The sequence below is a fragment of the Calypte anna genome, chromosome 17 (genome assembly GCF_003957555.1).
Source record: "Calypte anna isolate BGI_N300 chromosome 17, bCalAnn1_v1.p, whole genome shotgun sequence".
Taxonomy (NCBI): Eukaryota; Metazoa; Chordata; class Aves; order Apodiformes; family Trochilidae; genus Calypte; species Calypte anna.
The window spans coordinates 9,727,896-9,782,470 of record NC_044262.1 but is presented as its reverse complement, the minus strand read 5'-3'; the positions used below and the strand labels follow the sequence as shown (position 1 = coordinate 9,782,470).

The window sequence follows — 54,575 nt, the reverse complement described above, 5'->3', positions numbered from 1 at the left end:
ATCATGCTGGGAGGGATGGAACTTCCCTCACTGGAGCTGGGGTTAGGTCAGGATGGGGCCCAGTGGCTTTGTGGGCATGAAGCTGCCCAGGGAGATGAAAGCTGGAACTGACACAAACTGTTTCATTGGCCTCAGCAGGTTTTGCAGTGCTTTTTATAGCAAAACCCCAGTCCTGTGGGTGGTTGGTGGCTTCACTGGGATGAGATGTGACCCTGGTGATGCAGCCCTGGTTCTCCTCTTGGCATCCGCAGCTTCACAGCTCCTGGGAAGCACAAGGAAAAGTGATGTCCCTTTCCAAATAACCCCTATTCCCTTAGCTCTCCCTAGACACAAGGGAGGCAGTGGTTGTTTCCAGATGAGCTGTCACCAAAATGGAGAGAGGGCTTTGCTGGATTTTCACTGCCCCTCAGCAGCGTTAAGGTCTGAAGCAGCAGACGAGCTCCTTCTCTCTGCTGGAGAGCTCAAGGCCAGCACTCCCTCCAGCTGCCAGGCAATGACATCTCAGAGCTGGTCTCATGACTCCTGCTAATGCCACAAAGAACCCTTATTGTGTTAGCATTTCCCCACAGCATTACATTAATCCCTTCGGCCTGCATCGTCCCGGCTGTTCAGAGAGCCCCGTTCCAGCACCACGCCAGCCAGCATATGTCTGGGAAGTCACTGAGACCTTTTCAGCTCAACATATGCTGGCCTGGAGCAATCCTGCATTTATCCTCGTGACTTTTGTTTCTGTTGACAGGGGAAGAAAGTCACTGGTGATCTGTCACCGGGGCATCACGCAAGCAGCTCCGCTCAACGCCGGCTGATGGTTGGAAAGGAGACTGTGAGTTCCAGCCTGGCTGTTGAACAGCAAACAGCACGAGCAGGCACCACGTGGAGGGGATGGATGGCAGCTGAGCCTTTGCTTCACGTGTGGCCTCCTGAAGGCTGCAGTTCCCTTCTCCCCACACCCCCCCAGCAGATCAGCAGGAGTGATGCAAACGCAACGCTTCCTATGAGACTGTGGCTCGGGGAAGGGGAGTGATTCCTGATGCCAGATGAGGAGCCAGACACGGGCCTGCCTGCTAGCAAGCTCAGAGCTGTCACACTGAGTTATTTCAGCAGCCAAGCAGTGAGTTCTGCTGCCAGATGACGACAGCCTCTGCATTAACATCACCACAAGAAGCTGCCCCATGGAGCAGGGCCCGGCAGCATAACCCAACAGTGACCACGTCAGCTCCCCTGAAACTCAGCTGCTTTGGGGCAGAGGCAAAGACAACCCCCTCCTAAGCTCCAGCAGCCAGAAGGAAACAGTTCCAAATTCTTTTATTTAAAAAGAAAAAAAAAGAAGAAGAAGAAAAAAAAAAGAAGTTTACTTGATTGCACTGCGTGTTTTTCGTATCTAAACTGACTGAATTTTTTAGATAAGTTGCATGTGTCCCCTGCAGGTTCTCTTGTTGAGTGGCGTCCAGGGCCACCATCAGGAGCAAGCACCCAGCAGACAGGCAGTTCTCTGCAGCAGGCACTGCCCTTTGCCCTTAGAGCAAGTACCTTGCAAAGCTGCCTTAAAAAACTACCTCAAAAAGGTAAAAGAGTGGTAACAGCAAAGTGGAACAGGAGGGTCCATGCAGCATCACTGATGGTGGGATTTCTGGGTCTGTGAAAAGTCATAAAGCTGATGGCATTACCCTCAGCCTTAGCTTTCTGATGACTTACAATAACCTGGCTGTGGTTTTTATCAGTTTATTGCTTCCTTTGGAAACGTGTGACCTCACTTCTGATGACTAGCTTCTGAGTGGAAAAAAAAATAGAGCCAGGGAGAATGTCTCCCACATGTGCAGGGAGAAGGGAAGGGGAGAAAGGAAGAGAAGGAGAGCACTCAGCAGGGTAAGAGGGAAGGAGATTTATCCCTCACCTGGCATAAGCTGTAGGAAAGTGGGAAGCTGGGGGGCTGGATGCTCAGTGAAAGCCCCCCGGGAGGTGCAGCTGTGCCAAAGGGGGGGTTGGGTCCCTCTGCAGAGCAGAGTCTTGCTCCCTGCACTCATCTGCCCTTGACTTCCCACCGAGCCTTTGGCAGCTCCACCCAGCTCCCTGCTTCTCTTTGCCTCCTGCCAGGGGACATATGTTGAAAGCAGCAGCTGGCTTTGGTGACATTAAAAGCAGGGGGAGGAGGAAATGACCAGCCCAGCTTCGTCCTTGGCCGTGTCCTGGCATGCATATGTGTGGCTTGTGAGCCCTCCCAGGAAGGACTGGTACTGTGGGCAACATGAACCCTGTGGGTTGCTCAAGCTCCTAGACACTGATCCTTGCAGCAAAGCAGCCTCAATTGTCAAGGACTTGGGGACAGCAAGGTGATCCACACATCTGAGTCCTTCCAGACTTCTGTCCCTCCATCCATCCATCCATCCATCCTCTTGCTCTTTACCTGTCTCAGCTAGCAGCTGGCTTTGTGAGATGTCTCAGAGCTTGGTGTCACAGAGTCACCAGCTCAGGGCACAGGAAACAGCACAGCAGCACAACACAGATGCTACAGCTTGCTGCCACACAGGCTGAGGTACAGGCTGAGAACCTTGCATCAGCAAGCAAGGCTGCCCTGAGGACTCACACCTATAGGGTGGCACCACTGAAATCTTCTGAAAGTGCTGCTTTGGCAAAGACTGAGCCAAAGACTGAGTCTGGGCTGAGCTCTGCTGGATCTGCTGCTGTGCAGAGCTGCTTGGTGAGGTCAGGGGGTGGCCAAGAGCAGTGTGTGCAAAGGATGTGGCTGAATCCTATTTCCATCTCACTCGTTTCAGCCTAAAAAGGCAGCAAAGCCTTCCCACTCCTCCTCGTGTGGAAGGACAGAGCTTCAGATGGGTCCCAAGCTGCTGCCTTGGCTGCCCCATGGCCACATTGCCTTGAGTGCCTGTAAGCAGCAACACGTCAGTGCTCTCCTGACAGCAGAGCAAACACTTGGGGAGGAATGGGGCTGTTGACTCAGCGTGGGTTGAATGTGAGTGCTGCAGTTCCCCCCCCCCCCAGGACTGCAAAGTGACAGGGTTGCACAAAAAAACAAAAGCATGAGATTGCTAAAGTGCCCCAGTGCTGGGGTTCTGTGTGCTCAGCCTTCACTGGTCACTGGAAAGAGAAAGAGCATGATGGAGCCTGGGAACAAAAGAGAAACATTGCAAAAGTATATTAAATAAATCAGAGTCTACCTTCCTGTAACCTTTACTCCCTTACAAATAACTCTTGAGGAAGTAGCTGTGTTATCTGCTCAGGTGTTGGCTCCAGCCAGCTGGGGATTGATGGTCCAGTTCCTCAGGGTCCTGAGCACTTTGCAGGTTTCAGGCCCCGTGGATCCCAGCCAGCCCAGTAGAAAACATCCCTGCACCCAGTATGTGCCCTGGGACACCCAGCCCTGCCCCTCCTGACACACCTGAACCCTCAGTTCTTACAGCCCTGCTTTCCCTGAGCTTGTCTTCCCTCTGCCTTGAAAAACTGAACCAATTATTTCAGTCCACATAAGGAACAAGGCTGACAGGGCACGCTGCTGATCTGCATGAGGAACACCACACAAACAGCCCATTGAGTCCCCGGGCACTGCCCCTTTGGCTCTCCCTGAAACCACTGTTTGCAGAGTCACTGCACCATCAGTCAAGGATTACTGCTGGCACTTACACCCCACCGTGTCCCCCAGCACTGCTTTGGTTTGCTTTGGTTTGGTTTTTCTCCTGGCAGACTGTGCCAGAAAGAGGAGACAGCAAAAATGTAAAGCTGCAAGGACTGGCTGAGTATTTGTGTGTGTAGAGAGGCTGGAAACCCCCCTGCACCTCCTGTTCTGGGGGGGACATTGCAAGATCTGTCCCCTGCAAGGCTCTGAGGGTGCCCAGCACAGGACACAGCCCTGGGAGCAGCATCAGGGCTGGCTGAGGAACTGGAGCTCCTCGGAGCCCAAGGCTGGAAAACTGGATTTACTTCCCTGCCCCCCCCCACACACACACTCCACAGTTGCTGTAGGATTAGGAATTTCCCCAAATGTGATGTGTAAATAAAGGAAACCAAACTGTTTCTGATGAATTTGGTGGTGGTAGAAGAAGCTGAGTGGTTGAAGAGGGAAAGCAAAGCCATTAGCCAAGGGCTTCTCCTCATGGGCAACCTGGGCCTGAGAGGGGCTTCCTGTGTCTCCCCCATCAGAGCCTCTTATCTCAGGGAGCCACCAGCAAGGATCAGCACTTGTCCCATCTGGGCTGGATTCAGGTGCTGAGCTCTCCAGGTGTGTTTTTCAGGGCTGTGACTGTCAGGAGCTTACCCCCAGCCTGTGTCTGGGAGCACCTGCAGGATGCAGCCTGCTTTGGAGACAGCAGGTTCATCCCTTCCTCTCCTGCTCCTTTTCCTCCTTTTGCCATGGCTATGTAGCTGTAATTACAGGAAAGATCCCACTTCCCTAGGGACCTGCAGTAATTACCACCACGCTGTGTTCCCTGAGAGCTGGAGCTGTGGGAAGGCTTTGGGAATTGAGGTGGGATGTGCCCCGGCAAGGAAAGGAAAGCTGATCTGCACTGGGATCTCCATCCTCCCCTCCAAAAGGCCTTGGAGCATCCCTTGGGAGCATCCCTTGATCTCTGCTGGGTGCAGGCTGTTGGCAGCAGCCATGCTCTCTTCCCATGGCCCTGCTGAGCTGTCAGACCTGCTGGCACCCTGGGGCTGAGCAGCGACCCCAGGGCTTTTGGGCTGAGTCCACAAGTCCACCCATCAGCTCAGGTTCTGCTCCTCAAGCTGAGCTCAGCCCACATGGGAGCCCACAGAACCCCCACAGCCCCAGCTTGCCCGGGGGCCACTGCTTCCTCTGCCTGCAGCAGTCCCCACCCCAGCTCTTTGAAGGGGATCCTGCCCACATCTCCAACCCCCTTCTCCAGCTCCCGGGGGAAAAGTGGGCTCCAGCAGCAGCTGGGGCCGAGCAGAGGAGCTGCTGGGAGCAGCCAAACGGGTGTTACCAGCAAGGAGCAATGGAAATGTACTGGCAGTGCTGGGCAGGGCGGGAGGGAGGGGTGCAGCCTGGGTGCTTTGAGCACAAAGACCATTTCTCTCGCAAACAACTCCAGTCTTGCCACAGGAATGAGCTCCAGGTCTTGCCTCCAGTGGCAGCAACACAGGCCAAGCCAGCAGGCAGGAGCTGAGCTGAGGTCCAGTGCACTGCTGCCAGAACTGGAACCAGGACCCAGTGCTTTGGGCATGTGAAACCAGTACCCAGCTCATCCTGGGGTTACCTTCCTGTGTGGGAAGAGAGAGTCTGGGTGGTTTGGAGTGCTGGGGTACCTGGAATTGGATGCCACTAACTCCCCAGCCAGTCAGTCCCTTGTCATTGCACAGCTTGGCAGGAGCTGTCTGCGTGTTGCAATCAGCTCAGGATCTCCTCCAAGTGCCAGAGTCCAGCACATGGTGAATTCTTTACCTGGCAGACATCCCTGGCCACTGGAAATGAAACATACCCACCTCAGCAGACTGAAATCCACCCAGGGAATATGTCTCCATGAAACAAACAGCTTCTCTCTCTGTTTCCTCTGCTATTGATTAATGCCTCTTAATGACTCCAGCTAAAAAAAAAAAAAAATTAAAAAATCTTGTAGTTGCTGCCTGTCACAGATCAATGGAGCAGCCTTAGCAAGAGATAGAGAGGCAAACTCTCCCAGGTGAGTTCTCTGCAAAACCCGACTCTGGGATCAGCACCACCAGCTGCTCAGTCAATAGTTCATCATGACCTCTCCCTCTTCCTTGGTTTTTTTCCCCCTTGAGCTAGCTGGGCAGCAAAGGCTGCTCCAAGCTTTTGCAAGGACTCCTATATCTCTGCTGATTGATCTGATATGTCAAGAATAAAGGGGCCTCTTAAGCCAGCTGTCTGCACTGGGAAGAACTCAAGTGGCTGAGCAGATAGGGTCAGCCCCTCATCAATTCCTGGATGCCCAGGATCCTGCTCACATGGCACAGGAATCCTGTGCAGGAGCAGAGCATGGGAAGCACAGGACCTTGTGTTCAGCTGGTGATGGCCTCTGGGCTGTGGCTAGGTTAGAGGATGCTGAGAGGCAGAATTTTAACTCAGGACTTGGGCACCAGCTTTGGGCTCTTCCCCATCAGTACTGAACAAGTGGGAAGGGGTCACTGAGTGATGACAAACCCAGTCCCACTTCTCCCCAGAGCTTCCCCATCCAGCTGCCTCTGCTCCTGGAGCTTTTCCATGAGTCCATCACCAAGCCCTGTCCCTCTTGGCTCCTTTTTTGTGATCCCTGCTTGTTTCTCCTATTTCCCTTTCTCTGGAGATGGTTCTTCTCAGCGTGTGGGCTGGAGAAGGAGTCTCTTTGCTGCTCCCCTCCTTCCCACCTCACACACAGCACACGAGGTCCAGCAGTGCCCCAGGTACAGACCCTGCATGAGGGTCCTGGGAAGAGCTGAGGGGAAATCCCCCCTCCTGTGCTCACCCCCCCTGCACACCTCTATCTCCTCTCTGGCTGCCTCAGCCCTATCCCTGCTTCCAAGGAGCAGCCCCACAGCCTAACTTGACTTTGGGAGCCAAATGCCCAGGGAGAAAGCTGTGTCCTGGCTCCTGTGGCAAGAGGAGGGCTCTGGTTCAGGGAGAGGAGCTGTGTGGAGGGTCTTGGAGCTGGCAGGGGCTGAGTGCAGGCACTGCCAAGGGAGGAATCCCCTGGGTTGTGCCTCCTAGGGAGCTGTGGGGATGAGCAACTCCATAACCCGCTAAGCCTGTGCAAGGGATCTGCTTCTTCAGCCTCCATACTCCTTTGCAAGCTCCTTTTCCTCCTCAGCTGGGAAGAGCCCAAAGCTGGCACATGACAGAAATCCTAATGAGAGCAGCTCCACTTCCAGAACTGCTGGGCTGGCAGAGTCACAGAGCTCTGGCCACAGCCACCACCCTTTGCCTTTCACTCTGGTGCTGCCTGCATCCTCTCCCACCCCATGGTTCAGGGCTGGGGCTCTCAGCAAGGGATCAGAGCATCCCTGGGATGTCCCATCCCCAAGGAGCTCTGTGGGGGCTGCACACCTGGCAGCCCCAGCTTTCACCCACCTCCCCCCCCTTAATTTTGTAGTGCTTAATTAGGAGTAGCAGGGATTTGGAGAGGAAGTGGAGGGGGTGAGCGTGGGACAGACTGGAGGGAAGATTGTGCTGGGGGTGGCAGGGCTGTCAAGCCAGAAACACAGGAGCTGATTAGCATTTCTAATTATAATCACTGCACTCAGCCCCAGCAGGGCTTGGCAGGCAGAGGCAGCTGCTGGCTGGGTGTGGAGTCAGCTGTGGGTGATCCACCTCAAAATCCTTAAAGGATGCAGAGAAAAGAGCATTAGAGCCTGGATCCATCATCTCCTGAGCTGCAGCAGTGTCTGGGAACCCTCAAGTGCCAGCACAGCCCCTGGATTCCTGGCCAGGAGGCTGATCCTGATGGCACCACATGGAGAGGGGAGGGGGTGAGCATGGGATCCCTCTTTTGGTGCTGAGTCCTGCACCCTGGTCCTCTGGGCACTGTGGGTGATGGTACCAGGCCATGATCCCCACAGCTGATGTCCCACCCAAATGAAGGTGGGTGGCAGTGGGTGCTGTGGAGGGGGTGGGTAGGTGGGAGGGAGGAGGTCAGGGCTGCTCTGTATTTTGCTGTTAGCACTGGCTGGCAGGGGAATTTACTCAGCATGGAATAACATCCTCCTGTCGTTGGGTAAATATTCCAGGCCAGCAAATGCCCAGCACAGGGCTGTTCTTGTGTCCCCAGGGCACTGTGCTCTTGGGGATGTGCCCACAGAGCCACCACATGGCAGAGAAGTGGTCAGAGGAGATCCTGCTGCACACCACGGGTTCAGCAGAGATCAGCCAGGCTTTCCTGGGCTGAGAGCTGGGTGAAATTAAAGTGACTTAATCAAGGGAAAAATCCCCAGGGAGGAGATCAGCCTCGGCTGCTTTCAGCATCTCCTGGATGCTGACAGCTCCTGGGGATCCACCCTCTCCCTTTCCATGCTCCACGGAGCATCTCTGGGTGCCTCCTGCTGCTTAGGGCCTGACTTGGGAGTGCTGGGGGATTTTTGGAGAGGGGAAAGACCCCTTCCTTGCAGAGGGTCAGCCCGGGCTGGCGGAGCAGGGCAGCAACATGAACATCTCCAGTGCCAAGGCCTCTGGGTGCCAGGGAGACAAAGACCAAGGGGAGAAGTCCTACTGCCCTTGCACGTTCAGTGTAGGATTTAATCACACCTGCAGAATTTTTATTACTCTTTTGATTGGATTAATTAATCATTCAGTGGTAACTGCTCATTAGGCATTCAACGATCAATAATAATCACTTAATTACTCGGCGTGTTACAGCTCGGGAAGGTCTGCTCATTCCTAATTGGATTCTCTGGACAATCCAGCCCTGGATCTTGCAGGGATCTGAGGCATTTCAAACCTCTCTCAGCCCAGGCGTGTTGTTTCCCATCTCTGATGGGGGGCTCATTGCTAAGGAAGGCTCAGGTGGGTGTGGAAATCACCATCTTGGGGCTGGAAGGGAAATAAGGAATGAATTAGGAATTAGGAATTCATGGTTGAGTAGAGGAGCTGTTTCCCTGTCACTGCAAACCATGTCACAGCACCCAGACCTTCCTCATCCATCCTCCCAGCTACCCAGCAATGCATTTTCTTGTCCCTCCTGTTTTCCAGATTACCAAACCTATTGTATAAAAAAAAAAAAAAGAAAAAAAAGAACCACCACAGAACACAACCAAACAAAATCACAGAAGCTCTTTTTTTTTTTAAACTGGGCTAATTAAAACTAAAAATAAGCTCCAGAGAACCATTCTGGCTTCAGCAGGGTGTAAAAACCTGCATGAACATGAGCTGCAGGCAGCTGAGGGATGTTACTGAAACACCACGGGCTGGGGCTGCTGGGTTGGCTTCACCCGGTGGGGAGCTCCTCTGTGTGAACAGAAGGCAGGATTTGGGGTGTTCTGCTTCAGATTTGTCATTCTGCTCTTTATTTATCACTGCTGAGCAGGTGAGGCCAGCACAGGCTTTTGGTATTTGGTCCCTGTGCCCCCTGAGCTTGACACCCAGGAGGAACCTCTGGGTCTGGAGCCACCATAGAATCATAGAACTGGCTGGGTTGGAAGGGACCTCAGAGCTCATCAAGTCCAACCCTTGATCCACTCCCCCCGTGGTTCCCAGCCCATGGCACTCAGTGCCACATCCAGGCTCTTTGGAAAGATCTCCAGACACGGAGAATCCACTCCTTCCCTGGGCAGCCCATTCCAATGCCTGATCACCCTCTCCAGAAAGAAATTCTTTCTCATCTCCAACCTAAACCTCCCCTGGCACAACTTGAGACCCTGCCCTCTTGTCTTGCTGAGAGTTGCCTGGGAAAAGAGCCCAACCCCCCCCCGGCTCCAACCTCCTTTCAGAGAGTTGCAGAGAGTGATGAGGTCTCCACCAGCTTCTTTTTGGCTCATTTTCAGCCGAATTCAAGTGGTAAGGATCAATCGGAACCATGAAAAGGGGACAGACAAATTAATTATCTGAAGAGGTGCTAACAGCGCGAGAGAAATCACCTGAACAATGGCCTCACAACTCACCCTCCCAGACCATTTCCCATCCTATTTTTTACCTCCCTGGCCCCCTTGCCTGCACACTCTGCACCTCCCTGCTTCAGAGCCTGTCCCTGCCCGACACAAAGCAGCCCCTGCCTTGCCTTGAGGTTTCCCTGCCCAGACCCAGTGCAAACAGGGGGGACAGACACGGGTGCTGCTCGGGTTCAGGACTCAGGTGGGAAACAGCGAGGAGGGAAAGGAGCAGGGTGCTGGGCTGGTTCCACCTCGGGAGGGGGAGATGCAGCCCCCAGGTGATGCTCGTACCAGCTGCAGACCAAGGGGGCTCTTCCAGGGTGTCACCTGAAACAGCTTTAATTAAACCCGAGCTGGGGCAAGTGCTGGGGGAGGGGGGAAATCAGCATCTCCATGAATTCCCCTCATCGACAGCCCAGGGACAGCACAGCCCCAGGGTCCTACCCACAGCCCCGGGGTTAGGAGAGCTTGCGTGGGACCCCCGGGTTGTGGGGTGAGACTGAGAGTAGAAGCCCCTCGTGGGATCCCCGGGTAGGTAAGACAGACCCTCGAGTAGGCTTCTCGGGCGGGTGGGATCCCCGGGCGGTGGGGAGGGACCTCATCTGGGATCCCGAGCTGGGGAGCCCTCGGGTTGGGTTGACCCAGGACGGGTGGGACTATGAGGATGAGGATGGGGATGGGTGGGGGCTGACGCCGAGGGGCCGAGCCGAGCCGCCGTCCCCCGCCTCCCCCGGCTACTGCGGAGCTGCGTGCGCCGAACCGGGCGGAGCCGCGCTGAGCCCCGCCGGGCCGGGCCGGGCTGGGTTAGCTGCGGCGGAGCGAGGGGGGGGTTGAAGCTCAGCCCCCGCCCACCCGGGCTCCCCCGCGGGGCTTCCCCCCGGCCCCCGGGGGTCGCGGCCATCCCGGCCATGCCTCCCGGAGCCTGAGGCCCGCGGCCGCGGGGCACCCGCAGCATGCGGAGGATCCGGCGCTTGGTCCATCTGGTGCTGTTCTGCCCCTTCCCCAAGGGCCTGCAGGTACCGGGGGATGCGCTGCGCCGGGGAGGGACCCACCGGGCTGGGGGATCCCCGGTTCCGCGTCCCGGTATCGGCCCCGCACAAAGGGACGCGCGGAGCCGCCCTCCCCCCGCTTGCCGGGGCAAGGGGATGGGGGGCTTGGACCGGCACCGGGAGGGCTGGAGCGGCACCAGGGGGATCTGGATCGGCCCCGGGAGCTGCGGGCTGTTGTATAAAGCCATCACCGTGCTCCGCGGTGCTGGGGGGGCCGCCCCGGCAGGGAAGCTCCAGGGCAGCCCCATCCATCAGCCCGCAGCGGTGGATGGAGAAGCTGCTGCAGCAGGGCAGGGATGAGTCCTGCCATCGCTTCCTTGCTTTTTTTTTCCTTCTTTTTTTTTTTTCCCTCCTCTTCCCATCCCTGAGCTGCTGGGTGGGGACTGGGGTCGGACTGGACACGCAGTGATGGGGTGGGGGATGCTGCGATGGGGCCAGGGATGCTGACCTGGGTGGTTTCTCTGCAGCCTTTGAATGAGAAAACCGGACTCTGGTTAAGGTCTTGGGCCAGAAAGGTTATCCCAGCAGAGGGTATCTGGTGGGCAGAGGTTGCTGGAGGGGGTGGGTGCAGATCTGGGACTCCCTGGGTGATGGGAGCATGGCTCTGTGCATCCCCAGGGCAGCTGGATGGGTGCTGCAGCTCTGCTCCCAGGGGAGAGGTGCCCGTGGGTGCTGAGCCACCCCTGCAGCCTGATCTACCCAGACAAAAGGCCTGAGGAGCAGTTGTGTGGGGCTGTGGCAGTGGGCAGAGTGTCCCTGGTGTGGTCCCACCTTGAAACAACCCCTGTGTTCCCAGGGAACTGCACAGAAACAGGGGAGATGGAGCAGGGTTTTGTGGTACTGGGTCCATTTTGCCTTTGCGGGCCCAAAGTCACTCCCAGGTCCCCCAGGGTCACCCTAAAACTGACATCAGGCAAGGGTAACACCCTTTGGTGCAGGCTGCTGGCCAAGGCAGCAGGGAAACCCCCACAGCTTGAGACTCATCCCCCAGAGGAGATCTTAGCATCAGCAATAGATCCAAAATAATAGCAGTGGAACCTCTCCTTGCAAGGCATCCCCCACCTTCATGTCTCTGTCCCCCTTTTTTGGGGGGATGATGATGACACCAGTGCTCCCTGTACCATGCTTAGGTCACACTCCTGCCCCTGGGAACGTGATGGATTCTGGGTCTGAATAAGCAAAAAAAGACATTTTGGCCATTCCAGGGCTTTGCTGCCCCGAGATGTGTCTCTAGTCCATAGAAAGGGCCCCTTTGCTGGAGACAGGGGGCCTGAGGGGTCACATAGCCACCTCTGGGAGGTTGTGGGGGGGCTGCAGGGCTGGCAGGCTCTCAGTGGCTGCAGTGGGGTGTGTCTGGTGGTCAGGTCCTTGTTAAGAGGCATTCAAGAGTGATGCCAAGGAGAGAGAAGGGTTTGGAGGTGGCTGGTGGCCAAAGGGCTCTCTTGGCTTGGCATGAAGCAGGAATGATCTATAGGAACTGGGGGGGAATGGGGTGTTTAATGCAAAGATTAATTCCCTGCCCATCGGAACCACTGGGGATCTGCACAGTGTTATATGGGTCAGGAAAACAGCCCAGGCTGCAGGGAGGCCAGATGGCAGCAGCTCTGCAGTGAGAGGGTCAGAGGGGAAGAAAAGAAGATGGGGAAAGGAAAAATCACACTGTGAGCCTCCCAGACCTCTGCAGGGAGCTTTATCCATGCACTTCCAGGCTCCTGACTCTCCCACTCCCACATAGGAGCTGATGGCAGCAGCTTCCTGAGCCCCTGGGGCTTTGCAGAGTGGGGGTTCTGCTGAGAAGGGAACCCCCAGGCAGGAGCAGAGCTTCTCCCAGCTTCATGGGGATCTCCAGAGTTCCTGCTCTGCCAGGAGAGGGGCTGTACCTGGACACAGCTCCTGGGCAGAGGGGGATGCACAGCAGCCCCCTCCTCACAGCCCAGCTCTATAATCTTGCTTTTAGGGAATTTTAAGTGACCTACTTGCAGCAGGAGTTGCATAATAGATTGGTAAATATATATATATATATATTTTATAAAAGGCTGGAGGTTTCACCAAGGCTCGGGGTGGTTTGTATAGAAGAAGCCACCCTTCTCCAGGCACTGCTGAGCCATGCAGAGCCCCAGCCTTCAGCAGAGTTTTTCTTTTCCTTCCAGAGTCGCCTCCCAGGCATCAAGGTGAAATACCTGCTGGTGGTGTGGCTGGGCATCTTCGTGGGCAGCTGGGTGGCATACATGCATTATTCCTCCTACTCCGAGCTCTGCCGTGGCCACGTCTGCCAGATGATCATTGTGAGTGGTGGGGACAGGGTGCTGGGGCTGGGGGACCCCCATTTCCATCCCCTCTGCTGTGGGACCCCCATTTCCATCCCCTCTGAGGTGCTTTGCAGCATCTGAGGAGCCCTCCTGGCAGCTGCTTCCCTGGCATCATGTGGAGCTGAGGGTGGGAGAGGTGACCTTCTGCCAGAGCCATGGTGAGACAATTTAATGAGGTGTTGGAGGGAAGCAGGGCAGATGTGGGCAGATTAATGGCTGTGGAGATGAAGTTGCAATGTCAGGGCAGTGAGGAGGAGCTGGGAGAGCAGCATGAGCATCCCCTGAGCTCTGCAGAGGCAGGGGAAAAAAGGAGAGCAGCCCATCCCTGGGTACCTCTCTGTAACTGCTGGTGAGGGGAGCTGCCCTGCTCTAAAAAAAAGCCCCAAGCTGCCCAGGGAGCAGGGAGCTTGGCTTGCTGGGCTTTGTCCCCACAGCATCCCTGGGGGTGGCAGCCGGCGTGGCCCCCCTGGGACCGCTGTGTGTGTCCCTGGCAGGGGAGAAGGTCCCCAGGGGAGGAGGGGGAGGCCAGGCTCTGGCTGCAAACACCTCGTTCATCAATCCTTCAGCAGGGAAGGGAGGCAGGAATTGCCATAACAACAGCCAGGATTGTTTAATTTGATTTTCTGCATGACTCTGAACATGGGGTCTCAGGCACCAATTCCTGCTCTGAACTCGGGGTTTAGGATGCTGTTGTCTCTGGCTTGTGAGCCCTGCCAGCAGGTCCAAGGGTTAATTCCCATCCAGAATTTTTTTGGAGGGGTTGGGGGGAAAGATTGAGAAGATGCAGAGAATCCCTGCAGCTCTCATTTCCAGCTTGGAATCGTGCCCAGGAGTGAATCCCCTATGGAGTGATTCCAACATCCCCAGGGTGATGTTGGGGTGGGGACCCCAAGCAGCCCCTCTGTCCTCCAGAACCTCAAAAATCCCAAGAAAGAAAGAAATGGTTGGCAACTGGAGATTTCTTGCCTCCAGACAGCCTGCCTGGCTCTGCAGTCAGATCTGCTTCTTCCAAGCAGTGTTTTTCTCCAGTGTAAGAGACCTGCATGAACTGGGAGGGAACAGGGATGTGGTGGCATTGATGGTGTTCTCAGGGACACCGAGCATCCCACTTGGAAAACCCAAAGTGACCTCCCCAGCCCTGCTGCAGGAATTTGGGGGTGAGGGGTTTGGACCCAGCAGGTGATGGGCTTGGGGCTGATGGCAGCAGAGGAGGCTTGAACCCCCCAGCTCATGTGTCTGGGGTGCCCCAGATCACAAGCTGTGGGGTTGAGCCTGGTTCTGTTGGATTTCTTTGGGTGAAGAAGGAGCTGCCCCCACTGAGCTCCTCTCTCTGTCCTCCCCTCCCCAGTGTGACCAGTACAAGAAAGGAATAATTTCTGGCTCTACTTGCAAAGACCTGTGTGAGGAGCACAGCCTTCTCTTCCAGCACTGCCTCTCCTCCTCTCCCACCCAGCAGGTAGGTCTGGGGAAACACAGGGGGGGTGCAAGCACCAAACCCAGGAAATGTCCTTTTCCATCCCCCCACCTGTCTGCTCCTCACCCCATCCCCGTTTCCTGTCCTGAACCAAACCAGAACCCAGTTCTGAGCTCTGGCTGTGGTTTTTCTTCTCTACACTGTATCCCCTCTCCTTTGCTGCAGGTTTATGGTGGGCTCTGGAGGGAGAGGGAAGTGATCATCAAATGTGGCATCGAAGAAGCCCTGAAGGCAGAGAGCCACCCAGACTCGGGGCCCAGGAGGGACGTGGTTCTCTTTGACAAACCAACACGAGGGACTTCGATGGATGAGTTCAAGGAGATGCTCCTGAACTTCCTGAAGGTCAGTGCTGGGGGTTCCTATGGGAGCTCCTGGACCTGGGATGCTGCACCCATGGCTGTGGGTGGCATCTGTGCTGAGCAGCCCCTGGGTGGCCCTGGCAGGGCTTCTGCTGCAGCCTGGGGATCAAAACATTGCCCAGAAATTGCTCTCCAAAGTTTGCTGCCACCCATCTCTAGGGCAGCCCTGGGGGTGGTAAAATTCTCCTGGATCTGAATCCATCCAACCACTACAGCATGGAATTTGCTGTGGTTTCCTCCTTTTCCAAGCTCAGTTCCCTGCTGCCCCAGCTCAGTTTCACCATCCTGAGCCTGAGCGGAGAGCTGGAGGGATCTGACCCCACTTCTTGTTCTGTTTGCAGTCCAACCTGGGAGATCAGCCTTCCCTTGCAGCCCTGGTGAGCAGGATCATCTCCATGGCAGACGTGAACCGGGATGGGAAAGTGTCTTTAGCAGAGGCCAAATCCATCTGGGCGCTGCTTCAGCTCAACGAGTTTCTCCTCATGCTCTCCTTGCACGAGAAGGAGCACACTGCCAAGCTGCTGGGGCACTGCGGGGACCTCTACGTCACCGAGAAGATCCCTCACACCACCCTCTATGGCTTGGAGGTCCCTCCTTTCCTCCAGTCCCTGCTGCCTTCCGTCGCCCACCAAATCATCCACCAGTGGTTTGCACCGGCCTGGCCCAGGAGGGCAAAGATCTCCATCGGCCTCCTGGAGTTTGTGGAGGAGATTTTCCATGGCACCTATGGGAACTTCTACATCTGCGAGACCAGCTTGAAGAACGTGGGCTACAATGACAAATACGACTTCAAGATGGTGAAGCTGAGGAAGGTGGCACCGGAGATGACGATCAGAGGCTTCCTCAAAGGGCGTCACTGTGAGCAGAACGGGGACTGCACCTATGGCGAGGACTGCACGGCCTCCTGTGACAAACTGCTGAAGCAGTGCAAAGGGGAGATGGTGCAGCCCAACCTGGCCAAGGTCTGCAGGTTGCTGCAGGATTACCTGCTCCACGGGGCACCTCTGGAGCTGAAAGAAGAGCTGCAGAAACAGCTCCGAACTTGCATGACCCTGAGCGGCCTGGCCAGCCAGATGGAAGTCCACCACTCCCTAGTGCTGAACAACCTCAAGACTTTGCTCTGGAAGAAGATTTCAAACACCAAATATTCTTAATGGGGGGAGCACAGCCCTGGAGTTTCGAATCTGCAGTCTTGGAGAGAAGTCCAAGGGCTGAAGGGCACTTTCTCCATCGTCCCCCCCAGAGGAAAAATGCCCAAGGAGTTCAGCACAGCTGCAGCCCCTTCTCCTTCATGGAAAACCAAACATCATGACTTCCATCACCCAGCAGGACCATCAGTACAACTGGCAGGAGTGTGCTGCAGAGATGGGACAGCAGGAGCTGGGCTGGGCAGGCTTGGGGGAAGAAGAGGAGATGGAAAGAGATGAGGAAAGGGAACCCAGCTGGAGGGATCTAACTGTTCTTGGTTATGAGCAAAGAGGAAAGCAGTGCAGAGAGATGGGAATGAATCATTCATGCTGTACTTGTCACATCTCCTTTTGATGAACATCTCTGATGTAAATAAATAGCTTTTACGTGACTCACACCACTACATCAATAGCCAAACAGCAGCCTCCTGGTACCAGCTTGCTTGTGAGCCCCAGAGGAGAAAGAGGCAGATTTCCCAATTCTAAAGCCTCTCCTGAAGTGTCTGAGTCAGCTCCAGCTGTAAGTAGGAAGCAGATAAGCTGTCTTTTCCACAGGAGAACCCTGGCAGTTCTTTCATTCCTTTTTTTTTAAGTGCCTGATGCCAGCCAGTGAGATGATGGCTCACGTGAGGCCATTCCCTCTCACCTGGCAGCTTTGGAAGCCTTGAAGGTCAATAGGCTAAAGATGAGCAATCCTGTCCAGAAACTGTGTCTGATCTGTGTTACTTCCCCCAACACTCAGTGCTGACCTTGGTTGAAGTCTCCTACACCTCAGGCTCACACTGGAGAGGTTAAAGATTAACAACCAGAATAATCCTGGGCTTCTCCCATTATTAAAATGAATTTCCAGGCAAGCTTCCAGCAGGTTTCAAGACTTCTGGCTGTGTAAATACTCCCAGGTCTCTTAACTCCAGTCTGCTCCCTTTAAATGCTCGATGATAGCAGCCTTTTAAAACTACAGGTGGAGAGGAAGAGTTGAAGTACCCCAGGCTTGCTCTGTTCCCAGCACTGTCATTTTCCTGCTGATGGAATGTGTGCCTGAGCTCTTGCCAACAACTGCTCAGGGAAGTGGAGCATAGATCTGGAGTCAGTGAAGGGAAAAAAAAAACCCCCAAAAAACCCCATCTGACAGTGCATCCAACCTGTGCAGGCAATCAGCAGGGTCAGGGCTGCAACTTCACAGGCCCTTGGGAGGAAGGGATCAGTGTTTCCTTTTATGAATTCCATAGGATCATGACTTCTGTTAGTGATAGAGGAATGGCAGCAGTGCCCTAAACCCAGCACCTCTCCCTACAGAGTTTGGTTTCTCAGCAGAACTCACCTGAGGTCAGGTAGAGCCTTGGGAAGGGTTTTGTGTCTGGAGGTTGCCAAGTTCCTCAGCCCCAGGCAGGGCTCTGGTGGGTGCAGGTGAAGCTCTGACTGGGTGGGGGGTGAAGGGGAGGAATTGACACTGGTTAAAAAGGCTCCTGGCAGCCCCCCAGCTCTTGTCCTGCACATTCCCAGGGCCACCAGCACCACTGACAAGTTCATTTTCTTCTGTTGTTAAGAGAAAAGGAACCAAACAACCACACCAGATCCTCTCCTCAGACTTCAGGGAAGTTAATCCTTCAACCTCCCCTCCAGTGTTTGACATCCAGTGGTGAATTTAAGTCTAGAAAGTGGCACTCCCACTGCCCTTCCCCCCCACTGCTCCCCTCCCCAGCAGCAGCTTTGGATACAGCAGCTGGAAACGTGGAGGAAAAACCCCATTCCTTGCTTATCCACATGATCTGAAACCAGAACTGCAAGTATCAGAATCTCTTCAAGCATTTCTGATAAAGGAGAAAAGCTCAGCCCCAGCCTTTTCAAGAAAGCTCCAAGAGAGCTTTGTTCAGCCCAGGAGCAGCAGGGATGCTCCCAGGAATCACTCCTGACTCCCCCACCCCCAGAGCTCTGATCTTCACTAATAAAAAGCAAAATGTTTTTCAGACACGTGCTTGTGCTTCACAAGCAACAGGGGTAAAAAAGGACTAAAGGCAAAGCTCTGGGACACTCCTGGCTTCTCCAGATTTCCCCTATTTGCTGGAAAAAAGACAAGCCAGACACTGACAACCTGATCCCACCAGATGCTGCTTGAGCAACATTTGTAGATTTGAGCTACAGAGATGGAGGTGAGCAGCAGGACCTGGGCTTGTCATGGCTCCAGGTCAAAAATCATCCCAGTTCTCATGTCCACAAATAAAGTTAAAAATGAGTATTACTTGGGGCACTACAAATACACAAGCACAGTCATTTCAGACTTACTGGAGGTGGCATCTTTATTGAGGATTTGGGGTTTTTTAGGTCCTTCATGACAATGTAAACAACCCCTGGCTTTGGAATATGGCTGTGGGGAAGGACAAGGTTACAGCTCCTAACAGGAGCACAGCAAAAGCAGGAAGGACACTTGGAGCAGGACAACTCTCATTTTCTGTAAGTAAAATCTGAGTACAGAGGCTGCAGATATCCACAAACCCACTGCCTGCACGTTGTAGCAGCCTGGAACCCCTCCACATGGACCTTTAGGAATCTTCAGGCACAGACACTGCCAACCCTTTCTTTGCCAGGCTTGCTACAAGCTGGAAATTCAAGGCACAATCTGCAAATAAATAAAAAAGAGCCCAGAATGTTAAAACAGCTTCAAACAAAGGCAGCAGCAGTTAGCAATGAATATCAGCACTAAGCAGCTCATTAATCTTAAACCATCCAGCCTCCTGCTGCTCACCAGGTAGTGTCTGAGCCAAGGCTCTGCAGTCAGGACAGAAAACAGATTTTCATTTTAATTTTCAGCTGACTGAAGAATCAGGTTTTGTCTTGGATTTTTCAAACCCCAGAGGAAATAATAATAATAATAATAAAAAAAAAGCTTCATAAACCAAATTTTAGGAACTCATCAGCTGAGCTCAGAGATTCACAAACTTGAGGAAGGAATTTACTGAAGTCCAGCACTCCAGGAACACCTTCACTGGCACTCAGTGGAAGCAAAGAAAGAAAAGCTGAGCTTACTCCAGCATTCAAAGCCATGAAATAAACCAGTTCTGCAAGAATATTTTTATCAAGTTCCCTCCAAACCACTTTAATACAAAACATTCATCTTCTCCAGGGTGTAAAGCCAGGCAATTCTCTCAGTAAAGCAACACTCAGAGGTTGCTGCTCAGGCTGGGGAAGATTTCTGCATTCAGCAGAAGATGCAGCCATGAAACTTGAAATAACTCTTGTGTGCCTTACACAGGAAGTCCTAAAGAAGGACTCACCAGGCACTCACCACCCCTGCAGGACCCTTGATGTGAATGAAGTCTGATGAAAAAACTAATACTGTGTATTTCAGGACTAAAAGAAGTCAGGATATTTAACTAGGAGAGTCACAGCTGAGGGCAAAGCTCTTTGCATAACCAGATCCCCAACAAGCTCATTAGCATTCCCTTCCCAAGCCACTGCTGGTAGGCACTGACTTTTCCCAATTAAATGGCTCATTTTGCAGCCAGCAGCTCCCTGCTTGGTTAATGGCACCTTCAGCCCTCATAATACCCACTTAATGAGGACGTTTTCCACCATTTAGCACTGCCAGGTTTTGTCAAGCTCTCAGGAACTGCAAAGCCTCTCAGAGTTTCACAATGCTGTCTGTGTGGTGGTGCCACAGCTTCTGTCACTGCTCAGTGCCACCAGCAGGGGCTCAGAGACTGAGGGCAGATCAATACCTGTGCTGCTGGCAGCTCTCTGCCCCAGAGAGAAAGCTCCTTTGCCATCATGCTGGCACATAAACACAGCAGAAACCAGCTGGAAAAAAAAACCAAAAACAAAAACCAAGTCACATTGTGCTCAATTATATTTTTGCTTTCTGTGTTTATTAACCTTGGGAACAGGGGGAAGTTTTCTCCACACTCAGCTGCTTTTAAATCCTGCCAGTATTTTGGGAAACTAACTTGAAAGTGCCTCTTTCCCTCCCATTTCCTCCCCTCCCAGGGGTGATTCCCAAGATCTGAGCCCTGCACAACTCCAGGGGTGCCCTCCCAGGGACAGAGCAGGCAGCAAGCAGCCCAGCAGAAATAGAACTCAAGGTAGAGCTGTCACTTCTGTTTGTCCTTGCAAAAAGCATAAGGAAGGCCCTCCCCCTGCTGCAGTTAAAAACAGCATCATTTTAGCTCCTTTTTAAAGCAATTTTGCTCCATCTTTTGCTGATTCCCAGGAGAAAGAGGTACACATGGGACAATGCCAGCTTCCTGATCTCTCCAGGCACAGGAAGCTTTTTCTCTCTGACCCCTGATGGCATTAACAATCTCCAAGGCCTCAGTTCCACCAGAATAAACAGTGCTGGAATTCACTATTCCTCCATAACAATAAAAGAAGTGACATGCAAGAGACCTGAATTAGCTCCTAACCTGTGGGACATAAAAGTTCCACTCCTAAAGCAGCAAAAAAAAGTAAAAAAAATCAGTCACATCTTTTATCTGTCACATCCCCAAGGTGCTCATTGAAACCTGTCACAGGGTCCCTGAGGACAGGGACAGCTTCTCTGTCCCTCCACAGCTGTCCACACACTTCACAACTGAAGATTAAGGAAAAAAAAATACCCCAAATACATTAAAAACAAATTAGTTGTCAGGTTGCTCATCATTCCCCAGTGCTCACAGGTTTCAGAGCCCTGGGACAGACACAGCCTCTTCCTCTCTGCCACCCAATGACACAAAGGTGGCACTGCAGCCACCTCTGCAACACGAGCTGGGGCAGGAACTGAACCTGAGCCACTGCTGCTCACCTGGGCTCTGCAGAACCTCCTGGGCTGCCACCTCACACAGCCTGCTCTGGAAAATAAATGGAAAAAAAAATACATATAGCATTTATTCTATGCATTCAGATGCATTTCAGAGGCTGGTTATGTGGTGACTGCTTGATTCACAACAGAAACTTCCAGGAAAAGTTAAAAGGGGGAAGCTCAAGAGGGAATGCAGAGCACTGACCAACTTGTACTTTCAGACAGGAAGGGGTTAGGGCTGCCTGCCAGCTTGTGACTCCCAGGATGTGCCCCAAGCTGTGCCACCACCTCGTGTGGCTTCAGGCAGATCACTTGAACTCATCCTTCCCCATCACACATCCATGTGCCACCAGGAACCACATTTCCAGGCTGAGTTACCAGAAAGCCACCCCCAGCCTCTCCTGCACACCCACTAAGGGTCCAAGAGCACATCTTCCTACTCTGTTAGACCCAGACCTTGTATTTAAGTAGTTAAAATAAAGCAGGAAAAGGCTTAGTTCCTGAAGCCTCCCATTAACCAGGGGATTTATCAGTGTCAGGCTGCCAATCACTCTGAGTGCTCACCAGTTCCAGAGCACCCGAGCGTAGAACACAGCCTGTCCCTCTCTGCCACCTCATGACACAAAGGTGCCACAGCAGCCACCTCTGCAACGCCAGTGGCAGGCTGGAAAAACCCCCAGAACACCCCTGGAGACTGAAAAAGGTGATATTCACAGGGATTTAGGAGAAGAAGGTTGTGTCACCTACTCAGAAAGTGGCATCACAAAGGTATTCGTTGCACTTCCAGATGTAGGAGACAAGGAGCTTGCTCATCCCGGGTTTTTCCAGGGTGAACTCATTTTCCCTTCACCCTTTGTCTTCTGCCAGCCTGAAGATAAATAAAAAGAACAGAGTTAGTCACAAAAAAGTGTTTAGCTGCCTGCATAACCCTTGAACTGCACCACTTTACAGAAAACCAGATTAAAACATCAGTAAAAGAGCCCTGTAAGGGCAGAACAGATCCATTCCAGTTACTCAAACCCTTAAAACGTTTCCCTCAAAACAGGAAAAGGTGGCAGCTTGTCATTTGCTCCCCTCCTTCCTCAGTGGGAGCACATCCCTTTGCCTTTTTTACCCCAAATCTGGTCTCTTTTTATACCCGTACATAATATACAGAACCTACACCCGTTGCCTTTTTTACCCCAAATCTGACGCCTTTTTATAGCAGTAACCAACCCTTTTTTTATATCCATCCGTAATATACATAATCCACACCGATTCCTTTTTTTTACCCCAAATCTGACACCTTTTTTTAGCAGTAACCAACCCCACCTACAGCGGGTGGAGCCCAAGGCACCTCCTGGCTGTGACCCGCGTGGCCGAGCAGCCCACGTTGTCCCCAAAAACACACCTGGAGAGGAGGAGCTGGGAAATAAACCCTGGGTTTCCTGGGGGTCACCCGGACCGAACCCCTTCCCCCGGAGCTGCCCAGCCGGCCGGGCACAGAACACAGGAACCACCCCTGCCGCCTCCTCCTGCAGCCCAAGGGAAGAGTCAGCCGGGGCACAGCCACCTCCTGACGCCTCAGGCTCCGCTCCCTCAGCCGTGGGGAAGAGAAGAAGCGGCCTCAGGCGCCATCAGGGCCCCAACTGCAGGAGCCTCGCTGGAACACGGCGAGACGAGGCGCCTGAGGGGAGCAGCGGGCGGCCAGGCTGCAGCCTCCACCCCAAGGCACCGGACACCCTCCCCCAGCCCGGTTTTGGGGTCTGCGGGACCCCGGAGCAGTCAGGCCCCGGCCCCGGCCCCGGCATCCGCGCAGCTCCGCACCCAACGCGTCCCCCGCAGGAAAGGGCAGCGCGGAGCCCGCCGGCCGCTTATATAGGGAGGGGAGGGAGGCTGCGCGGGAACGATCAGAGCAGCGCGGTGGCTCCCGTGGGCGCCCCCTTGCGGGTGGGAGGATAAAAAACAGGGAGAGGACGGGGACACGGCGAGAGGGAGGTGGGGACAAGGACGTGGGGACAGGGAGAGGGGGACAGGGAGACGGGGACATGGGGACAGGGAGAGGGGACAAGGAGAGGGGGACATGGGGACATGGAGAGGGGGACATGGAGAGGGGGACAGGGAGAGGGGGACAGGGAGAGGGGGACATGGACACCAGGATAAGGACATCAGGACAATGATACTGGGACAAGGACACCGTGACAGGGAGATCAAGACAAGAACACTGGCACAAGGAGATCAGGATGAGGACACCGGGACAAGGATACTGGAACAAGGACATTGGTTCAAGGACACGATGACAAGGACACTGGGAGCCCTGTCCCAGGCTTCTTCCCCACACTGGGCTGGCCCCCAACCCTGCAGGCCCTCCCAAAGCCCCCCCAGAGACAGGAGCAGTGTTAGGGGCTGGGGGTGCCCACCCCTGTTCCGTGACCATAAATGTTCCCCATTCCTCTCAAACCTTCCCATTTCAGCAAGGAAGGAAGGAAAAAGGATCACCAAGCCCTTTATTGGCCAAAGAGGTGCAGGACACAGGGGGTTCCACGTCAGGTCACCAGCTCAGGAGCAAGGAGAGCAGGGGACAGGGACAGGGCTGGCTTGCAAGAGGGACAAACACAGGGACAGGAGCTGGGGCTGAGCTGCCCCTGTCTCTTTTTAGGAAGATAACTCTGTTTTGAGCTAGAGCCCCCCCTCACTGCTCAGCTCCCAGAAGCTCTGGGTGCAGGCTTAATCCCGCAGCACCCACAAGGAACAGAGCAGGGATCCTGTCATCCATCCCTGGGGGTTTCTTTGCCCTGCCCTTCCCTCCGCAGCTCCCCAAAGATCTCCCTTTGCTTCCTGGTTTCCTTGGCACGGATGATGGTCATCCTGAAGAGCTTGCAGTAGAGTTCCATGGCACTGGGGCTGTCATCATTCCCAGGGATGGGGTAGGTGATCAAGCAGGGGTTGCAGTTTGTGTCCACCACCCCCACCGTGGGGATGTTCATCTTGGCAGCATCCCGGATGGCCACGTGGGGCTCGAAGACATTGTTGAGGCTGCTGAGGAAGATGATGAGGTCGGGAAGGCGAACTCCAGCCCCAAACTGGACCTGGGCGTTGGTGAGGAGCCCCCCCTGCCAGTACCGGGTGTGGGCGTATTCCCCGCAGCCCCGCGCGGTGCTTTCCACCAGGTGGCAGAATTGTCGCTTGCGGCTGACCAGGAGGATGATGCCCTTGCGATAGGCGACGTGGGCCGTGAAGTTCAGGGCCAGCTGGAGGTGCTGCATCGTCTGATCCAAGTCGATGATGTCCTGATCCAGGCGGCAGCCGAAAATGTAGGGTTCCATAAACCTGCGGGGACACAGAGAGAGAGAGAGATGAGGGCACCCGGGAGTGACATCAGGGGACCTGGGGGTGCTGCAGGCGTGGAGCAGTGTGGAGGGTGGCCCCACAGACACCTCCCCACGTGGCAGCTCCTGATGGGTATCAGAGGTGCTCTCTGCAGAGCATACAATGGATGAATGTCCCCATTGGGCACAAGTCTGCCACCCAACCTGGTGACCATTCTGTCCTCTCTGGATGCAGGTCTGCCACCTAATTTGGTGACCAACCTGTTCCTCTGCCACCCAATTTGGTGACCAACCTGTTCCTCTGCCACCCAACTTGGTGACCATCCTGTCCCTCTGCCACCCAATTAGGTGACCATCCTGTCCCAACTGGGCACAGGTCTGCCACCCAACTTGGTGACCATCCTGTCCCTCTGCCACCCAATTAGGTGACCATCCTGTCCCCTCCGGATGCAGGTCTGCCACCCAATTTGGTGACCATCCTGTCCCTCTGCCACCCAATTTGGTGACCAACCTGTTCCTCTGCTACCCAACTTGGTGACCATCCTGTCCCCACTGGGTGCAGGTCTGCCACCCAACTTGGTGCCCATGCTGAGTGGGGTCCCTGAACTTCTGCCAGGCTGTACCCACACCCAGGAGGAATGATGAGGCTGTGAGGGCAGCTCCACAGATCCCTAGATCCATCTGGTGCAGCCCCCAAAGGTTGGTATGATCCAGGGAAACACTCCTGGTGTCAACAAGCACTGGATCACCCACCACATGGTGCCACTCACCGGTGCCTACACCCCTTTTTGTGCCCCAGGTGCACCCGGGCATCGAAGAGATCTTTCAGGGAGAAGAGCTCCTTCAGGTTGAAGAAGTCGGGGTGCTTGAGGGGCTCGGACAGCAGTCTGTCATCCTCGTCTGAGAGAAAGGGAAAAAATAAAACACATCACTGCTCCCTCCTGGCTGTGTTGGAAGGGGATGAGCTGAGCTGGAAGGAAGCAGCGAGGACATCGCCGATCACCGGGGGTCGGCTTGGGGACCCTCCCCGTACCCTACTCACCGCGGGGTTGGACCGGGACCGGGGCTGGTTCTGGGGCCGGGAGGCTGCTGTAGAACCGCGGGGCTGCTGCGGGGAGAGAAACACGGGGGTTACATGGATGGGGACAGACAGGAAAGGGCTGGGAAGAGGCCGGGAAGGGGCTGGGGAGGGGCTGGGAAGAGGCGGGGAAGGGGAGGGGATGATAAGGGCCTGGGAAGGGCCCGGGAAGGTCAGGAGCCGCTCACCTGCCCGCAGGAGCCGCGGTACCGCCATGCCCGGCGGCCGCGGACCCAGAGAGAGCAGGAGGAGGCGGAGAAGGAGGAAGAGGAGGAGGAGCAGGAAGAGGAGGAGGCAGAAAGTCAGCGGGCGATTTCCGCTTCCCTCGGGGCAGGGCCGGGAGCGGTCGCTGCCGCACCCCGCGTCCCGTCACCGGGCAACGAGCGGGCCGGTCCCGCACTCCCGGTTCCGTTCGCTATGTCTCGACCGGAGGCAGAGGACGGCCCCGGGCCCCGCACCAGCGATTGGTACCACACCAGTCCCAACCTGCCCGAGCGGTTCCAGCACCCCGCATGCTTCCGCGGCTACGGGTACGTGAACGCTGAATGCGTGAGAGGTGAATGAAGCCCCCGGCCCCGCCGATGCCCCCCGCTCCCTCCCCGTGTTCTCTGTCCGCAGGCAGCCCGTAGAACCGCACCCCCGGTTCCGGACCACCAACCAGACCTACGGCAGCAAAGCCCCCACGGTGCATGAGGTCCCGGTAGGTTGGGGTGCAGGGGGGGTGGAGGCTCCCGCCGGGATTCCGGGTCTCGGTGTTTTCTCCCCCGCACCATCCCCTGCCCACCGAGTCCCCACACAGGGCAGGTGCTGGTGGCACTGCAAACCCTTTCCTCCTCTTCTCTGGCTCTTGCAGACCTCATTCCATGGCATGTCACACCCGTTTTCCAGCAATTTGGGCCGGTTTGGGATGTACAGGGACAACGGGCTGAACACCAGCATGGAGAAGAGCCGTGTCACCGGGCCAGACAACTTCATCACCCCCAGTGATCACCTCAACTTCCATCCCAGCTACAACCCAAAAGGCCCCTCACAGTGCTAGGGATAACCCAGTGGCACTGTGAAGCTACTTGGGGTTACTGCTGGCTGCTGAGATAGAAAGCAAAACATAAAAAAATAAAATAAAAAAAGCCAACACACCAGCAAGCAAACAACAGCATTGATCTGACCCTAAACCTGTTGCTAAGCCTCGTCTGAAAGGGTGGGAAGAGACCCCACACCTTTGGGTTTATAGGTATCATAAATACTAGAGCAATATGCATCACATACACATTCCTTTAACCTTTCCTCTGTCACTAATGACCCCTTAAACTCGTGGGTCACATACCACACATCATTAAAAATGAAGATTTCAAAACTGCTTCTGTACTATTTGGTGAATAACCAGACTGCAGTTTGTTTTCTAGAGGTATTCATGAAGCCTTTGGATTCCTTAGTGAGGCAGGTTCATCTTGCTGACTTTCTAAACTAAATGTTTTCTGAAACTGCTGAAATAAAGACAACAAATAAAAAAGAAAATATTTTCTTAAGTTTTATTGTAACAACTGTGGCTACACAGCCAGTGAAACTGCATCATTTAGACAGTAACACTACTAAAACCTTAGCACATTTTGCTTGAAAAATAAGTCCTGAAGAGAAACCAGTCTACTTGCAATGGTCCTACCTCATTGGTACAGCACAGTCCTGGTATATATTAAATCTGAAGCCCAAACTTGTGCTTCTTTTAAACATTCCAACCCCTGCACTGGCTCCACCACTGAGGTTTCCATCACCAAACAGTTCCAGCTTGCACTGCAAGGCATTTGGTTTTCTCAAACAAGAACAGGTGGCTGAATTCAGCTTTGCTGAAAACACAGCAGGACATTGGAACAAGGAACAAGGCACAAAAGGGCCTGAAAAGTTAACCTAAAAATATTTAACATAGGAAAATAAACAAACAACCCTTTCTCCTTCACTGCTGTTCTTCTGTTAGACTCTAGACAATACCTTGAGCTTCTTAAAACTTCCCTTTCTTCTCCTGAAATGAAAAAAGAATACAAAATGCTGAATTAGTACAAACAGGTGTGACATTTTTACATGTATTTTTACCCACAAATTTCTCTGCAGGTGGAATAAATCAGGGATAAGACCTCCTCTTAGCAATGTAAATTTAGTGACTTTTGTCAGATACTTTCCACCTGTTTTCACACTTCATCTAACACCACCCACCTATTTTCTTCCTTGCCTTAATGCCTTCCTTTTTTTTCTTCTTTTTTCTTTTTTTTTGTTTTATTCTTACAGCACCTCCTCTGAACACTTTTGCATGCAGTGTTGCTAACATCACCCCCTCACAGGCTGCATCCTGAGCTCCCCTGGGGTAAGGTTCTCCAACTTGCTGCCACTTGAGGTCTGCTGAGAAGGCAGCAGCTGCAGCCAGCCCAAACATTCCTCTACACACAGATTTACTCAAGATTACACTTTCCACACTGAGGTCAAAACCCTACTTTCCTTGTATTTACTTTCCCTGTTTTACTAGGCTTAAGAAACAGTGACCTATTTGTTCAGGTCTTAGAGACACAGTACACTTTTTTTTTTTTTTTTTTTAAGATAACACCTGTACAAATAGAAAATATCATCCTAAAGCTGGCACATTTTACTGCAGAGAATCTACCCTAAAAATCCTCTTTCTACTGGGTAGGTGGAAGCAAGGTTTACACAGATAAAATCATGCCAGGCTGTACTATCATACCAAGGCAAACTGCAGTTCCAAGGTCTGTAAAATCCAAAAGCATTTACATTAATAAAAACCCATGGCAGCAGAGAGGTTGTGTTCCTTCCTTGTACAAAAAGCAAGAGGGCAAAACCACATCCCTAAAGTAGCAGCAAAGAACTGCTCATAAAAGAATGAAGGTAGCCCTGGTGGTGCCCTGAGCATCCTTGAAGATTGCCCTCTAAAAAAATGATGTTACAAAATGGTTTGGGTTGGAAGAGACCTTAAAGGCCCTTTCGTTCTAATCCCCATGTCTGTGCTTGCTCCAGCACAGTCTCCAGCAGTGGGGCAGGAGGATCTTGAGGTGCAGAAGCTGTGCTAGAGGATGCTTTGCAGACACACAGTGAGTGCTTTCCCAGGGAATCTCAGAATTCCCCTCCTAAAGTCAGCCCCAAAACCAAGGAACCCTTTTGGTGCTAATGGAAAGGGCCAAGCACTGCTCTGCCCCCCTGGAATACCCACAACTTTTTTTGCCTATTTTTTTGTGGAGTCTTCTTCTTAATTTTCTGTTACTAGATCCCTTAAAGAGCCACATGGTTTAGGATCTGGATTCTGTTTCCCAGGCAGGAGGACAGGACAGGACAGGACAGGACAGGCTGTTGTCACACAGCCCCAGACAGGGGGTGGCTGCAGATAATAGGAGGCAAGAAAGGAGAGCAGCAGGTGAACAGAGATCCTGTTTCCAGGTTCAGCTAACACCAGTGCTGTGATCCTGCCCATCCTTCACTCACAAACATCACTGACAGCCAAATTACACCCTCAGGCTACAGTCAGGAAGGAAAAAAAAAGGTAACACAAGAATACTACTCACTGAAGAGGATGACACAAACCATAGGAGCACTCTGGTTTCATGGTCCATGGTCAGAACCCCATTTATTAAACATTATAAACTCATCAATGTACACCATTTCCTATATACAAATCAAGTTTATCAATTTTTAAAAAGTGCTGTTTGAAATTAGGTTTTATTTAAAGCACAAGGTACTCAGAATTGCATCTTAACTGAAAGTGAAATCAGCTCAGGAGCAGTACTGAAAACACAGACACACTGACAGGGGCACAAGACACCTTTTAAGCCTTAATGTTGATTTACTGAAAACTTAGAGCAGAAACATTCAGCTTATTTTTATACAAACAGTACATCCTGCTTCTATCATCCCTATTAAAATCAAGTATACAGTTTATTCCTTTTAAAGCAAGGTACTGAAAACTTCTATTTTAAAGTACCAGCCTCTTTACCTACCCCAAATAAAAGGCAACTGAAAATCCTGCAGCTTGAACCAAGGCAGATAAAAACATACACCTGCCTAGCCAGACTGCAGGCATGTCAGCTAAGTAAAAAATAACCCATTTTTTCAAGGTATCCTACCACAAAAATGAGATGATCTAGCACACTGATCTCTTAAACAAACCAACCAACCCAAGGACTAGAAAAAAGGTGGCTGGACAGGAGAGAAATGCCAAGTGACCACTCTGAACACGTTTAAAAAGGTAACTGCACAACAGCATAAACACACAAGGGATGTTGTTTATTTCTCCACATGCCACAGTTACTTCTTCTACTCTATGCTACACCCTAGTTTGCAAATATTCTGCAAACACCACCACAGCAGGGGGTTCTGTGTGAAACTGGATCCCTTTGGGACTGCTTTCTGCTCCATTTGGAGAGGTTAAGGCCAGTTCTCCAGGGAGTGACTGAGAAACAAAGGGATACTGAGTGGTAGTATGGCTGAAAGTTTGGAGAAGGGTAAATAAAGAGAATATCAGATCAATTCACAGGGACAAGATGTAAGAAGAAACTACTCAAAGGACTTCACACAAATGGAAGTGAAAGAACCAACCAAGAGCTTAGAAATCCCACTTTTGGGACTTCCCTGTGAAACCAGTGTGGGGGCATTTTGTTGTGATGTGAAGACACTCCTACAATTCCATTTAAAGTTAGTACAAATAAAAAGATAGTAGTGAAAAAGCTCTTTATTCTGGCTGCTGGAAAGGGAGGCAGAGAAAGCACTACAGTATGAAAGAACAGTGCTGAAAATATCCTTGGCATTTACATGAGGGACTTCCTACAGCAAACCTACCTTTGTTCTATTGCACAAACATTGTCAGTGAAAATAGAAGTTCACAGAAATGTAACAGTTTAGAAACCACTTTTGAAAAAGGGAAAAGTAAGGGCACTCATTTGAAGAAAGTTCAGAAAACCCATTCAGAAAACCCCCCAAAACCCCATCTCTGGGTAACTGCAGGGCATCAACATCAGACTGCAGAGTAAGGAGGGATTGTTTCAGCCTTGCAGATCCAGCAGTTCATAACTCCAGTGAAATCCACAGCAAACGTGGCAGCCACTGCCTGAAGGGACAAGCTCCTTCACTCCTCTTGAACTGCACTTGAGCTTTGTGTCATCTGCCAGTGGAAGGTTTCTGGGATCCAAAAGGTACCCTCAGAGAGGTGGCTTTACACGTGCAGACAGACAGATCCACTTCATTCACCTGCATTTCTGTCTTCAAGGATGGGATTTCCACACCTCCAGCTGTGCTGATTTTGCTGGAGTTCTGCTCACTGGACTCACCCAACAATCCTTGGGGTGGAAGAACTGAGACCCCAGCAGAAAACCACCACACAGGATTGTCCTAAGGCAGCTCAAATAGGAACAGATGCCAAATAATCTGCTTCAGAAGCACAGCCTTGCTAGCAAATGCTGTGTTTTCCTAAGATCTCGTCACAGATTGCCAAATATATTCTGAGCACAAACAGGTTTCCTCTTGATACATGGTTAGAGGCCTCATAATTTAGAGCCATTAGCCTGTATCTTCTTATCTACAGCAACTACAGCATCCTGTAGTAATGCAAGCCCTAAAAATCATTATAAAAATATTTCCTTAGAGCACTTTAAATAATTTACAAAATTCTACAAAAAACTATGTATGTTTATCCATGATATCCCTGTTAAATAGAAGCATTTTTCACATTAGTGTGCATGTGATATGCAGGTCTCAGCATCTCTCACTGTCTCTCCTTTCATGCCTCAAGTTTTATCAAGGTAATTACAATGATAGTTATTTTCTAAAAAGAGTGTTACTGTAAAAAAAAAAAAAAAAAAGTGTACTTACATATTTGAAACCTTTTCAGTCTGGGGTACATCAGTACATTTTGCACAGTTTTTGCCTGAAACTTCCTGCCCTTGGTCCACTTCACAAGCAGTCTCACTATTCTGCAGAACAGGTATTTTTCCTTCCAAACTGGAGCTGGGTACCTGACTTCCTTGCTGCCTCTCACTGTCCTGGCAGGTAACTTTTTCTTTTGTAATGCACATTGCCACTCTGTTATCTGTACAAGCTCCTCCACTGCTTTTATCCACTGCTACAGCTGCCACATTTAGCTCCTGCAGTGGGCAACCTAACCTGGGACCTGGCCTCTTGTCCTGCTGGTTATCAGCTCTCTCACTCCGTGCTCGTACACTCAGCTGAGCTGTGTCCCTGCTAACTTTATCTGCTTTCCCCACACTGTGTTCAGCATGTGGGGGATCTGAATCTACCCCCTGGCCTTTCTGCATACCTCCATCCTCAATCCACACCTCTCTGTTCTCAGCTTTGAAGGTTTCTCTGCAAACCTCATCCACTTTTACTGCTGCCACACTCTGCTCCTCCAAGGGCTGCCTGGACTGTGCTCCAGCAGCCTCCCTGCAGTCCTCTGCTTCCTCTTTGATATGCAGAGGAGCAGCCTCCAGTCCTTCACAGGTTTCTGCTACACGGGGTCCTGACACTTCCACAGCCAGCTCCTGAGAAGTCTGTTCATTTACTGCTGTCACACACTCCCCACTAAATTCACTTTTTGGTAAGGGGGCTTCTCCTCCCTGGTTAGGAAAGTCGCTGTCCTGGGAAGCCCCCCCTGTTCCTAAAGCACTGCTCTGGGCAAGCAGGGACTCTGCTTTCTGCCTTTTGTTGAGGAGCATGGATTTCTTCCTGTCCCGAGCATATTTTAGACCTGCAATAAATTTACTTGAAATTTTTAAGTGAAATGTGTTCTTCCTTTTAGACCTAGACTTTGCATTGATTACTTTCTGTGCTTTACAACCTTCATTTTTGCTGGTGTTTGGCAGAAGTGTTTTCCTTGCAGGCTCTGTATTTGGGGTCCCCTTTTTCCCTGCTGTGTTTCCAGGTAACTCCCCACCAGCAACACCTTTGACCCCCACCACCCCTTGCTTAGCTTTTGAGTGAGCAGTAGTATGAAGATGAACATGCTCTGCAGAGGAAGCAGATTTCCCACTCCCATGTAACATTGCACTTTTCCCTTCCATTCTCTGGGAGTTCTTCAACTCATCAGTCTGCTGAGACACCTCAGTCTTTTTACTCTGACCTAGCATGAGATCAATCTCATTTTCAACCAGCTGCTGCTTTGCTTTGCCTTTACTGGCAGTTTGTTTGGTTGCTTTCAGTAGATCCAGAGCTGCATCATCTTTTTGTACTTCCAAACTGCTTGCAGAGTCTTTAGCCTTTTCTGCCAAAAACTTCCTAATTTCTTGTTCAATGCTGTCATCACTGTCCACTGAACTGCTGTCATCAGCATCTGATGCAGTTGGGAAAGTGCATTTGCTATTTTTAGCTACCCGCAGGTTATTCTGGTTTGAAATGGGCTTAGGCTTACATCCTTTTTTAAGCTGCAAGTTAAACTCCAAGTTCTTCATGGTTTCTGGTTTTTCAGTGCTAAGTTTGACATTTATGTGACCTGAAGGACTTCTCGTTGTGTTTTCCTTCACAGCTTTTCTAGGTTTGGAGAGGCAGCTTTTTAGTAACACGGGGTTTTTACATTTCCATTCATTTTGCTGGATGCTACTAAATTCATCTGCCAGCTGAGATTCCATCTCACTAAACCTGACCTTCTTCTTGCACTGAGATTTCTGCTCCTTGGATTTCTTCTTTAATTTTCTTTTAGACCGTAACAGGTCCTTGATAGCGCTGTCGAGGTCCTCATCACTATCCAGGGAACTGCTCTCATCAGCTGAACCATCCCTCTCTGGAGGCTGGCTGGTATTTTTCAGCAGCTTTCTTGCACTGCTCTGAACCTGCATGAAAGGGTTTGCAGAGTCCAGGGTCACACATCTGCCAACAGATCCAGGTAATTCAGAAGACATCAGCTGCTGCTGCCGAGGCTCTTTGCTGCTGAGTCTTGGAGCATCACAGTGTTCCGTGGGGCTGCCCAGGGCAGGTGTCTCTTGGAGTACAGGAAATTTTGAGTAGTTACCTGGCTGGAACAATCCTGTCTCCAGCTGTTCAGGTGGTTTTGATGCACCTGGTTTCACCACTCTGTCTTCCTTTTTAAGTCTCCTTTTACGGCTCAGCGATAGCTTCAGTGTTTTGGGAAGTGAAGGCTCCATGGTACCAGTGAGGCTGTTCTGCTCAGAAGGCAAAGGCATCTGGATTGAGTGTGCCAGGCTGGAAGGCTTTGTTCCAAGGCTTTCAGACTGTGCTTTCAGAGCCAAAAACGCCCTGATTTCTTGCTCTATGCTATCATCACTGTCCACAAGGCTGCTGTCACTTTCACAACGGGAGGACGAGAGAAGCTGGGGAGAAAAGAAGGAGTCTGCAGCAAGTGATTTGTTGTCACTTCCCATTTGGGATGGCATGATTGTTTTGGAAATATCAAGGATAGCTTCTGCACACATGAGTTCTGCAGATGTGTCTGCTCTGCAAGAGGCCTGCAACGTGAGCTCACAAGTAGCAATCTTGTTTTCTGGAGGTGCAAAGTGTCGAGGTTTTTTCAGTGGTTTAAACAGCTTCTTGAACTCACTGCTGGTGCTTTCTAATTCTGTTGGCTTTGAGTTCATTTCTTTTCTCTTGTTGCTTACGGGGCTTTTATGGGTTTCTGGGGAGGCACATTTTGTCGAGCTAATTGTCAGGCTGGCAGAAATATCTGCCATACCCTTTGCATCAAACTGTTCCCTCTGCAAAGGGTCACAGTTTCTCATGTGACTTTCCTCTTTCCTAATTTTCTCCAGCTGATAGAGCTGAATGGCTTCTTCAATCCCATCATCACTACTCGAGTCAGACACGGGCATGCTCTCACTCCTAAGCTCTCCCCTCCTCTCCCAGTAATTAACTCCACTTCCTTCATTTTGCTCCATTAACCAGGGCTGGCTGGCAGTGGCCATTTCTAGATAGGCTTGGTTCACCTGGCTGAAATCACTCTCCTCATCTTGGATTTTAGACTGCAAACACTTGGACTGTGTGCTGGTTTTCTGCAGCTTGGGATGGTGTCTCAAGAGAAGTGCATCACACCCTTGCTTCACAGCACCACAGTTTGGTTTGCTCGCTGTTTCTTTGTTGCATTTTAGGACAGCTCTCACATGGGAATCTTTTTTGTCCTTCCCCATCACACATTTACTGATTTCTTGCTTCTTTTTCTCATTCAAGAACTGCACGATTTCAGCTTGTATGCTCTGTTCAAAAGAGTCATCACTGCTGATGCTCTGAGGGGAAGCAGGCTGCAGCCTTTTGCCAATCCCCAGGTGGTCAGACAGGTACTCTTCAGAGAGCATCTCAGCTTTAAATTTCACTGGGAGAAGATTACTTGCCATTTTGTTCCGGGAGAATTCTCTCTTAAACCTTTTGTGTCTCCTTACATTTTCAGAACACTCTGCAGTCTTTTGCAGGGATTGGTCACTTTTGCTTTTTGCTTTCAGGTACTCCTGGATGGCTTCCTCTATATCCCGGTCAACAGAATCGTCGCTATCAGAATCAAGCAAAAGAGTCCCAAACCCCACATTCTCTTCCACTTCAGTGTCATCTGAATCACCAGGACAACCACACTTGGTGTACTGGGGATGCTTCCGTAGCAATGTGGTGCTAGATGTGACTCTGTTGCCTTTTTCTCCCTTTTGCTTCTTCTGCATAACACAATCATAGTCATTGTTCATGCCCAGGGGAGACTCTTGGCTCTGCAGGTTGTTTATGACCATCTGAACTTTGGCACTTACAGAGGTTCTTGAGATGTCCCCTTCAGATTCAGAGAAGCAAACGGGGTATCTACAATTCCTTGCTGGTCCAAAGGACTCCCATTTTGTCTGAAGAGCTACCAGAGGAGAAGCATTCATAAGGAACATTCTAGCAGACAACAGCAAAGTCCCCAAGGGAAGAGTTTTTCAGAATGGTCTCTCTTCCATCCTACAAAAAAGAAAGAGAAAAATGAGGCACCTACCCTCTAGAAGTTCCATGTAGTAATAATACTGGTAACATAAACTGTAAATTAGTAACACTCAGACTTATTGGGACAGAGACTCACAAGAGTTAGTCCTCAACATCACTTTAATGGGTAAATCAATCACTGCTGCCACTAAGGCTGAGACAGAGCACTCAGCATTTGTTTTCAGTATTTTCTGGTGCAAGCACACTCCAACTCAGCTCATTGCCTTCACCTCTGAAAACTCTTCACTGAAGGTCACACTCTTTTTTTGCACACACTCCTGAACAGCCACGCATCACCAAGACTCACAAAGAATCACTGCTGATGTGTGTGATCTGCACTGCCACTGCCTGAATGTTTCTGCAATTAATTTTATGGCAAGAGAGACAGAGCAAGTTTAAGGGAACAGCTTCATAATGAAGTAGAACTGGTGGGAGTGAAGAACCTTGCAAAACCTTCTGCTCCCTGGGTTTCCTTCAGCATAATTGCCCTTTTTAAAGAACTCCCACCATTCATAGCTCAGCTTTTCAACTTTACAAGGAAAACAATGTTGGCTATGTCCACATGGTATAAAATGGGTGGGTGTGGAGCAAGCTTGATCCTTGATGGGAGAAAATGAACCAACTCCTACTTAAAAGTGCAGAGAAACTCCACGAGCAAGATGCCTGAACTCACACATTAGCCCAAGACAGATTTTACTCGTTCTGGTTTGGCATTAAACACACGGAGCTGAGGGACTTGGGGCAGCTCAAAGAGAAGGAAAAGGAGCTTATTTGGGTTCTTCCTGAAACATACTGCAGCAATAACCCCGAGACATCAATCATTCTGGCCACACAGCAGGGTGAAAGCTCTTGGCAAACACAAATCTTGAGCTTGCAAAAAGCAGGATGAAGATTCTGAACTATTCTTTGTATTGTAGTAGAAACTCCAAACATAATGAAGCCCTGTTTAGTGGAGTAGTGAAAGAAAAAAAAAAAAAAATCAATCCAGAAAATGCCAGATTATACTCAGAAGAGTTCACAACTTCCACACAGCCCCATCTGGGCTGAAGGTTTCACCTGCAGCATCATTTGGGGGAATCAGAACAGTATCTGGCTGCCACAAGGCACAGAGCAGCTCCAACAAAAAGCTGGAGTGGGTGGGTGTTCCCTCAATCCCAATTTCTAGTCTCCAACACAGTCACCAGGGGAAAGAGAAATTAGGAACATTTTTCCTTGGAAGAAGCAGCTAAGGATTAAAAAGACAGAAATTAGAATACCTAATTATCCTGAAGAAATTGAATTACCACACTTAAACTCCCAGCTTCATTAAAAAAAAAAAAAAAAGGACAAAACCCAACTTATTTCCTATTAACCTATTTCCACAGTTTCCTCGATGCAGACAAGTGCTTTCACTACAACACACCAGGACTGCTGTCAGCCTCCAAAAATCACCCAGGAATGGGATGAACTTTCCTACCCCAGCACTGATCATCCCAGGGCACCCACCCAGGGGTGCAGGCTCTGAGGGGGCACCCACGGAGGGGCTGTGAGGGGACACGAAGGGACACCCACCCCAGGGCACCCATAGAGGTGGCTCGTGGGGGGATGTGGAAGGGCACCCACCTGGTGTCAGGGGAGACAACCTGAGAGCCACACGGACACAGGTGGTGTGAGGGGACACGATGGGACAGTCACTGGTGGGGGGGACAGCAGGGGCTGTGACGGGACACCCACCTGGGGGGCACCCATGGAGGGGCTGAGAGATGACACCTACCCAGAGGGCTGAGGGGACACCCATGGAGGGTCTGTGAAGGGACACCCACTCAGGGGACAACTACCGAGGGGCTGTGAAGAGACACCCACAGAGGAGCTATGTGGAGACATGCAGGGACATTCACCCGTGGAGCACCCACAGAGGGGCTGTGAGGGGACACCCACGGAGGGTCTGTGAAGGCACACCCACCCGGGGGGCACCCACGGAGGGGCTGCGTGGAGACACGCAAGGACATTCACCCGCGGAGGGGCTGTGAGGGGACACCCACAGAGTTGCTACATGGAGACACGCAGGGACATTCACCCGCGGAGCACCCACAGAGGGGCCGTGAGGTGACATCCACGGAGGGGCTGAGGGGACACCCACACGGGAGGCTGTGAGGGGACGGCCACCCGGGGGACACCCACGGAGGGGTTGCGAGGGGACAACCCACCCGGGAGGGCTGCTGGAAGCGGTGTACACGGAGCCACCTCCGCGGGGCGCCCCGCCCGCTGCCCGCTGCCCACCGGGCCCTGCCCGCGCCGCCATGGCTCCCCCTGCCTTCCCCCCTTCCCGCCTTCCGCCGCCCTCAGCCGCCAGCGCCGAGCCGGGACCTGGGCCTCGGCCTCCATTGCCTCAGCCCGGGCCCCGCCGGTCCCTCCATCCCCCCCCGGGGCTCACCTGCCGCGGCCGCCGCCTCCGCGGGGGGACCCCGAGAGCGGTGTGGAGGAGGTTGGTGATGGGAGCGGCAGCGCCCGGCTCAGGGCTCTCCGCGCTCCGCTCCGCCGCGCTCGGGCTCCGGCTCCGGCACGGCCGCTGCCCGCCGCCTTGGTGCAGGGGCGGGCGGTGCTTCCTTCCCTGCCCCCGGGGAGCGGGAGGCATGCGCCGCAGGGCTCCACCGGGGGAGGCGGGGGGGACCGCCCGGGCTCCTCGCCGGCCGCCGGCTCTGGCTGCCGGAGCGGCGGGGTGGGGAGGAGCCGGGCCGGGGCACAAAGGCAGGCGCGGCCGCTGGGTTGCGGCTCGGGAAGGGTCGGCTGGAGCCCGTTAAACGAGGAGTAGCGGAAAGGCCGCCGGGGAGGGAGGGAGGGGAACTGGGGAACCGCGGCCTCATGCGGGCTCAGGGAGAGAGTTGGGGCTTAAACCCGCCCGTCCTGCGGATGCTGAGCAGCTCTGTCCCGGCAGAGACTTGGGAAATGCTTATATCGGGAATTTCTTTCTGGAGAGGGTGATCAGGCATTGGAATGGGCTGCCCAGGGAAGTAGTGGATTCTCCGTGTCTGGAGATCTTTCCAAAGAGCCTGGATGTGGCACTGAGTGCCATGGGCTGGGAACCACGGGGGGAGTGGATCAAGGGTTGGAGCTGATGATCTCTGAGGTCCCTTCCAGCCGATTCTATGATTCTGTGATTCTGTGGGGTGTTTGTGCCGTTCGGTTTGGAGGCTGCAGTCAAGTACAGAAGGAGCAGAATTTGTCAGCTGCCTCCAGGATGTGATGGGAGCTGCCAGAGGGGGAAAAAAACCTCCAAACATCGGCAAAGTGCATTGCTGACTGTCCCAAACCCAGAGTCTGGGGATGCCAAACTAGAACTGGGGTTAAAAAAACTAAGGCTTGTTTTGTTTTGTTTTCAGAAGCTGAAGCTTTGGCTCCTGGACTGGTAGGGTGCTGGAGATTTTACCCAGAGGAACAGCAAAAGTTTAGTGCTGTGTTTGCTCTGCAGGTGAGGATGCACTGCCAGCCGTGTCCTGTCATCCCTCTGCTTCCAGGGCACAGCCAAGCTGTGGAGTCCTTCTCTTCAGGTCACCCATTTCAACCTGCTCATTCCCAGAAAACCACAGAGTGAGTCAGACCTCTGGGTTTGTACATCTTTGCAATCACAAGTTTCTGGTGCCTTGACCCAACGTGTGGCCTATTTTCACTTTGCCATGTTTGCACTTTTTTTTCCCCCGTGGTGCTTCAACACCTGTGATGCTACAGAGGAAAAAAGCATCTTTTGGCTGGGTGTTGCCAGACTCATAGGGGAAACAGGCTTGGAAACATCAAGCAAAACAGCAGTGGGCAGCAGCAGGTACAAAGAGTCAGTCCCAGGCTGGAAATGAGGTGACAGCTCCTGGCAGTGCAGGTGGAGCTCAGTGCTCTCACCCCACTGGGCTCCTCTGCCACAAGAAGAATTATTATTCTGTTATTCCCAGTGCACAAGAATGTGGTGGATGTCAGAATCAGGCCTCTTATCCTTAACAGGTGCTACCACATACTATTACTCATTTTCTGTGGCATTTCTGGGAGCACACACATTTTTATCCTCTGAGGAATTGTGCCCTTTCCTGCACTTCCAACCTCATGTTCCACTTTTTTTTTAATTCTTTTTTTTTTTTTTTTTTCCACCCTAGGAGTCTGCTACCTCCCAAACCAATTCTTGCCCTGGGACAGGACCATGTTTCAAACTGTCAGACACAATTACAGACTCCTATTAATTTATTTCCTGCTCTCACAATAGATCAGACAGAACCGGTAGGACTTTTGCCTTTGTGTTCCTGTCCCTGGGATATGTAACACACCTTTATATTCTGAAATGGCTCACTTGAACAAGTCTGCTGAAAACAGCACAGCCAGCATCTCGGTGCAGAAGGAAACAAAGAACTTGCTTTTCCTTAGGTGCAAAATTGCAGCTCAGAGGTGGGGAAACTTTGCTTGTTACCCCGTATTCCTCCTAATGCCAGAGGGGAAAAAAAGGGTGCTGGTATTAAAATATCCTCTTGGACCATGTCAATATCTATGTGAATGCACTTTAAAAGTAAAATTAAAGCCAAAGCCATGGCCAGAAGCCTGACAAATGTTCCTGTGCACATGCAGTTGCCTGGGAGGGAGGTAGGAGAGCTCTGCTGCTGGCACTGGAGGTGGCACCGATGGTTCTGCAGATCAGTGAGCAGCCTTGGACTTGAAAGAAAAGCAGAGCCTCTCCCCCAGGTCCCATTAGGGGTGATTTGTCTTCCTGATCCATGCTCTTTGCAGAAATGAGAGCAGTGGTCCCCATCCCTGCTGGATGGATGACAAAGTCATGAGCACTAATTGGACCTCTTGTTAGGGTGGCCGGAATTGCAGGGAAACATTCATGTCTTCACAATGAAACACCTTCCCCCACCTCAGGATTTACTCATCCCATTTGCAGCTTATTGCAGGGGGTCTGAACAAGAGCTCATTAGAGGCAAAAGCTGCTGGGGGTTATCAGAGGCTGAAACCAGAGCTCAGGTGATGGCTTTTTTTTTTTTGCTTTTTTTTTTTTTTTTTTCCTCCCAGGAAGAAAAAGGACAAGATTAAAACCAAAATAGTACGAATAAAAGGATTTGCCTCTCAGATCTTCCTGTTGTCAGGAAACTGGTGGCTTCATGGCCAATTACAGTTCTCACGTGGAGCTGTGTTAAAACCCCAGGTGCTCCTGCTGCTCCTCTGTTCCTTTGGGAATGTGAGGCATACCTGGTGCTGGCCAAAGGCTCAGCCATGTCTGGGACATGAGGGAAGTTGGTAGCCTCAGGTTCTGCAAACCTTTGCTGCTGCTAGGGGCAGTTTAATGTTCCCCAAGCACCTACTTGGGTTTGGGGGGAAAACTATCCCACAAAAGTGAATTTCTGGTGGGGAAAGGTGGTGGATGAAGTCCTGTCTGAACCTTGGGCTCAGTCAGTATTTGGGGTCCACATCTGTGGCTTCAGCAGGCTCAGAACCTTTCTGGAAAAAGTAGTGCAAGCTTTGGCTTTAAAATAAATCAAGCAGACAGCTTGCCTCTGATTAAAAGCATGTCTCAGGTGTGGCTTGAGCACTTTTTTTCCCTCTTGCACGGATTTGCACGTGCCGTGAGGTGCAGTGAGGGCTGGACATGTGGTGGGTGTCAGGAGGTGATGGTGGTGGCCCTGCTCCTGTGTCCTCCCAGCCTGGTCAGCTCCTTCAGTCTGATCACAGGTGGCAGATGAGAGGGAGAACAACTGGATCAGGTAGTAACATGGTAAATGGAAGAGTTTAGTTGTTATTTAATAAATGCCAAGGAGACTCATGAGGCCTTGAAGTTATAACAGGAAGATCTAATTTAGAAAAAAAAAAAAAAGGAAAAAGGAATGGAAATGGCTGTGAAAGCTGCCAGCAAACAGCTCTGGATATTGAACATTTCTGTTTATTTTCTGACTGGAGCAGAGCTGATGTGATGTGAGCTTCCAAACAGCAGGGCTGGGTGCTGCCCAGCAAGGAACATTCTGGGTAGAGCTGGGTCCTGGGAATCTCCACTGTGTCTTGCCTTAGGAAACACCATTGCTGTAAATCACCTTTTTATGTCAGGTATTTTTAAGAAAAGAGCCCCACCAGCTCCATGAAACAAATCCAGTGCCAAGTATAGTGCAGAGGCACAGCTACAGAATGCATTGAATGTCTTGGGGTCAAGTCTGGTGAGTTTTTTCCATTCGTTGCTGACCATTACACAGAACATAGCTGAGGTTCTGCATGGGGCACAGCCATCTGGTTTTGAGTCTGTCCTTCCCCAGCAGGAGCTCCCAGTGTATCTGGCATAAAAATACAACCTGAGAAATACAAATTAGTGCCAAGACTGCAACCCTGACCTTCCCTTGCTGTCATATGGCAGAGACCTCTCAAATAGGAACTGGTGTTACCTCTCATGGTGGTACCCAGAACCTTTTAATAGTTCCCACACAGCTCATTCCTGTCCAGGTTAAATCATAAACTTTGGATGTTTACAAGCAGGGAAATGTGCTGTGGGGGCTCAAAGGGATTTTCTGTATCCAAGTCTTCCCTTTTCACCCAGCTCCGTGGGTTTTGCTGCCAGGATTCCCATCAGGACACTTCCAGCCTCTTCCCATCACAATTCTGCCTTTGCCCATTAGGTGTCAGACTCTTATCAGCGCAGTTTCCTCCAATTCCTGGGACTTCGTAGTTGGGAGGAGAAGCCAGGAGCTGGTGCAGCCTGTCTGGGGCACTGGTTGCATGCTGGTTTATGGGTCCTACCCAGAAAAAGGCAGACTGGGTGGTGTGGTGCTCCCTGGGCCACCAAACAGGACCTTGCTGCTGGTCCAGGTTTTCCCAGCTGAGCCAGGTTTTCCTTCTGAGCCACTGCCAGCTCATCCCAGGGCTGAGCATTCACAGGCAGCAGCTCCTGCAGGGTTTTGGAGCATGTTTGTATTTTAGATCCCTTCTAATAGCATTCCTCAGCTCAGCTCTTCATATTGCAACAGCTCCTTCCTTCTGCTCTCAGAGCTGTGGGGTCATTGGGGTCCTGCCAGAGCAGTGACCAACCTCTTACCTTGTCCATCATCCTTTTGGGGATGTCCCCTCTTGGGGACAGCTTCAGTGGAGCAACTCCTGATTCCTACCCGGAGTTCCATCCCCCATCAGCTCTCTGAGCCAGTGTGGGTTTTTTTGAAAGGCATCTTCACACAGAGGAAAGCTTTTAAGATCACCTTCAAGGAGTTTCTATTTTTAGCATCCGTGGACTCCCTTGGCTGCAAACAACCCAAACCTCTCCACGCTGAATTCACAGGAGGGCAACTCCAGGGCTTCCAAGAGTCGTGTCCCCACAGTCCCTGGGGAATGGGCTGAGCCCACGCTGCCTCGCTGGTCAGGCTGAGAGGGCAGGGCCAGGGCCATGGTGCACCCTGAGCTTCATTCCTGGACACCTTTGCAATTGCAAAATGCACTTTGGGGCCAGCAGGTTTGGATTCAGGATTTTCAAACAGCTGCCTCTCGGTTCAGTGGTCAAAACACCTCCTCAGGAGAGCTGGGGATCCAAACCCAAGGATCACCACCACTGTTTTGAATTTGCATCAGACTGAAAAACCATGCCAGAGGGGCTGTGCAAGCCTTTGGGTTGGGTTCTTCTCCAGCAAACCAGTGCAGAGCAAAGCAGCCATACAGTTGTCCTGCTACCCTGCAGGGTAAGGGAACCCCCCAGGAGCAGCTTCAGGCTGGTTGGAGCAACATTTCCCAAGCATGCTAAGCAGTTATTTTTAATATTCCTTTCCCCCCAGGCCTCATTCTGCTCTCCCTGTTGACCAAAGTCACCTCTCAGTGCTCAGTGCAGAGCAGGACCCTGAGCAGCCCTGCAGCCCCACACACTCCACATTCACTCCTGCTTTTACACAGGGCTTTTGGGGCCATGGCATCTGTCCAGTGATGGTAATTTTGGACTAAGCGCAGTGTCAGGTTCTCCCTCCTCTTCTGCAGAGCTCTCAGAGATGGAGAAGTATTGACTGGGCACCATAAATGCCATCAGTACAACAGATCCCTAATGGGAAGCAGAGGAGATCAAATCCTGTCCTGGCAAGCTTAAAGAAAAAGATGGCATTTAGAGGGGCACTTTCTCCTGGGTGGGTCTTGTGGTGCTGGCATTAATGCACAGCCCTTTTGAAGTGGTTCCTTATCTCTGACACTGGTCTCAGCCCTTTGGAGAACATCCCAAGCCCTCTCCTATCCTTAGGGCAGCTGGCTCCCTGGCACCAGGAGCTGCTGAGCTGACACCAGGGGGCTACAAACCTTCACCCAAAACATGGCTCATGGAGAAGATCCAGTGATGCACCAATGCCTGCTGCTGCCCTGACTGCTCTGGGAGAATCAGAGAAAAATTATCTGTGATTTTCTTGCTCCCAGGGTGATTTGAGCCATGTCCAGGCTTCTCTTCCCAACACCCAGCTTGGCCACAGCACAGAAAACCCACGAGTGGGGAAAGGAAAGAGCAGGGGCAGCACCCTGGGCTCCCAGCACTGCCTGGGGTGAGCTGTGCAGGCAGCTGGGTGTGGGAGGGGGAAGCAGGAGCAGGTTGTGGGTGTAGAGGCTGTGGGTGTAGAGGTTGTGGGTGTACAGGTTGTGGGTGTACAGGCTGGGGATGTAGAGGCTGTGGGTGTACAGGTTGTGGATGTACAGGTTGGGGATGTACAGGTTGTGGATGTACAGGCTGTGAATGTGCAGGTTGTGGATGTACAGGTTGTGGATGTACAGGCTGTGAATGTGCAGGTTGTGGATATACAGGTTGTGGGTGTACAGGCTGTGGGTGTACAGGCTGTGGGTGTACAGGTTGTGGATGTACAGGTTGTGGATGTACAGGCTGTGGGTGTACAGGCTGTGGGTGTACAGGTTGTGGATGTACAGGTTGTGGATGTACAGGTTGGGGATGTACAGGCTGTGGGTGTAGAGGTTGTGGATGTACAGGTTGGGGATGTACAGGCTGTGGGTGTACAGGTTGTGGATGTACAGGTTGTGGATGTACAGGTTGTGGATGTACAGGTTGTGGATGTACAGGCTGTGGGTGTACAGGTTGTGGATGTACAGGTTGGGGATGTACAGGTTGGGGATGTACAGGCTGTGGGTGTAGAGGCTGTGGGTGTACATGGATGTACGTGCTGCAGCCCAGGAGGAAGGAACCAGCTGGTGGGAGGAGGAGGAAAAACCTGGGTGTCAGCAAAGGAAGCAGCTTGAGAGGAGCTGGGATGTGTTCGTGGTTGTATTAGGGATGTGATCAACGTTTCCTTGTGACTTGCACAATCTGCAGGGGCCTGAGTGGTACAAAAAAAAATCCCCAGACCAACACAACAACAAAAATTTTCCAAATCATTGGAATTGGAGCTCCTACAGCTCCTCCTGCTGCAGGAGGCTGCAAAGGGGGGTGAAGCCCTAACTGGGCAAGTTGGAGCAGGGATTGCCTGGCTGCCGAGGGCAGGAGCTGGGTGAGCTGGAGGGGTGCCCAAGGACAGCACCCCAGTCCTGGGGCTGGTGGGTGCTGCTGGCACCTGGGGAGCAGCCTCCTGTCCCCGTGGGTGCCTGCAGGCATGGCCCTGATGGTTTGGTCCCCAAAAAGCTGCTTGGCTGGAGGGCTGGGCAGTGGCTTGGCCTCAGCACCCTGCAGAAAGGGGAGGGGGGGGCTTGAAGAGGAGCAGGGTGGCTGCCAGGGGGAGGGTGGCTTTTCTGTTCCCCCCTCCCCTCTCTGCTGTGGTGATTGGTGTGAGGGTGGCTGGCACATGTGTTGAGAGAGAGAGAAGTCATCCAGGTCCAGCTGAGCAACGAAATTGCTTTTGGGGCTGTTGGTTCCTGGCTGGGGGGTGTGAGGTCAGCTCGACTGCAGGAGGAGGAATTTTAATTTCTGTTCTCTCTCTCCCTTGCCCTTGTTTCTTGCAGCCAGCAGACACCAGTCACACCTCAGGCAGGCAGTGCCATTATCTTTGAACCCCATTCTCCCTCTTCCCATTCTCTGGGGTCGATGGCCTGGGCTCATTCGTGAGACCCCAAAATCATTCCCACTGTGCCTGGCTGGAGGATTTGCATCTCAGCAATGACCTGCTCTGCTCTGACCTGCTCTGCTCATCCTTTTCCTCTCCCACCTCTCTCTCTGCCTTGATTTGGCCCCTGCTCAGGGACTGGCACCCGTTTCTCCTCTAGATGGTGCAACTGCCCTTGGACACCCAGAGCAGCACCGAGATGCAGCCAGACCGCAGTCCCTGCAGCAGAATCTGAGGGGTGCAGCCATCCCTGGGGTCTGTCCCCAGCTTCCCTCGACCTTTTCCTGGTCTCATCCCCCAGGATGGGTGCTGGGGGCACAGCCACCCCCGTGTCACCCGTCCCAGGGGCTGTGCCAGGTACCTGTGGAGCAGCAGCAGCAGCAGCAGCAGCATCCCAGGGCCATGTGGAACGGAGGGATGAGAATTCCATCTCCTGCTATTCCTGTCATCCCTGTCCTTGGCAGAACAGATCCCGGCAGTGCCCGGGGGAGGTGCTGGCAGAGCACAGCGGAAGGTGGAGGAGAAGGGACAGATCTCGGGGGTCACCCCGTGCCTGGCAGCACTTGGGCTCTTTCCGTTCCTGCTGGGTGTGGAATGGGCTGGCTGGAGGAGCCACGATGCCATCATCAGCTTTTGTTAGAAACCTTCCTTCTCTGCCAGCCCCTGATTCAGCTCCGGGCCAGGAGGATGTGGCTGCCAAACCCTCAGGAGAACTGGACACACCCAACCACCCCATCCCACTGGGATATTCGGCCTCTCCATCCATCCCATGGCACCAAGGACACACACACAGGTGCTTTTCTCCTCCAGGGACACCACTGTGGGACAGCCACCTCCTCACCATAGGAAGGGATATTATGGCTTAGGGATTGTGTCAGGGTGAGCTCAGCCCCCAGGTGAGGACAGCCATAGATGAACAGAGCAGCTTGGATCTGGGACCCCCCAGACACACAGGGAGTCCTAAGTTCTCCCTGCAATATTCCCCAATTTGTTTGGGCTAAATCCAAATAAACAGGAGCTTAATAATTTGGGTGAAACAATAGGAGAGATTCCAACCATAAAGCAAGGCTTCCTTCTATCAGGCTTTGCTGGCAAGCTTCAGAACCTGTATTTTAAATAAATGTTATGGGTGCATTTAAAAACACACCATATGTTCCCCAGCAGATTTTTCTGGTAGCTGCTATAGTGTGGCTCTCGACTAGATCTCCTCCTCCTCCCTCTGCTGTCAGCTCCCCAGGATGTGTTTTACCTTGCTGGAGCAAAGCCCAGCACCCTGACTCCTCCTCACCCCAGCAAAGAAGCCACCCATGGGACTCCCTGAGCTCATGAAAGGGGTCCCTGTGTGTTGCTTGAGATCCCTGCTCTGAACATGGGTTGCAAAATAAACTCTTGACAGCAGAGTTTTGCTGGGGAGCTGACTGACTTGCTAGGTCATCCCAGCCATGATTCCCACAGCTCTGCCAGCTGCAGCCTCACCTTCATTTTTGGGAAGCACCCCAAAATCCATCCAGGCCTTTTTCTGTCTCCAGCAAGGTCAAATGAGCAGAGGGAAGTCAGGACCTGGGGCTGCAGCAGGGTTTGGGGTTCCATAGTTCCCCCTGAACTGCTGTAGATGGCACTCGGGCCCCGCTGCCTGCCCAGCTGCCAGAGAGCTGGGATGTGTGCTGGCAAGGAGTCAGGGGATGAGCTCTAATCTTATATCAGATTTTCCCTCCTGACAGATTACTGCCTCACTTGCAAGAGGAGAACTTCTCATTAAGTACATTTTTGACATTTTGTTTAGAGAAGAAGGGGGGGAATAAAATCCTCGTGATGCCGAGCGCCGGAGCACGAGTGTGGCTGAGTCTTTGCAGGTTTGGGGGCTGGAGCTGGGACTGTGGGGTTTTGGTTTTTTTTTTTTTGCTCTGGCACCCAAGTCCTTTTTCATAATTATTCAGCTCCTAGCACGAATGAGGCGGGTGGGAGGCATGTTCAAAACTAAACCCAGCTGAAAAAGCCAGGAGGACTTTGTGGTGGAGAATCGGCAGCTCTGGGTTCCAGCAATGCTTGGATTTCAATGCTAATCCAATTAGGTTTGATTAAAGTGTATTTTCAAGGCAAAATCAAATCCAGCCACTATTATCATTGCCCTCGGTGCTGTGTGAGTGCCTGGGCATGCCAGGCTTGGGCTGCACTTGGGATTGGCAATCAGAAGACACAAAGTCAGCCCCAGCTCTGCCAGGGATTTGTGGCTGAGTGTCAGGGATATCCCCTGTGGGAACCCACTTTGCCTTGGACCAAGTTCTGCTCTGGCCAGGCTCCCTTTCCAAGCTGTCCTAATTGTTTGGACAGAATGAAGACTAATTCTTGTGTTAGTTATGCAAATCAGCCTTGATTGCAAACTCTGGAGTGAGGTTATGTTATGGCTCTTTTTTTCCAAGGTGGGGAACAGCCCTGGTGGAAAATAATTCTTGTACAACCACGAACATTGCTCCCCCTTGGGTTTCTTTCAAGTGCAAAAACGCTGAGCAAGGTTATTGCCGTGAGCTCCTAGGACATTTTCATTGATCCAAATCATACTCTTAGAGAGAGCAAGCATCAAAAAGCACTGTCTGATGGGATAGATGTATTTTAATTAGGAAAAAGATTTCAAGCTGCTTAAAGGAAGTGAGTGCTCCACAAGAAATAGAGTGTTTCACTTCTTTCCCCTTAGAAAACACTTTTTCTCATTATCCAAGCCACTGAAACCATGTGCTTCTCAGTGGCAATGGCCAGGCTGGCCTTTCCCAGCTTGTGCTGAGCACAACAACATGAACAAAATGATATTAAACTGCCCTGAGATTTTTTCCCTCTTGCCCTTTCCTTCCCGGTCTCTTCCCACCCCCAGTTCAAGCACAGGTATAAATCACTTTGCTGTTGTTGTTTTGTGCAGTCCAAATAAAAAGAGCCCAACCTTGGAGATGCCCAGCAAGGAGCTGCTCTCTTGTTCAGGTGCAGGAACACTTTTTAATCAGCTTTTGAAAAGCATTTGGAAACCTGGATCCCTTGTATCAACAAGTTGCAGATTCCCAGCTCCTCTCACTGTTCTGTGTCCTGATTCTCTTTCAAACCTGGGACAAATCCTCAGCCACTGGTGGTTCAAACCTTTCCCTCCACTGTTCCTGGGAGATATCAGCCTCAGTGGTGACACTGGCAGAAGTGGCCATGGCTGTCCACAGGGGCAACCAGAAGGGGTGATGGGCTCAGGCTGAGCCCCCTCTCTCTGCTGCTGCCGGGTTTGTAGCTTCCCTTTCATAGAATCCTAGAATGGGCTGGGTTGGAAGGGACCTCAGAGATCATCAAGTCCAACCCCTGATCCACTCCCCCCGTGGTTCCCAGCCCATGGCACTCAGTGCCACATCCAGGCTCTTTGGAAAGATCTCCAGACACGGAGAATCCACTACTTCCCTGGGCAGCCCATTCCAATGCCTGATCACCCTCTCCAGAAAGAAATTCTTTCTCATCTCCAACCTAAACCTCCCCTGGCACAACTTGAGACCCTGCCCTCTTGTCTTGCTGAGAGTTGCCTGGGAAAAGAGCCCGACCCCCCCCCGGCTCCAACCTCCTTTCAGGGAGTTGCAGAGAGTGATGAGGTCTCCCCTGAGCCTCCTCTTCTCCAGCCTCAACACCCCCAGCTCCCTCAGCCCTTCCTCACAGGAATTCTGCTGGATCCCTTCACAGCCTCCTTGCTCTTCTCTGGACCTGCTCCAGCACCTCAATCTCCTTCCTGAGCTGAGGGGCCCAGAACTGGACACAGGACTCAAGCTGTGGCCTCCCCAGAGCTGAGCACAGGGGCACTTCACACAGGTCACTTGCTCTGTGCAGAGCCCCCTGCTCAGAAACATTGATCAAATCTTTCTCCCTGGGTGAATGACATGCTTCTGCCTGAGAAAATCAGATCAGAGTGTCTTTTATCTGTGGCTTGAAGTGCTGCTGCTCACAGGGAAGGAGTCTTGTAGATGGAGACCTTCCTATTGACACTTCACCCTGGGTGAGGATGTTAGGGCTGAGTGCTGAAGACACAGGTGAGAAGGTGGCTGTAAGCCACTTAAGGAACTGTTTTCATCCCTGGGAGAAATACAAGGACTACTCAAGTGCAGATCTGTTCCAGCCTGAGCCAGGCTGAGTGGGCCAAGGGAAGGGTTTCAGGGTTTCTGTAGCGAGGGAGGGACGTGGCTCCCAGCAGATGGGAACACCCGGCTCATGGCACTTGACAGGATGGTGGGTGAAGTTATTATGAAAGCCTGCTGTGACATTCCCAGCACAGATCTGCCAAATGGTGTCTAGAAGAGACAGGAGGAACACGTTGCAGTGCTGCATAAATTGGTGCAGGGAGAGATCTGAGGACATGTTTCAGAGGAGGGCGGACACCGGTGGGGTTGGTGTGTGTCTCTCTTGGTGCCTTGGGCCATCAGGATGCTGCTGCTTTCTTGTGACAGTGCCCAGCCACCTCATCTTTTAATGCACGAGGGGGTCCTGCCCTGTCTCAGCTGTGGCTGAACGTCCTGGGAAGCCACACGGCTCCTCCATCCTCTGAGCCCATCCAGGGCTGCCCATGCTGGGCCAGTGTCCTTCACCCCCTGAGCTGCAAGCCTGGGGCAGAAGAGGATTGTGCTGGTGCTTTGGGCACAAGTTTCTCCTGCAGTTTCTCCAATTTCTGATTTTCTTAGGCAGAAAGCAACCCAAAATTCAGAAAATCCAAACCTCAGTGAGCAGATGATCCATCTCAGGTTTGGGTGGGATTTATTTCCCTGTTTATTCCATTGCTTTCCTTTCAGGGTCAGTTCCTCTCCCCAGCTTGCCCACCCGGGGTGTCAGAGCAGAAGCAGTCCAGCAAAACTCCTCTCTTGTTTTTGCTATTAGTTAATTATTTCATTAGCATCCTCTGAATCTTGAGGAGGGGGTTTTGTTTTTCCATGGCAACTGCATTGTGAGACCTCCCCACCCACAGCCCCACACTCTGCAGGGATGCCAGGGGGGCTCAAGCAGGACCAAAGCCCCTTCCCTACAAACACCAAGTGGCCAAGGCATTGGCAAAACATGTCCCTGGGGGGACTTTTCCAACTGGTGCAGCAGAAAGAGGAGGATCCATCCCTGCTGTGGCCTTGGTGGGCTTCATGGTGCAAGTGAGATCTTCCCAGCTGGATCCGTGCCTTCCCCGGGATGTCTCAGCAGCTGGGAAGCAGCAACCCAAGAGCAGAAGTTTGTCCACATCCCATAAGCAGCTGATGGAAATTAACACCCACATGGATGACATCCCTACCTACAAATTATCTCTTCTGTGGAGCTGCAATTAAAGGCATTTCCAGTGCAACAACAGCATAACAAGGAACCCATCCAGCTCTTTGCTGCCTCCTCTCCCCATCCTTGTCCCTGTGCCAGGTCCCCTGTACCCTGAGCATCCTGGTTCTCCTCACCCTGGGCAGGATGGGGGAAGCAAACACTCCAGGGACATTTTGGAAAAGGGGGATTTGGGTCCAAACTCTAACATTTGCTCATTGCAGGCTTTCAGGAAGCACTAATTAATGCTCTGTTTTTCACCAGGAGCTTCTCCCCCTCCGTGCCCTCTTGTGCCAGGACGATGTGTCATCAAGAGAAGCTGCAGAATCATTTCCATAAGATGAAAAAAAAAAAAAAATAGCTTCTATTCATCACCTGCCTTTGTGCTAATAGCCTGTGCTCTTTAAAGAGGGAGCATGACCAGGGCTGTTCCTGCTTCCACCTTGCAGGAGAAAGGATCTCTTTGCACTTCTCTAATAACCTCTTTCATCTGATGTCCTCTGAGTGCTTTTGGACACAAATTAATTAAGCCTCACAACACCCCGTTGAGTTCAAACTCACTCCAGGGTTTTCATCATGCATTCAAATAATTCCTTGCCTCTTTGTGTCCCTGGTTTGGGGCAGCCCAAAGGTCACATCCAGCTGGGGTGTGAGTGTGACCCGTTCAATTATTTCTGCCACGTGTCACCTGCTCCTGCCAGGGCTTGGGGTGCCCTTGGGGTTAATGTTCCAACACTTGAGCTTCATCAAAAAACATCTCAAAGCCACAAAGGCTGAACTCATAACACAGCAGCTCCTTGAGGCCACAAAGCCTCATCTGAACTTCTGGGCAAGTACCAAATAGCCCCACATGTGTGACTTTTCCATATTTCATCCTTGGGATCATCATTTCATCATTTTTGGGATTTATGGCTCGTTGGCACCATCAAGGCTGGGGCTGCATCCTGCCCAGGGAGGGGAGCTGGGCCCTGCTCTGCTGCCACACAGTGTGGTTTGGCAGCAAACAACTCACAGCCCCCTGCTCCAGCTTCCTACACCTGCCCTAAGCAAAAAAAAAACAACCCACCCAAACCTTCCTGTGGGTGTTGGCATATTATTGCAAAAATAAAATAAAAAAAAAGGAGATGGAAGTGACAGCCCCTTGGTGCTGGCTGCCTGCAGAATGTGGGGCAGAGCAGGCAAGGAGCCACCCCCTGTGCTGCTGCTGTGGGTTTGCTCCTCATCCCTATTGCCTCTGATGAGGCTTTTTGTAGGATTTGGTCTGCAAAGGGATTTGGTTTGTGCCCCAGCTCCACGAGGCAAAGGGTCCTGTGAGAGGAGAGGGGGGAGTGGGAGCTGCTGGGGATGCAGAGAGCCTCGGCAGAGTCCTAATTACATCCCTTTAATGAGCACCCTCAACGTCATCAGGGGTTCCTCTGGGGCCAAGCAGTGATCTAGGCTCTTCTAATTACTTCTGACTTAATTTTCATGTCATGCTAATCCTCCATACTTCCCCTTCCTCGCTTAATGCAAAGGACTCATTCCCGAGAAATTCATCTTTCTCTCTGCTCCTTGCTCTTTTTTCCTTCTTCTCTCCCCTCCATCTTACAAAAAAGAGATGGATCAGGTAAAAGCTGCCCCAAGGCAGGGAATTAGGTTGGGAGGGTTTAGTTTTCCAAAGGAAAACTAAAAAAAAAAAAAAAAAAAAATTAAAAAATCATCCTTTGATGCTCAGCACTGGGGCACTTTCCTCTGAGGAGCATGTGGGGCTGCCCCAACCCCCAAAACTGCTTTTCCCCAAACCTGCTCTTCCCCAAACCTGCTTTTTCCCATCCCTGCCTCTGTTTGAGAGCACACAAGTGTCTGCCAGAGGTTTTAATTCTGTTTTTAGATCTTCCTGCCTGGTACTTCTGGCCCAGGAAGGGAGCACTGATGGATCCATGAAAGCACAGACAGAGAGATGGAGGAAAGGAGGACACTTGCTGGGAGGGAAAACCCAAGTTCTCAGCACTCCCCCAGCTGTCTTTGAAGGCAGAGTGGGAAGGTGATTGATCTCCAACCAAGTCCTGGATGTCTTTGTGATCCTGTGGAGATCTCTTTTGCCTGGAGTGCTTGAGAAGGAAACTCTTCTCCAGGAGAAACACTTCCCTGCCTCCTTTCAGCTCCTCTCTTGCAGGCTGCCCTTCCCAGTGGGGGACTGGGGAGCACTTGGAGAAGGGAAAAAAGTCTGTGCAATGAATTCTGCTGCTGGCACCAGGGTGGGAGGACAGAGGTGGTGGGCTGCCACCTGATCCAGAGCTGCCACGAGGGCAGGAGGGAGCCAGGAGGCTCTGGATGCCCCCCAGCCAGGGTCCCAGGGTGCTGAGAGGGGATGTCCCTGTCCTTGGGGATGCTGCTGCTGGATCCAGTCCTAGAGAAAAGACCCAACCCAGCCTTGGGGGAGCTGGTTGGGGGAAACTGAGGCACAGCATGCCTCAAAACCCACTCAATTCAAGCATTTAAATTAAGAAGTGCCTGGGGGTCTGCACCCAAAATGGTCTCTCCACTTCCTCTGTGCTTTCCACAATTTTTTCCCCTTGACTGCAGTGAAAGGGCTTTACAAGAGTGGGACTTGGGCCTTGAAGTGACAAATAATTGAAGGTGTTAATTAAAGGCCCAGCCAAGTGCTGAGTGAGAAAGGGAACAATAGAGGAGAAGTGTCAGTTGCAGCTCTGAGATTTAATTCTGTTCCTTTCCTCCCATGGTGGGGGTGTGCTGGCAAACCCCTGATTTTTGGGGCTTTCTGGTACTCTCTGCAGTCATCTTTCCCAAGGAGAACTGCTCAGTGCTGTCAAAGGCAGAGATTTGCAAAAAATCCCTTTTAATTTCTTATTTTCTCCCCCTCCCCCCAAGAATGAGGGAGCTTCTTAAAAAAGGACAAAGGAAAATAGGGAAGGAAAGTGGAGGAAAATCTCTGCTGCCTTCCCCAGGCTGAGGTATTGTCTGCTGGCAAGATTTTCCATTTCTCTGGGCAGTGGCTTTGGCAGCCCTGGGAGATGGAAACCATTGACCTGAGGGCAGAACTGGTGGGATCAGCAATTCCTTGGAGCCACCCGGGGGCTTGGTGCCGGGTTTGCAGTGGGACCCCAAGGTGACAGCTTGTGGGGACCCAGGGAGAAGTGGGACCCTTGGCAGAGCTGGTTTGGAATTGGAATATTCTGCCTTGTGTAAATGATATAAATCCTCACCCCTGGCTGAGGGAGTGTGCACATAAATATGGAGATTCAGGCTCCAGCCCTCATGACTTATTCACCAGCATCATCACATTGTTTCTAACTTCAGAGCTGTTCCTGGAAACTGTTCATTCTTCAAATTAAAAAAAAAAAAAAAAGCTCTGTGTGTGCTGCTGGAGCAGCCCCTGTGTTCTCCCCAAAGCTCTGGGTGTGCTGGGGAAGGGCTGAGCAGCTCAGACCCATCCCATGAGCTTGGTTGGGCTGGTCCTGGGGGTCCTGGGCTGGGCTGAGGGGGGTGTGGACTGGTTCAAAGGTTGCACACCAACCCCTGGAAGAGAACTGGGACCCAGCTGGATCCAGAGTGGAGGTTTGTAGGGTCCTGGCCACGTTCCCCATTTCACAAAGGCAGCATCTCAGTGCAGTCAGCCCCAGCCTAAACCTCTGGCTTGCAAAGAGATGGGTGGAAATCTTCATTTTTTGCAGCATCTGCAGTTCTCCTCCACCCAAAGCACACTTGGGGATGGGGCCCAGGTGTCCCAGGAGGTTTTTCCACACCCCCCTGCCCTCATGATGCTCGTGGTGCTGTGAGCTCCAGGTGATGCTCCCCACACCTCCCCACTCCACTCAGCTCCTGTTTTATTACATTTTTCCTGAGGTTAGGACACAAAGACACGGTGACAGCAGCACCCAGCCCCAACCCAAGGCAGCTGCACCTGAGACAGCTGCATGAGCATCCTCTTCTCTGGCTCCCAGTGCGTGGGGCCATTGCCCAGGGAATGAGCAGCCTGGAGAAGGCTTAAGGACAGCAATTGTTGCACATCAGAAAATATCCCCTTTAATAGACTCCATCAAGTAAGTATTGTCCTAAATGGCTCAGAGCGAGGAGCAGCAGAGGCAGTAACAATGCAGACATGCCATTTGCAAAGAAATTATCCCTTCCCAAGATTTCTCAGAGAGCTCAAATTGCTGTTAATAAAGCCTGCTTCTGCTGCTGCAAGGGAAATTGCTTTTCACAGAGGCCAAAGGGATCCGAGGAGAATATTCTGAGTATCATCTCCAGCACAGCAGGAAAATGAGCTCTCTGCT

General features: G+C 52.1%; 4 protein-coding genes, 1 long non-coding RNA gene and 2 other non-coding genes across 8 annotated transcripts; 2 read left to right on the top strand and 5 right to left on the bottom strand.

Moving 5' to 3' along the window:
• Positions 1 to 10,311: 10,311 nt before the first annotated feature.
• On the top strand, positions 10,312 to 16,313 carry DIPK1B (divergent protein kinase domain 1B). The gene is made up of 5 exons (XM_030461491.1): positions 10,312 to 10,562; positions 12,746 to 12,880; positions 14,253 to 14,360; positions 14,544 to 14,720; positions 15,079 to 16,313. The coding sequence occupies exons 1-5, from the start codon at positions 10,500 to 10,502 to the stop codon at positions 15,889 to 15,891; spliced, it is 1,296 nt and encodes a 431-aa protein (XP_030317351.1). The 5' UTR covers positions 10,312 to 10,499; the 3' UTR covers positions 15,892 to 16,313.
• A 1,889-nt stretch (positions 16,314 to 18,202) lies between these two features.
• On the bottom strand, positions 18,203 to 22,508 carry LOC115599277. Its single transcript, XR_003988269.1, has 5 exons — positions 22,086 to 22,508; positions 21,443 to 21,563; positions 20,699 to 20,744; positions 19,641 to 19,719; positions 18,203 to 18,541 (listed from the first exon to the last, which is right to left on the bottom strand). It is a non-coding gene; the product is annotated as an uncharacterized LOC115599277 (long non-coding RNA).
• On the bottom strand, positions 20,538 to 20,671 carry LOC115599284. Its single transcript, XR_003988276.1, has one exon. It is a non-coding gene; the product is annotated as a small nucleolar RNA SNORA17 (small nucleolar RNA).
• LOC115599283 lies at positions 21,227 to 21,359 on the bottom strand. The gene has a single exon (XR_003988275.1). It is a non-coding gene; the product is annotated as a small nucleolar RNA SNORA17 (small nucleolar RNA).
• Positions 22,509 to 23,156: 648 nt separating the features above from the next.
• On the bottom strand, positions 23,157 to 25,352 carry MRPS2 (mitochondrial ribosomal protein S2). Of its 2 annotated transcripts, none has more exons than XM_030461492.1 (4): positions 25,270 to 25,352; positions 25,046 to 25,111; positions 24,774 to 24,903; positions 23,157 to 24,004 (listed from the first exon to the last, which is right to left on the bottom strand). In XM_030461492.1, the coding sequence occupies exons 1-4, from the start codon at positions 25,295 to 25,297 to the stop codon at positions 23,443 to 23,445; spliced, it is 786 nt and encodes a 261-aa protein (XP_030317352.1). In that variant the 5' UTR covers positions 25,298 to 25,352; the 3' UTR covers positions 23,157 to 23,442. The 2 variants fall into 2 exon arrangements, with proteins under 2 accessions (XP_030317352.1, XP_030317353.1); XM_030461493.1 differs by having other exon boundaries at positions 25,046 to 25,108; positions 25,270 to 25,312.
• A 51-nt stretch (positions 25,353 to 25,403) lies between these two features.
• C17H9orf116 (chromosome 17 C9orf116 homolog) lies at positions 25,404 to 26,591 on the top strand. Its single transcript, XM_030461494.1, has 3 exons — positions 25,404 to 25,611; positions 25,700 to 25,781; positions 25,935 to 26,591. Exons 1-3 carry the CDS (start codon positions 25,499 to 25,501, stop codon positions 26,118 to 26,120), a joined length of 381 nt encoding a protein of 126 aa, XP_030317354.1. The 5' UTR covers positions 25,404 to 25,498; the 3' UTR covers positions 26,121 to 26,591.
• A 2,586-nt stretch (positions 26,592 to 29,177) lies between these two features.
• On the bottom strand, positions 29,178 to 37,573 carry PPP1R26 (protein phosphatase 1 regulatory subunit 26). Its single transcript, XM_030461490.1, has 2 exons — positions 37,422 to 37,573; positions 29,178 to 34,987 (listed from the first exon to the last, which is right to left on the bottom strand). The coding sequence occupies exon 2, from the start codon at positions 34,924 to 34,926 to the stop codon at positions 30,934 to 30,936; it is 3,993 nt and encodes a 1,330-aa protein (XP_030317350.1). The 5' UTR covers positions 34,927 to 34,987; positions 37,422 to 37,573; the 3' UTR covers positions 29,178 to 30,933.
• Positions 37,574 to 54,575: the final 17,002 nt, after the last annotated feature.

Excerpts from the sequence above, each read along its gene's own strand:
- C17H9orf116 (XM_030461494.1), top strand. The coding sequence starts at position 25,499 with ATGTCTCGACCGGAGGCAGAGGACGGCCCCGGGCCCCGCACCAGCGAT. Across the intron at positions 25,612-25,699 it reads GCATGCTTCCGCGGCTACGG|GCAGCCCGTAGAACCGCACC; the intron begins GTACGTGAACGC and ends CTCTGTCCGCAG. Across the intron at positions 25,782-25,934 it reads CCACGGTGCATGAGGTCCCG|ACCTCATTCCATGGCATGTC; the intron begins GTAGGTTGGGGT and ends TGGCTCTTGCAG.
- PPP1R26 (XM_030461490.1), bottom strand. The coding sequence starts at position 34,926 with ATGTTCCTTATGAATGCTTCTCCTCTGGTAGCTCTTCAGACAAAATGG.
- DIPK1B (XM_030461491.1), top strand. The coding sequence starts at position 10,500 with ATGCGGAGGATCCGGCGCTTGGTCCATCTGGTGCTGTTCTGCCCCTTC. Across the intron at positions 10,563-12,745 it reads CCTTCCCCAAGGGCCTGCAG|AGTCGCCTCCCAGGCATCAA; the intron begins GTACCGGGGGAT and ends TTTTCCTTCCAG. Across the intron at positions 14,361-14,543 it reads CCTCCTCTCCCACCCAGCAG|GTTTATGGTGGGCTCTGGAG; the intron begins GTAGGTCTGGGG and ends CCTTTGCTGCAG.
- MRPS2 (XM_030461492.1), bottom strand. The coding sequence starts at position 25,297 with ATGGCGGTACCGCGGCTCCTGCGGGCAG. Across the intron at positions 24,904-25,045 it reads GGTCCCGGTCCAACCCCGCG|ACGAGGATGACAGACTGCTG; the intron begins GTGAGTAGGGTA and ends CCTTTCTCTCAG. Across the intron at positions 24,005-24,773 it reads AAAAAGGGGTGTAGGCACCG|GTTTATGGAACCCTACATTT; the intron begins GTGAGTGGCACC and ends GTGTCCCCGCAG.